At 35.6% G+C, this 71,712-nt stretch overlaps 6 protein-coding genes and 1 pseudogene across 7 annotated transcripts; 5 read left to right on the plus strand and 2 right to left on the minus strand.

The window, feature by feature from the left end:
- Nucleotides 1-3,422: 3,422 nt before the first annotated feature.
- On the plus strand, nt 3,423-8,094 carry LOC120187189 (phosphomevalonate kinase, peroxisomal-like). Of its 2 annotated transcripts, XM_039190974.1 has the most exons (10): nt 3,423-3,583; nt 3,711-3,861; nt 4,179-4,276; nt 4,547-4,656; nt 4,745-4,797; nt 4,928-5,314; nt 5,626-5,730; nt 5,992-6,219; nt 7,102-7,224; nt 7,612-7,878. In XM_039190974.1, the coding sequence occupies exons 1-10, from the start codon at nt 3,576-3,578 to the stop codon at nt 7,876-7,878; spliced, it is 1,530 nt and encodes a 509-aa protein (XP_039046905.1). In that variant the 5' UTR covers nt 3,423-3,575. The 2 variants fall into 2 exon arrangements, with proteins under 2 accessions (XP_039046905.1, XP_039046904.1); XM_039190973.1 differs by lacking the exon at nt 3,423-3,583 and having other exon boundaries at nt 3,697-3,861; nt 7,612-8,094.
- Nucleotides 8,095-9,473: 1,379 nt separating this feature from the next.
- LOC120187137 lies at nt 9,474-17,408 on the plus strand (annotated as a pseudogene).
- On the plus strand, nt 12,743-18,928 carry LOC120187188 (extra-large guanine nucleotide-binding protein 3-like). Its single transcript, XM_039190971.1, has 9 exons — nt 12,743-12,927; nt 13,695-14,974; nt 15,097-15,234; nt 16,314-16,418; nt 16,500-16,679; nt 17,064-17,241; nt 17,559-17,806; nt 17,905-18,077; nt 18,196-18,928. Exons 2-9 carry the CDS (start codon nt 14,015-14,017, stop codon nt 18,788-18,790), a joined length of 2,577 nt encoding a protein of 858 aa, XP_039046902.1. The 5' UTR covers nt 12,743-12,927; nt 13,695-14,014; the 3' UTR covers nt 18,791-18,928.
- Nucleotides 18,929-24,918: 5,990 nt separating this feature from the next.
- LOC120187093 lies at nt 24,919-27,377 on the plus strand. Its single transcript, XM_039190891.1, has one exon. The coding sequence runs from the start codon at nt 24,953-24,955 to the stop codon at nt 27,278-27,280; it is 2,328 nt and encodes a 775-aa protein (XP_039046822.1). The 5' UTR covers nt 24,919-24,952; the 3' UTR covers nt 27,281-27,377.
- Nucleotides 27,378-50,640: 23,263 nt separating this feature from the next.
- On the plus strand, nt 50,641-51,919 carry LOC120187138 (callose synthase 5-like). The gene is made up of 6 exons (XM_039190920.1): nt 50,641-50,649; nt 50,733-50,848; nt 50,967-51,050; nt 51,339-51,451; nt 51,541-51,770; nt 51,872-51,919. The coding sequence occupies exons 1-6, from the start codon at nt 50,641-50,643 to the stop codon at nt 51,917-51,919; spliced, it is 600 nt and encodes a 199-aa protein (XP_039046851.1).
- Nucleotides 51,920-52,239: 320 nt separating this feature from the next.
- On the minus strand, nt 52,240-59,331 carry LOC120187140 (putative disease resistance protein At4g19050). Its single transcript, XM_039190921.1, has 10 exons — nt 59,172-59,331; nt 58,682-58,846; nt 57,546-58,587; nt 56,177-56,239; nt 54,958-55,006; nt 53,952-54,060; nt 53,644-53,737; nt 53,055-53,188; nt 52,734-52,897; nt 52,240-52,472 (listed from the first exon to the last, which is right to left on the minus strand). Exons 2-10 carry the CDS (start codon nt 58,824-58,826, stop codon nt 52,398-52,400), a joined length of 1,875 nt encoding a protein of 624 aa, XP_039046852.1. The 5' UTR covers nt 58,827-58,846; nt 59,172-59,331; the 3' UTR covers nt 52,240-52,397.
- A 1,550-nt stretch (nt 59,332-60,881) lies between these two features.
- LOC120187141 (putative disease resistance protein At4g19050) lies at nt 60,882-61,913 on the minus strand. Its single transcript, XM_039190922.1, has 2 exons — nt 61,368-61,913; nt 60,882-61,286 (listed from the first exon to the last, which is right to left on the minus strand). Exons 1-2 carry the CDS (start codon nt 61,911-61,913, stop codon nt 60,882-60,884), a joined length of 951 nt encoding a protein of 316 aa, XP_039046853.1.
- Nucleotides 61,914-71,712: the final 9,799 nt, after the last annotated feature.

Here is a 71,712-nt window from a genome sequence, read left to right on the forward strand (position 1 = left end):
ATCGATATTGGGATGAACAATATCGATACTGGATGAACTAGGGCAAAAATTAGGGATTTCAGAGGAGAGTATCGATATTGCCCCTGCAATATCGATACCGAGGGTGTTTGGTATTGATACTGGGCTATTTTTTAGGACATCAAAGCTAATTTTGGTATCGATACTCATAGGGGTATCGATACTTGACCCGAGGGTATCGATACTATAAGTAGGGTATCAATACTACTCACTTTGGATAGTTAGATTTGACATATTTAAGGCTCGTAAGAGCTAAGGATGATACATAATGGTATAACGTAATCCGTAAGGGATATAAATGGCCAAATGAGCCCGATAACACTTGTAGGAGTGGGTTACAACCAGAGTAACCATGGCAGGTGTAATACGTCTGAGTTTTTTCGGTCGAGCACGTAACGAGTATATAAGATTATACGATCATTACATAGGAAGTATTGACGAGCGGTATGTTAAGATAATCGTATTATGAAATAGCAGAGTTACGTACAACAAGGATGTTATCGAATGATAGCGTACAATTATCCCTCAAATTCGAGGGTGAATTGAGGGAAAACATAGTAGGAGCGGTTAGAGAGTTGTTACCCAATAATGAACACGAGTTAGATATCAGGCCAACTAGTGTTACAAACAATAAACCACCAACATGATAATCATCATAAATTCATGAAACATGTAGAGACTTCTTTAGAGATAAATAATTAAAATGCATTTAAGCAACGAACGACCAAAATAGAGCAACTTAATAAATAATAACAATAAAAAATAATAAGCCTTCGTATAACGTTCTAGGTGAGAGAATGAGCGAGATAGCAGTTAGTGAGAAGATGATCTCACTTTAGCATGTCCAACTAAGCTAGGGATGCAAGTTTCTAATGCACATAAAATTTCGGTTCTTACCCCAAGACTCTTGAGTATTCAAGGTAGGCTAGTGTGTTGTGTTGAGATGCATGTGAAATTCCTCCTACCACACCAATAGACCTGCCTCATATTTGTTTCAGTCATGTATGTATATAGTCCAATCAGTTCAGTAAGTCAGATATGTTAAAGTTTGGTTTGAAGGCTATGCGAGACCGAGCCAATGCTTCCGTTGAGCGGGAATTGTACGATGCTATGTGACATCGGATTCCATCAGTTAACTAGTGTCTGGTAACTATGTGAGACCAAATACTAGTTAGGTTTGCATTCAAATAATGTACAGGAATATCAATGTCGCATTTAGATAATGTGTAGCAGTTACAATCATTATGGTTAGAGACCCTTTAGGGCGTACTCACGGTGAAACCCTTAGTAAAAGATTAAGGGAAGTGTGAGACCCCTACTTCAGTGATAAAATAATAAAACCTCAGGTGGGTAACACTTGATCTATATCATTCATGTACCTACTGCTAGTACCATGTCTTTAGGATGCATGTGTTTATGAAACTCTTAATATTGCTCTAGATTAGAGATTATACTGGTGGGCTTTGTAAGCTCAGCCTTCAGATGTTTTTTCGTTGGTAGGTTTCTAGCTTGAGCTGTTCGTGGAGCACCGTCGCAACAGGATTTCCAACATCTTTTTTAGAGTATTGTATTGTAGCTTTAGTGGGCATGTGTATTCATAGAACCTTGCTTATGTATTGAGCTGTAAACCTCAAGATATATTATTTTTCTTTAAATTATGTGTCACGGAGATCCGATTTTATAAAATATTTTTATAACAATTATATATGTTTTATTTATGATACCATGAGTATGTTTTTAAAAGAAAACGAGCAGGTTTTGAAAATCAGGGGTTGCCTCAGTGGTCCAATGTGACACTTTAGGCCCAATCGAGTTTAGGGTGTTACAATTTCTGTAATTTTATTTTGGTCATCCAATTATTTGTTTTCAAAATTACCACTAAACTTATACTTTTGTTTCGTTTTGGTTGATGTTGATGTGTCATTATAAGGTAATACCACATCATTATTTAAAAAACAAAAAACACATAATAGTTCTGTTTCATTGATGATTTTGAAAAAATAATTGGATGAGCAAATTATAAAACATGAATAGTTGGATGACAAAATACATACTTTCCTTTTAATTTTTAATTTAGTTAGTATAATTAAGATGAATAACATCAAATTATTATTACTTTCTTATTTTCTTATTAATTCTTTATTTAACTGGGAGCAAAACCAATGAGCTCTTAATGTTTTCCTCTGAATTATCGGAAAAATATTATTACTTTCTTATTTTCTTATTAATTCTTTTGGCAAAAATATATTAATGTTACGGTCTTTTATTTATTTACCGACGGTTTGTAAAAATTAACATGATGTTGATGTTATATATTTTTTCATATTATTTTCTTTCTCCTCATCGTTTATCTATGTGTTATTTTTAATAATTTTATTTAGATCAATAAAGTAGTGATATGCAACATCACTTTATTCAGGAAAAATGAAAATTAAATTTTGATTTCGATTACATATTTAAGGGATTATGAGTCCAAGCCTCCCAAGTCAAAATTTAATTTTTTTATTTTATTTTAATAAGGCGATGATATACGATATTATCTTATCAAGTTAAATAAAATTATTATAAAATAATATATAGTTGATTGATGAAGAGAGAATAAAACAACATTAAAATAAAAAAAATATATGTTAATAATATTTTGTAAAGAACAATGATCAAAATAAAAATTATAAAAATAGTGAGATTTTAGTTAAAAATTAATTTAGTGGTCAAAATAGGAAAGTTGTAATGAGTAATACCCGTATAATTTTTGTTAGGGTTTCATATTTAATTTAATATTTATAAATATAATAAATATATATTTGCAAGTTATAAAAACAAATTATTAAATTCAAACGGGCCAAACCCATATCTAAAAGCTGTGAACCATTATTAAACCCATTAAGCCTAAAACCCATCAATCACTAAAAACAAAACCCTAATGCACATTTGATAAATGATTGATATATAATATTAATTTTCTTGATTAATATGAATAATTATAAGATAGTAACTATTTAAAAGAATTTTAATAATTTGATAATAAACTCTTAAATTAAAAATATAATTCGTGATATTATAAAAATAATATAAATTTAAATATTTATTCTTTATAATATATTATTAGAGATTTAAATTTTGATGATAAAATAAATTAAATTTAAAAAATGTTTTAACTTTCATAATATTTAATCAAATTAATCAGTAAAATAAATTAAACATCAAATTATTAAAAAAACATAATCAAACAATGTTTGAATGATATTTTTATAGTTGACACATTTGACAAGTTAAACATTTTAATTTTTGATTCACCATAAATTATTAAATTAACTATTAAAAATTATATTATATTACAAAGTGATAACATGGTCATCAACGTCAAACAAATACAAATATTTTGACTGTTTTGTGTTGAGTGGCTGCCGGCTGCCGACTGCCGGTTTACTCTTCTTGTTTCGTTTGCTAAATAAAAATCTTGCCTTTGTTTCTAAAGCCTTCAAATTTGTTTCAGTTTTCTTTTATCGATTCAAGGTACTCAGATTTCAACTCCCAAATCATAATCGTTGACGAAAATGGAAGTGTAAGTTTAAGTTCATTCGACCCAGATTTTGTTGATTTGATTTTTATCTTGTCGTTGGTTAGCATGAATCATGATAAAGGTATCTTACTTTCGATCATTCTTGTGATCGATGAATGTTGATTTACAGTGTTGCTTCTGCTCCGGGGAAGGTTTTGATGACCGGTGGGTACTTAATTTTGGAGAGGCCAAATGCTGGGATTGTTCTGAGCACAAACGCACGATTTTACGCTGTTGTGAAGCCAATTTATGAAGATGTCAAGCCTGAAAGTTGGGCATGGGTAACTTAATCCTTTTGTTTCCATTCTTTTAAAAGCTCTGAGACCTTCTATGAATGATTATCATGTTTCAATTTAATGGTAAATAAGGATATCTGACGCTGAATTGGAAAGCTAACTCATTTAATTAAAGAACATCACCAAAATTCAGAGTTTTTAAAACTTCACTGCATAAGTGTACGATATTGATCCCTTGCTCGGTGCTTGTTGGAGTGTCATGCTTTATAATTGTTGATTCCTTGCTCTAAAAACAAGATGCTTGACGGTAGTTTTCTTTCTTGCTGTAACACTTGACTCCTGTCCTCTGTATTGTCTTTCAGTCATGGACCGATGTCAAACTAACATCTCCTCAGCTTTCCAGAGAAAGCATGTACAAACTGTCTCGGAAACATTTCACACTTCAGTGTGTATCTTCAAGGCAAGTTTCATCATGTGATCGAATTTTTTTTTCTTGCACATACAGCATCGTAGATTGCATCCTTTTCATTATGGATGCCTATCTAGCATCATAGACCACATTTCTTTTCTATTATTGATGTGTATCTGGAATTATATAGTTTAAATAGTTATTTTGCGCGTCTTTTTTTTAATTCCAATAATTTTACGAAATATAAGTCAAATAGTCAATTATTATAGAAGCTAAGGATTGTTAAGTTGGTTCACTATTTTTTTTGGCATATAATTCCAGTGAATCAAGAAACCCTTTTGTAGAGAATGCAATTCAATACACTGTAGCAGCTGCACATGCAACATTTGACGAGAATAAGAAAGATGCATTAGATAAACTGTTCTTACAGGGTAATATTTAACGTTGCATTTATTTATTCTCCTTTTATGGAAACCACAACTTCAGGGATCTAAGAACGGAACTGAACTTATCATGCAGGTCTTGATATCACGATCTTAGGCTGCAATGACTTTTACTCATACAGGAATCAGGTATTTTGGTGTTTCTCTAATATTCTTTATAGAAATAAAATACATATTTTGAGATGAACATTTGCTATATAGTAACTGCTGACCTTTATGTTAGTACTGCAATATAAGCTGCTGACATGTTCCTTCACAGATCGAAGCATTTGGACTTCCATTGACACCAGAAGCATTGGCTGCTCTACCACCTTTTGCATCAATTACTTTCAATTCTGAGGAAGCATATGGAGGAAATTGTAAACCTGAAGTTGCAAAAACTGGATTGGGTTCATCTGCAGCAATGACTACAGCTGTAGTTGCTGCTTTACTCCATTACCTTGGCGTTGTTAACCTTTCCACCTCATCTGAAGATCAACACCAACAAAATAAAAATTCCACGGATCTTGATATTGTGCATATGATATCTCAAAGTGCTCACTGTATTGCCCAAGGAAAAGTTGGCAGTGGCTTCGATGTCAGTTCTGCTGTCTATGGGAGTCAGCGTTATGTTCGTTTTTCACCTGAAGTGCTTTCTGCTGCTCAGGTCTCTCTCTCTTTCTCTCTCACACGCGCACACACACACACACACACACAATCACATTCTCTAAGGTTGGGAGGCTGGAATAATGTGCAATGACGAAGATCTGAAAACATAAACTTAGCTCAATGACCAGGAAATTATTCTAAATTTGTGCAACCTTTTTTTCTCTCCTGTACAGCCTTAGATTGATATAGAGTGAGATAATTCTAGGTGTATGAGTTATCATTTAATGCTGTTGCAGTGCTGCTTGTGGTTAACCACCTTGGCTGTTTTAGTTATTTGGGTTCTTTATAAGATCTCTTGCAATGTTGCAGGCTGCAGTGAAAGGGATGCCACTAGAGGAAGTAATTCGGAACATTCTAAATGGAAAATGGGACCATGAGAGGACTGAATTCTCTTTACCACCACTAATGACACTCGTAAGCATTATGAGCTTCACTATTTTTCTACTTAGACTATAATGCTTTTTGGAGCATTAATGGTACTTCTTCTCTGTGTTTCTGCTTAATTACTTAAATATTGTCAGAAAATTAGCTCCTTTTACTTATGTACTTAATATGTCTTTTTTTCTCTCTGTATTTTGTGAAGAAAATGAATGGTGGCTTGTCCATCTTATTAATATCAATTTTATTACTAAAAATCAAGTATTCTATAGTCAAAAAGTTTGTCGGTTGTAACAGTTGCTAGGAGAACCTGGAACTGGTGGATCATCAACACCGTCAATGGTAGGTGCTGTAAAAAAATGGCAGAAGGCTGATCCTGAAAAATCCCAAGAAACATGGAGAAAGCTGGCTGAGGCTAATTCAGAACTTGAGACCCAATTCAACATGTTACGAAAATTAGCCAAAGAACATTGGGACGCCTATAAATGTGTGATTGATAGCTGCAGTAGGCTTAAACCAGAAAAGGTACTGTTTTAGACTACTACCTAACATTTAAGAACTCAACAAATAGAATTTTCTTATTAATTTATTATTGAAAATTTTGCATTTTTAGATTGTGATAATTTTGCAGACTTTTGATTTCATAGCAAAAGGACTATTTACTTTTGTCATAACCATTTTTTCAGTGTGGTCTCCCGCTCAGAAAGATACTCTAGTGCTGAAAATAATATTGCTTTACTAATAGCTAGAGATCCGTTGAATCTTATTACACCCATTATTCACAGTAGTGTCTTGCTCAGAAAGATTATCTAGTGCTTAGGACAATTGGGAGTTTAAAGACAGCTGCACTCTTCTATAAGCCACAAGATTGTTACTACTGCTTTCCTGATATAAGGTTGTTAATTATAAAACGTAGCCTAATGGATAGTTCGATCCATACCGGTGCTGTATGCATTTTCGGTTATATTTGTGTCTTTGTGGTTGGGGGGATAGCAATTGGGAAGAGCTCGACTCTATTGGCTTGATATTGTAATTCCTAGTTTCACATACAATATCCTTAGTTCCAAGTCAGCTTCTTTTCAACGTAGTGATTTCCTTCCAAGCATGTCAAGCTATAGTCATAGTTGGCGAGACCACTCAACAGTATGGTCTGCAAAGATCTACTAAGCTATAAAAGAACTGTGTACTTGTTTTTTTTGCACTGGTAGGTCAAATTTCAATTTCTTGGCTTGTATATTTGGTAGATGATTGGATCAGTAATCAAAGAAGGCCCCATTCATCATAAGCGTTCAGAAAGTTGGTGCGAATGTTTGGCTAAATTATCTAGTTTTCTCATTTTATTTTGTATTCTCTTCCCTTCCAAATGCTGACTTTTAAGATGGTCTCCAAAACGAATTGCATGGACAGTGGATGGAGGGAGTGACAGAGCCAATCAAAGAAGCAGTTGTTAAAGCATTGCTAAAGGCAAGGAATGCTATGCTCGAGATCAGAAATCAAATGCGAACGATGGGAGAGGCAGCAGGCATTCCAGTATGTTATTGTCTCTTTGATTTGATGCTTATAAATGTCCAATTTTGCGTTCTTATGTTTGCTAAAGATGTAGAAAAAATAGTAGGAGATTGAATAACTTTTTATCCTCTTTTCGTCTGATTCTATTAAGAGGTTAGTACTGTTGAAATTCTAGACCCTAAATGGACCATCTTTGTCTTTTATTTAAGGATGTTCTAAAAAAAACTTAACTGTGGCAATCAAAGGCTAATAGTTATCAAACTTTTCAAGAACTTCCATCAACGTTTATCGGCTAAGAACAGGGGTATATTCTATGATGGGTTTCAAAACGTTGAATTATCGTTTTAGCGTAGTGCATTACCTTCAAAGTCTACATCCTTTATAATGTTTTTGACATTCAACTTGCAGATAGAACCTGAACCACAGACTCAACTTCTGGATGCTACTATGGACATGGAAGGAGTATTATTGGCTGGGGTTCCCGGGGCAGGTGGATTTGATGCCGTCTTTGCTGTTACCTTGGGCGATTCTAGCGGGAACGTGATAAATGCGTGGAGTTCACACAATATCCTGGCCTTGTTAGTTAGGGAAGACCCTCGAGGTGTTTGCTTAGAAAGCGGCGATCCACGATGCCGAGATATTACTTCTGCGGTTTCTTCGGTCAATATCAAGTGAGCTTTCTGTTTCTTGTTACGTATTTGATGAGTTAGGAATGTCATTTTAATATTTGATGGAAAACATTGATTTGCCGGAGAAATTGTAATGTGTTTTTGGAGATTGATTCAATTGGGGAACATGATCAAAAGACAAAACCCTCCCCATTGGAAGAATCAACTCTTACACATTTTAAGTTCCTTAAGTGCCATAAAATAAGAAAAGAAGGTTACCCTTTACACAATTGGTTAGACTTCACTTTGCTTATTTTGCTGATAAACAATAAGATATCAACATACTTAGTAGTGGGAGAATTTCATGCTTCTCATACTCTTGAACAAAACCTGTTCATTTATTATTGTTCGAATTCAAATTTAGTAGGTACAAAATATTTACATTTAAAAATATAAAGCGGAATAAATGGATATCGATATTCGAATGAGTTATTCACTAAAAGTAAAATATGTGCGAGCGGAGTGTAAAACTAAACGAGTTTTACGTTCTTTTAAAATGAATTTGATTATCTAATCATTAAATTTTATGTTCTACTTACGACGGAAAATATTTCACATAAAATAAACAGTTAGATTTATATCGGTGTACGCAGATATTTTTCTCTATGCGCAAACATCTGAATTGAAACCATACACTAAAATTAAATAACTAAATATATTACATCTTTTGTTCCAGATATGGAAAGGGGTTGTTGAGGTTTGAAGAACCTAAAACCTAGTTAGTATCAATGAAGATTTAAATAACTCAAGTCCTTTACTATTAGATTAATTATTGGTTACCATTTGATGAAACCGATAATATATATATGTGATAAGTGAAATAAAACGTCGCAAAACATAAGAGATATGATCCTTTAACGAAGTGGGGACATGGCTGTAAACGAGTCGAGTCGAAGTCGAGTATTGCTGAGCTCGACTCGAACTCGAAAAGTTTAAAATTATACTCGATTTGAAAACTCGTGAGGTAAAAATTATCAACTCAGCTCGAACTCGAAATATAATATTTAAACTCAACTCGAACTCGAAAAGGCTCGAACTCAAAAAAAATTTCAAGAGCTCGATTGAAGCTCGAGACTCGATTTTGAGCTCGAAATCAAACTCGAATTTGAAGCTACAAAAATCTTATATTACATTTAAAAATATATTTAAAAAATTATAATTATCAATAATGTATTTTTAGCTCGTTAAAAATTTGAGTCGAGTTCGAGCTCGAGTTGGGTTGATTCGATTAGAATGTTCATCGAACTTTGATTAAGTCAATCTTAAATAACTTACGATTTGTCTCGTCTCATTTACTGTATAAGTGGGGTAGGCGAAATTGGTGGACCAAAACCAAAGTGAAGAAAGATGAGATGAGTGTTTTGGTCAACTCCTAGGCCCTGTTTGGTTCACGATATAATTTATTCCTAGGAGGAATGTTTTTTTCCTTGAGAGATATACCCACATTTGGATGGATATAATTACCAAGTGCCAGTAATAAATTAGTACCAACAGTGTTTTTCTTACCGTTCTCCCGGGAATATCTATTCCCCTGCTTCCCTTAGGTATTTAATTATTCCTATCATCGTTGTCTAAAATAGCCTTCTCTCCGTAAGCTTGCTTATGCAAAGGGAAGAAGTCTTCTTCTTCGATTTGGCGAGAGATAATTTCACTCACCAAAAGAGATATTCAACTGGAGGCGGCGGAGGTTTACCTGTAAATAACTACGATGTCGCCGGTGGCGGAAGGAACCGTGGATTTCCCGGAATGCCTCGTGGGAGGCAGATGCACAAGTGGATTTCCCGGAATGCGTCGTGGATTTCCCCGAATTCCCGGTGGCAGAAGATCACAATTCTTTGCGGCTTGGTTACGAACCTTGTCTTGCACGGCATAATCGGCGTCGTGAATTTGGAGAGCTCAGAAGCGCAAGCCATCAACCAAAACCTGATCGAAGAAACCAACCGGATCCTTGCTGAAATCCGCTCCTACTCCGACCCTACCGACCCGGATGAACCTGAGTTCAATCCTAACGTTACATACACTCTCGGACCTAAATTTAGGATTGGGATCAGCAGCGAAAGGTTTGGCTTTCTGAATTCCCTAATTTTGTTAATGGAAAAGCTCGAATGTTGCTCGTCACTGGTTCACCCCCAAAACCTTGTGATAATCCTATCGGGGACCATTATTTGTTCAAGGCGATAAAGAATATGATTGATTATTGCAGGCTTCATGGGATTGAAAATATTTATAACATGGCTCATTTAGATAATAAATTGGCCGGTTATTGGGCGGAATTGCCACTGATTATTAGGTTAATGTTTTCTCATACTGAACTCAAGTGGATTTGGTGGATGGATAGTGATGTTTTTTTTACGGATATGGTGTTTGAGATTCCATTGTCCAAGTACGATAAGCATAATTTGGCTATTCATGGCTACCCCGATTTACTGTTTGAGCAGAAGTCATGGATTGCATTGAATACAGGGAGTTTTATGTTTAGAAATTGCCGGTGGCCATTAGATTTGCTTGATGCGTGGCAGCCGATGGGGCCTAAGGGTCCAATTCGTGATGAGGCCGAGAAGGTTTTGACTGCAAATTTGAAAGGGAGGCCGACATTCGAAGTCGATGATCAGTCGACTTTGATTTACTTGTTGCTTTCGCAAAAGGATCAATGGATGGACAAAGTTTTCATTGAAAATTAATATTATTTGCATGGTTATTGGGCATGGTTGGTTGATAGGTACGAAAAGATGATGAAGAAATATCATCCGGGATTGGGAGAAGAGAGGTGGCCAGTTGTGACTCATTTCGCTGGCTGCAAGCGTTGTGGGAGTTACGGAGATTACTCTGTAGACAGGTGCCTGCACAGCATGCAAAGGGCTTTCAATTTTGCCGATAACCAGGTGCTTAAGCTTTACAGATTTAGACATAGGGGATTGTTAGGCCCCAACATTAAGAGGATCAGGGACGACACGACGTCTCCATTGGAGATTGTTGATCAGCTCGACATCCGTCATTCATTGAATGGAAAAACCGAATCAAATAGCTAGTGATTGAAACATGTATTAATCACATCATATAGGTAATGTAGTTCCTCAGGTGACAAGCCAACTTCAGTTGCCATACATTGCATCTTGGTTGGTATAATCATATTGAATTCAATGAAGAGTTATTGTGTTCATGTCTTATTCGTCGAGATGCGAAAGAGGGGTAATAACGAAGAGGGAAGCATAATTTATGCCGATAACTAGTCATTTAGAATGTTTAGTTTGTTATTATCATTTACTCTGATCGAATCATGTACATTTCTTCAAGTTCTCGAGTTCTACAACGTAGTGAGATTTAGTGTCTTTTATTAGTACCCCACTATGTTGGGATGAACAACGCATTCCTGGCTCTGGTATGCATTTGTTATATTCTTGCAATGTTCTTTTATCAGTTCATAGCTTATATATATTGAAATGGCGCCACTGTGAACTGTAATGCTAGAGCCATATAAGGTTTCAAATTTCGTTTTATTTCTCGGGTTTAGTTTCAAAAAATCGAAAGACTGCTCATTTAACTGCAAAAGTTCCTCGAATATTGATTCGAACTTGTCACTTTAGAGGTTAAGAGCCACTACCTGAGGTTTCATCTATTTGTTCATTCTGATGTATAGCAAGAACTAAATAAAAATGAATTTTATCAGATTTAAATTTCCCATATTTAAATTTTTCTCGAGTTTAAATTTTCTCAAACTCGAATCAACACTTACTAACTCTTGGGTTCAAGGTTGCTTTGCCGGCTGTAGTTATATTTAAATAAAAATGAATTAACATTAGCGTAAATTAGTTTTATATGCTTGTATATTTGATATTTGCATTCAGCAAATCTGACATAATCACTCTTATAAAGTTTAAATCATTCAATAATGATCATATCAATCAAGGAAAGTATTACTATTTTTCTAAACATATATTGAATGATGAATTATTTTCACTTATTAGTTGAAGATGCTTAAATTAATCAAAACTCGAAATACATGATTTACGTAAAAAATAAAAATAAAAAGAATATCTGCTATATTTATCTTCGATAAATTACAATTGCATAAATTTACAACAGTGAAAATCATTGATTTTGTTTATTTCTTTCTTTTGGTACAAAACTATGAATGTGTGAGATCAATTTATGCCTATGAGTTAGACTATAACATAAACAAGGACAATTTATAAAATATACATTCCAGTAATTTTTTATTCTTTTAATAAAATACTATAATCTTATATTCATGCCAAACAAACCAAACACAGTAATATAACATTTCCAGTAATGTGTTAGGTAATGTTATATTCCGATAATCTTATTCCCAAAAATAATTTTACATTCGTGAACCAAACGCATCCTAATGACTTACTTTCCTTACATGCATTATCAATTAATTATTGAAATTGAATAGACGATTTAACTAGAGCAAGATTGCGTATGTCTCACACTTCCTAAAAAGAGCGTAACACAACAGCCTGCGGAGAAACAGTAGTACTGCTATATATTAGTCGTGCGGTTCGACCATCATTTCGTCACACGCGCTAACAACCTGAGCGTGATGATCACCCATCGCGCGAGCACTCACCGATTAAGGAAAATTTTAACCAATAAATTATCCAGAAAATTTATTTTAAGAAATATTATTAAAAGTACCTTATTAGAAAATTATTTTAAGAAATACTATTAAAATTACCTTATTAGAAAATAAAAAAAAACTAATTTACCCAACTTTAAACAAAAGCTCACTCATAATAATCCTACGGAACAAGAAAGGAAAATGGACCCCCCTCTCTATTGTAGTTTTCACCGTATCATTATCATCATTCTCTCACACTAATTGTTTGATTTTTCCATTTGGGATTTCTTTCTTCTTTTTCAGTTCTTCACAGCAGAAAAAAGAAAACTTGAAGTAATTCGAAGAAGCTCAGAAAGTAAAGAACTTTATGTAGTTTTCTTCTTCTACTACTCAAGTTTCGTTCTCATAGATTTTTGAAGCCATCCTTCATCAGCCTCTCTGAGATTTACTTTCAATTTTGTCTTTTTCTTACAGGTATCTTTTCTTTCTTTGACTTTCCTGTTTTTCTTTTCATCTTTGCCTTCATCTCCCGTCACTTTAGAAAGTGGCAAGATTAGCTCAAAAAAGGGAATTTTAACATATCCCTTTTGTTTTCGATCCCTTTCTCTGTGTTGCATAATATGTTTTAATCAGTCTGGGTTTTTTTTTCCGGCTCTTGGGGTTTTTTTTTCTTTCTTTCTTGTTTTTTCTTGTACATTATAAATTTGTTTGACAGACTTAGATATTTCAACTTTGGAATGGGATGTGAGTGCGTTTTGCAGTGTATCTAAGCTTCATCAGCCAACATATGGCTGCTAACATTTTTGACCGTTGACTGATTCATTTTTGGTTTTTATTTTTCCGTTTTAGCTGAAAAGTCTTGCTAGACCTCCTATATTGAATTATTTGTTTTCAGCTTGAAATGTCCATTGTTTTGACTAGAACTAAATTCCATCTTTTTTTTAAAAGTTATAAAGCTTTTATGTTTTAACTTGAATCTCTCTTAGTATTTGACTTTTATATACAATATTTGGATCTTATATGAGTTCAGGATATTATAGGGTTAAAGTCTTTTCTTGGACCTAAAAGGTAGATTTTCCTTTATTTTATTTTGTCTCACTGCCAATTGTTCAAGTTATTTCAATTCTTATAAAAAAGAGTGTTTCCGCTATATTTGGGCATATTTTATTTGCCATACTCGATTGAACAATTGGTCTAAATTTTATTTCTTTTAATTTGGGTTAAATGATTGATCTTTCCAGTATGTCCTTTCAAACTTGAAGACTTTCTCATGGGGTGACAACTTGTATGTTGAGGTATGGCTGCCTTGTGAATTGTGATTATATCTGGTTTCATTGCAAGGAAGTATCGCCAAGGGCCGAGGAATTCACTGTTCTGGTGATTGCTTTCCAGTTAATTTTGAGGTGATTCTAGTTTTGCAAGTTATCTATTCTGAAAAAAGCTGCAAGGATATCAAAGCTCATATGTCATAAATGGACTTTTAACAGTTTGATTGATATGGGTGGCTCTTGAGAAGTTGTAATTTGAGACTCAGATACGGTACATAGCTCTGTGTATTATAATGGAAAAGATGGAGCAAAAGGAAAGTGAGAGTTGGAAAGAATTGGTCAGGAAAATGCTCCCACCAGGTGCATCTCTCCCTGAAGATTCAAAGGAGCTTGATTACTCTATAGCTATGGAGTATAAGGGCCCTCCGGTTTCTTATGAGCTACCTAGAGTTGAGCCTCTTGACGTCAATTCACATGCCATCTCTACTGCAGAATCACTATCAGAGTCCCAAAGGTCAGTTGCAGATACTGGCCGTCAAGTTATTGAACCAATCCCCTTGCCAGTATCTTATATTGCTGGTGTCACAAGCCCGCCTACACAGAGTCCAAGAGTTTCAGCAAGCTCCGAGTCAGTAGTATCTGTCTTGCAAAACCCTGATTTTTCTTCAGCTTCTCCTTCTGCTTCTCCTGGTTCAGTTCGCAATCCTCCGAGACAAGTTGTTAATGAAGCAAGGAGAGTGCCAGTCGTCACATTTACTACTGTTGAAAGGTCAGAGAAGAAAGATGTTGATATGGATAAGCCGGTTTTCACTGAATTTGTTGGTGTATCAAAAGAAAAGAAGAAGAAAAGAATTTGTTACCGTTGCGGTAAGAGGAAATGGGAAACAAAGGAATCTTGCCTTGTTTGTGATGCTAAGTATTGCAGCAGTTGTGTGCTTAGGGCGATGGGATCAATGCCTGAAGGAAGGAAATGTGTGACATGCATTGGCCAGCCCATTGATGAATCAAAGCGGTCAAGACTAGGAAAACATTCTAGGCTCTTGTCACGGTTACTTAGTCCTTTGGAGGTAAAGCAGATTATGAAAGCGGAGAAAGAATGTGCTGCTAATCAGCTCCGGCCAGAGCAGTTAATTGTGAATGGATATCCATTGAAGCCAGAAGAGATGGAAGAATTACTTGGATGCCCTTTACCTCCGAGGAAGTTGAAGCCTGGTAGATATTGGTATGACAAGGAATCCGGTCTCTGGGGAAAGGTAAGTTCATACTTGTGATATGTGCTATTTATGTTTCACATGACTTTTCCTAATTGAACAAGAAGGGAAAACATCTACAGTGTGGGATTTGATTTTATCACGACTTCATATTGAATTGACAGGAAGGAGAAAAACCAGATCGGATAATTAGTTCAAACTTAAATTTCACGGGGAAGCTTAATCCTGACGCAAGCAATGGTAATACTGAAGTCTATATCAATGGCCGGGAAATTACGAAACTTGAATTGAGGGTGCTAAAGGTAGCATATAATAGTTATACATTAACTGTTATTTGTTGTTCTTTATCATGGTGTTCTTTTCTGTTTGAGTTCCTGCTTTAGGATTCTCAATCTCAGACTTCATTTGATACCAAATTTTCTCACCTTTTCTGTACTTCACATGGAGACATCTGTTTTGGGATTAATGGTTTGGGCATATGTGAAATCTGGATATTCAGCAATTTTACTCTGGGTTTGACTGCATGCTTTGTAAGATTGTCTTCAAGTCTTTGCTTCAAGAGCAGCAGTTGTTCACTTTTAGGTCCATTGTGTCCTAAGCATGCTTTCAGCACAGAACTTAGTCTGTTTATACCTTGCTGGTTACTTGCCTAGTCTTGGCATTGAACAAGCAGATGTTTGAGATTAATGTAAAATTGGTGCTTCTTGTACCAAATGACGTTAGAAGTTGCAATATACCGTTGATTTTCAGACTTTATGATAAGATATGCCGTATGTTAGGATGTAAACATGTCAAGGTTTTAAGAAAAAGTTGTTTGAGCTTTAGAATATTCTCTCTGTTACATAATTTTAGGTCTTTGTGATGTATGCCATATAATGTTAGGCTATAGACATCTACTTAGAATGTAACATGTCAAGGTTTTAAGTAAAAGTTGTTTGAGCTTTAAAATATTCTGTGTTACATAATTTTAGGTCTTTATGATGTATGCCATATATTGTTAGGTTATAGACATGTACTTAGAATGTAACATGTCAAGGTTTTAAGTAAAAGTTGTTTGAGCTTTAGCATCATATTCTCTATTATACACACACAGAGATTGTAATTTTCCCATTTTAATTGTACCGTCTAGTCTACCACTATTCCAATATCATACTTAACTTCCCTTGTCGGTTCTTTTTCATTACTGGTTAAAAGTAACAGATTCCTCTTAATAAATTCTTTATTAATTAACATCTCTTTATTATACCGTCTCTTTATGTCATTTTGATATACTTTTAGTCTCCACAACTGATTAAAATGTGAATGGGAATATAATATTATATTTAATGTATACCTTGATATTCTTTAACCAATCATTGATGTATCCATTTGATGCTTTCAGTTGGCAAATGTACAGTGTCCACGTGACACACACTTTTGGGTTTATGATGATGGTCGTTATGAGGAAGAAGGTCAAAATAACATTAGAGGAAACATCTGGGAGAAGGTATATTAAAGTACCAACGACCTCAATAGCTTCATGGGTATTCTAGATGTGATGTGATTTGGATTTGTTTTTTCTATGCAGGCATCCACTCGTTTTATCTGTACCTTGTTCTCTTTGCCTGTGCTTCATGGTCAACCTCAAGGAGCAAGAGAGGAGGCTAGCAATTATTCTACTGTCCCAAATTACCTAGAGCAGAAAAGGACCCAAAAACTTCTTCTACTGGGACTTCGAGGCTCTGGAACAAGCACCATTTTCAAGCAGGTTTTGCCTTTTCCATGTTGCTTTATTTTCTCTTGCTATCATGTTGCGTGTTGCCCTGCCACGTGCATGGACATAGTTGCATAATTGCATTGAAGATGATACCTAAATCACGCCATAAATTTATTGCCTAGATGGAAGTTGGCAGAATATCTTGCATGAACATGAAGAATGTCTGTTTCTTTGCGTATAGATCAACAGTGCTTTCACTGGCGTGGGCTGCATTTCCATTTCCTTCATGCTTTCTTGGTCTAGTAGTAGTTGTCTTATGATGTATGAATGATTAAGATGTGGGGCAATTCCCTTAGTCTCAACTTGAGACTCTCAAGTGATAAAATTCAGTTATTAGAATGCCATTTTCTAATGCTCAGCATTCATATTGAACAGGCAAAATTTTTGTATGGGAATGGGTTTTCTACAGAGGAACTGCAGGATCTCAAGTTGATGATTCAGAGCAATATGTACAGATACCTGAGCATATTACTGGACGGAAGAGAGCGGTTCGAGGAGGAAGCTATGTCTTGTATAAGAGAACTAGGTCCTGATGACGAGAACATTAAAGCAGGTAACATTTCTCTACATCAAATGCTTTTCTGATTTTAACCATAGTTTTGAGCTTTAAAGTAGCACCTTTTACTTCCTAGTATACTTGTTTTATAACCTATATATCTCTTCCATATGCATATTACATTTTTTGTTTCTTGATTGGCTGAAAGGGGAGCGAAAAAAGTGTATCTAGCAGTTGTTTTCTGCTAGTGTTTTATATAGTTTTGTTACATGATGATGCTTATAGGTCTCTCACAGCTGGCCAAAAGCAAAAAAAATTGTTTAACAGCGTCGCAACTCTTCCAGCATCTAAACTAAGTTATAATATTATTTCAGGAGGGGAGGTTGACTCTGGTGAAACTGACCAGTGTGTATATTCGATTAACCCAAGGCTAAAGCATTTTTCTGATTGGCTTCTGGACATCATAGCCACGGGAGATTTGGATGCTTTTTTCCCTGCAGCAACACGTGAGTATGCTCCATTAGTTGAGGAGCTGTGGAAAGATCCTGCTATACAGCAAACGTATAAAAGAAAAGATGAGCTTCACTTTCTTCCAGAAGTCGCAGAGTACTTCTTAAGCAGGGTGTGCCATCTTATTTTCTGTTGAGCTTATTGCCTGTATTATACGTTTGATTCCCTTGCGATATCTTGACCTATGCGATATACTTTTGATTCCTTCAGGCTGTTGAGGTGTCAAGCAACGAGTATGAACCTTCTGATCGTGATATCCTTTATGCTGAAGGGATTACCCAAGGGAATGGTTTGGCTTTGATAGAGTTTTCACTTGACGATCGTAGTCCAATGTCCGAAACCTACACAGACAATTTGGAAGCTCCATCCCTGCCCCTGACCAAGTAATTGTTCCTACCTTTTTGTTAGTTATTGTCATTTGTCAATGGTGTGCATGTTACGGATTGTCATGTTGGGTCTTCTTTGCATATATGGCTAATTTGTCATGTTTTTACTTTACAGGTTTCAACTTATAAGGGTAAATGCGAAGGGGATGAATGAGGGGTGCAAGTGGGTGGAAATGTTTGAAGACGTACGTTCGGTAGTCTTCTGCGTGTCCCTTAGTGATTATGATCAGATATTGATAACACCAGAGAGTAGTGGCAGTGGGACGCTACTTCAGAATAAGATGTTGCAAGCAAAGGAGCTATTTGGAACAATGATAAGGCACCCTTGTTTTAAGGACACCCCATTTGTGTTGATACTAAATAAGTATGATTTGTTCGAGGAGAAAGTCAACCGGGTGCCATTAAGCACGTGTGAGTGGTTCAATGATTTCAGTTCAGTTAGGCCTCTCCATAACCATCACTCCCTGGCTCAACAGGCGTACTTTTACGTCGCGATGAAGTTCAAGGATCTGTATGCTTCACTTACCGGACAGAAACTCTTTGTATGGCAAGCTAGGGCAAGGGACCATCGGGTAACGATCGACGAAGCATTTAAATACATAAGGGAGGTTCTCAAGTGGGAAGACGAGAAAGACGACAACTACTATGGGGGAGAAGATTCATTTTACAGCACAGATGTTAGCTCCTCACCATTTGTGAGGCAAGATTGAGGTTGCTTTTGGAATTTACTTGTATTCTTCCAGTATGAAGAAGAATGTAGAGGCGTTCTGTGATTGCCTTGTTGCTTAAACAAATGAGGATTAGGTGTTTTAATAGACATTCTCTTTATAGAAAAATCAGTTTCGAAATTGATTCTTCTTCATGCCTGATTCATCACTGCTTACCCAGACTAAGGTTGCACAGAAGTCGGATTTCAATCCGATCCGGATCGGTTTTTATCCGATCCGGATCGGTTTTTATCCGATCCGGTTTTTTCCCATAGAAAAAAAACCGGTTTATAAAATAACCGGTTCGGTTTTTAACCGGTTTGGAGGGCCGGATATCTTAACCGGTATAACCGGTTTCGGTTTTAAAAAAACCGGTTTTTTTAAAAAACCGGTTATAAAAAACCGATTTTAATATTATTAAAATTACATCGTCATCAATTGCAACAAAGTTTACGATAATTTGTTGAAAATATTTTGATATTTCGATATAACAAATTAAGTTAAATGAATTTTAAGATTTTTCAAATGATTTTCTAAGTATATTCGATATAATTATTCGAATATTAAAACATTACTCCAAATATTTCAAAAATCATTTTTAATCCTTACTTAAGTGTAAAATTAAGTTTTAATCTTAAAACAATTTCAAAATAATCTTTCAAAGTATTTCGAACCATTTCAAAGCCAAAAATTTCAGATTGCTCAGAGGGAACCGATTCCCCCCAAGGGGGTATCGATTCCCCTCTGAATGGTTTGACTCCGAGATTTCCAGAATGCTCGGAGGGAACCGATTCCCCCATTGGGGGAACCGATTCCCCCATTCAACGGTCGAAATATTTGAATTTTACACTTAGGGAACCGATTCCCTATGAGAGGGTACCGATTCCCCCACGCTCCAAGCATTTTTATTAAATGTTTTCACACTTAAACTGCTATATTATCTTCATTAATTATCCCTAACGTTCAGAAGTGATTCAAGGTGTATTTAAGCAAGCTTAGAAGCCATTGATCAAAGACAAGAAACATCAAGCAACTAGAATCAAGAGAGAATCAAAGAGAAAGCATCAAACCTCAAGTTTGAGCATTTCAAGCCTATTTTCATTCAATATTCATTTTACTTTCAAGAACACGTATTGTGCTCAATTGTATTCATCTTTGAGTGTTCTTTTCTTTGTTCTAGAATTGTGCAAACAATCTACCTTGTGAAGATTTCCTTGTAAGTTTGCAAATTTGTATTGTTCTCTTTGGGAGAGAGTTTTCTCAAGAATTTGGGGTATAATTCTTGAGGGTTTGTAAGGTTATTCTTTGTCTTCAAAAGAAAGACAAATTAGTGAATTTGTGAAAAATCCTTAGTGTGGATAGCTAAGGTAGTGGACGTAGACTTTACTTGAGAAAGTTGAACCACTCTAAATCGCTGTGCAAATCTTTTCAATTTTCTGCAAAAGCTTCCACCGAAATTTTAATTGTCAATTCACCCCCTCTTGGCCGATTCCGTCGATCGATTAACTCAACATAATTGAAATACTTAAATACTTCCAAGTTTGATAAATTCAAATACTTAAAAACTTTCAAGTTCGATAAATTCAAATACTTAAAAACTTCAAGTTCGATAATTGAAACAAAGTTTACGATAATTGAAATAAAGTTTAAAAATAAACTACATTGCCATCTCTTCTTCATCATCTTCGCCTTCTTCGTTTGGAGGGGATATTCCAAGTTCGACTTCTTCAATGTGTAAGTTTTCTTCCAAATCGGCATCAATTGCATCTTCTAGGGTGGTGATATGTTGCTTACGAGCCGCTCCATCCAAATAATCCTTTAAACAAATGCATACTTCCACCGACTCGGGACTTAGTCTTGATCTCCGTTGCGATATAACCCTGCCACTAACAGAAAAAGCGGATTCCGAAGCTACCGTAGAAGCTTGGACGGTTAGTAAATCACGGCCATGGCGGCTAGAATCGGAAATTGTGCTTCCTTTTCTTTCCACCAAGCCAAAATATCCAAACTTTCAAACTCTTCAAATGTCATTTTTGATAGAAAATCGCATGACATATAATTTCCCAACTCGCTACTTGGGGTGGTAGTACGTGATCGTTTGGATTGGGAATTTACAAGAGTGTTAAAAAGATTCAAATTTATGTTACTTGGACGTCTACTAGATGATTCCGCATTCATTCTCATTTGATCGTGTATTACACTACTTGATCCGTATTTAGTTAAATAAATTGCAAACATGTCTCGAAAATATTTGTTAAAATAATTTATTTGGCTTTGGACAAAGTTGGGTTCATCATCGGTTAGATTAAAAGCAAACGCAATTTGTTCAATTAGTGTTTCAACCCCGCCAACATTTAACGTTGGGTTTAAAGCGGCGGCACGAGTAAAAATGGGGGAATCTCCTTAAAATATTTTAAAAGTTTTTCCTTCATTGCAGAGTCAATTTCTTGAAAAACTTCGGTTTCAAATTCAAAGTCATTTAGTCGGGTAGCCAACAAAAATATTTGATTAAGAACCAACGGGCTAGTAGGGTAATAAACACCAGATAAAAAAGTTGTTGCATTTTTAAAAAACCCCAAGCAAATCGGTTATTTTGACTATAGTTTCCCAACTCGAATCCGGATAAATGTTTGGCACATGACCCCTCTCGAAAAGCCGATCGTGAAATGTTTGCAATTTTCCCTTTGCCTTAAGGTAGTATGCATCATCATCCAAGTTGAGTTCCAACGAGTTGAACAATCCAAATTAGGACCCAAAGCTTTTTTTATTAACGGACTTACAAAATTGTTTATAATCATTTAGTCTTTTGTTGTTGTTACAAAGAACCGATTTTATCATTGTTTTAAATTCTAATCTAATCGGCTTAATAACCTCCAAACCGGCTTGCACGGATAAATTAATTATGTGTGCAACGCAACGGGTATGAAAAAACGCACCGTCTAAAATCGGTGAAAGTAATATTTTCAATCTTGGAACCGCGTTTGTATTATTCGATGCATTATCAAAGGATATAGAAAAAAACTTTATTTTCTAATTTATAAAGACAAATTACCCTTTTTAAAAGTGTAAATAAATTAGCACCGGTATGCGGCTCACCGAATAATTCAAACGCGATTGTTCTTTTCATCATTTGCCAATTATCTTGATCTAACCAATGTGACGTAACGGCTAAAAAAGAATTTCCGGTATTATGAGGAGAACTCCAAACGTCACATGTAAGCGACACACCATAACGGTGTTCTTGGAATCCTAAAATCATTTTTTCTCTCGCCGTACGCCACATTTTTATAGCATCTCTTCTAAGGGTAGTACGACTTACTTGAGTATAACGTGGTTGCATTAGTTGTTGAATTGTTGTCGTGAAATCTTCATCATCAAAGTGGTCGAACGGCAATGCTTTTGTAATCACGAACTTTGTAAACACTTCTCGTAATTTTTCGTTGTCGTAAACAAAAACACCACCTTGCGGTGTAAGATTCGATTGACTAGGATCCGATCTTGAGCGAAGTGCCTTGCATGATTTTGTTAAATGGTTCTTCAACGTTGTCCTTCCGATGCAAGAAACTTTAGACAAAGTTTACAACGCGTCCTCCTCGAGCCATTTGACATCTCACATAAATCGTAGTGATCCCAAATATCTTTGTTTCGAGTGTGTTCGATCACTCTCACGACTTCAAGGTTTCCCCCGACGGAAGATTCAGCCGTGTTACTCATGATGAACAAAAAATTACAAAAATAAGATTTGAGAGATGTTTAGGTGTTGTGTAATAAGATTTGAGAAAGTTGTAATCAACCAAATACATCCCCAACCTATTTATACATGTTTAGGGTGGTAAAATAGTAATTTTTTTAAAGAAAAAACGGTCACAAAACCCCCCCAACGGCTATATTAACGGCTAGTTTTTTAAACCCAGACCGGTTTTTTTTCGGATAAAAACCGGTTTTTTTCAAACCGGTTTTTTATCCGGTAAAAAAATAGGTCTAGGTTTTTTCTCCAAACCGGTTAAAATAACCGGTTTAAAAAAATCCGATCCAGTAAAAAAAACCGATTTTTCCCAAATCCGGTTTCGGATATTTTTTTCGCAAAATTGGATATTCGGATTTTTTGTGCACCCCTACCCAGACTCCGTTATTGTGTCGTTTGAGAGGTATAATACACAAGTAATGTTCCCAAAATCATTTAAAGGCTTTTGAGGGCTAATATAGAACGAGGGTCATAGTTTAGGGATACATTTGAAAATTTTAAAAGTTTAGGGATTAATTTAATATGAAAACCATAGTTTATAGATGAGATCATAATATTCAAAATTGTAAAGATTAATTTAAAATAAAAGACATAATTTGAGATGTGTAATGTGAATAATTCTTTTTAATGAATCCAAACACGTAAAATAAAATCATATGTAGTTAGGGTACGTTTAGTTCACGAAATGTAAGATTACCAGTGAAAATAGGATTATCGGCGAGAATAAGATTACTGGGAATGTTGTATTTTGTGTTTGGTTCGTTTAGCAGGAACGTAATTTTACTTGGTTAAATAAATAAAATATTATTGAAATCATATTTTACCAAATTGTCCTTATTATATATTTATTTTTTAACAAGTTGAATTCTACTATAATATTACTATAATTAATTTATATATTTTCTTTAAAAATTTTAAATTCATAAATTTATATAGTTTTTTTTACAAAATTGAAAAAATAAAAAGGTTTAATGAAATGGTAAAATTTTATTTTAAACCCTGAACTTCATATAAAATTCTAATTATAGATTTTTTTGGTAAATCTAAAATAGTTTAAGGATAAATTTATAATTTAACCTTCGTAGAATTTTTATTATTCAACGACAGAAGAAGGATATTTTTGAAAAACAATTTAAGGGCATGATGCAATCCAACCTAGCATTTGTTAGAAGACCAGGTTGTACCTTTGATTCGTTTGAGCATTTTAGTCCAAAACTCCGGTAATCAAACATTACCTAAGGGAAGGGAGGTAATCACATTCCCGATAATATACCCAAAAATACCATTGTTGGAAATAAAAGATTTTCGGGGACTATGATTACTGACCAACTAAACGGGAGAATGACATTTCATTTCTCCGGTAATCTCATATTACCTTAATCAAACACCCTTAAGGATTTGGATAGATTATTTTATTCATTAAAATAACAAGAATGGTATCACAAGTAGTATTTTAGTACTAAATTAAGCCACGTGGCCGTTTTTTAGGCGTTGCACCGCATAACTCCCCAACTAGACTGAAGTTCCAAGAAACAAAGCATAAAGGGGCAGAAATCATTCGTCTGGCAAAGCTTGTAGGAAGAAGAACAAAAAGTGCAAAAACGACCCAGTCAGTCTCATTGCGGATAAAAGCTACGTTGATATTTTGTAAATTCCTTACTTGATAGACATAACTAAGTTTGTTCTTTGTCAAGAATCACGGCCAAGTATTACAAGCTTTTCATCCACATCTTGAGAAACATGTGTTGAGTTCTTATCGAATCTAATGCCTGATGGGTATCTATTGTTAGGGATTCATGCCATCTTGTAAATGGTTTTTGTTTTCTTGAATCCTTCTAATGTTAAAAGCTATAAAATATTCATATGGCTATTGGGTGTTATAATAAAATTTAATCTCGTAACCGTTTGAGCTATATTTTGTGGATTGATTCTCCGTTTATTTTATGACGTCAAGTTGGTGCTTGAAATATTATGTCGTCCAAGCAATGTTTGAAAAAACAACGGTGCCAGTGGACATCATTGAAATATGAGTTTATCATATTTTAGTCAGTAAGTTAACATCAAACTCGAATGATCATCAAATTTTTAACGAAAAATGATGAATTTAGAACATATGAATAATTGAATGATAATTTTGTAACTTTTAACAAGCATAAACTCAATTGAATAATATTATAAAATTAAAAATAATTATTTTATAACTTTTAATAATAAAATAACTAAACCATCAATGTGTTATAACAGCGACAACTTATAACGTAAATGTTAAAGCAAAGATGTTGAGGGAAACGAGTGACGAAAGGTGAAATAGCTAAGCACTTAAACCTTTTGTAAGTGTTACGAAAGAATTTTTATATTTGTGTAAAGAGTTTGGTACTGGAAATGGTGTGAGCAATTAACAAGAGTGCAGAGGGAAGAAAATGTTCAAGTTCAGTCTAAGCATCCCTTTCAATATCAAATTGCTATGGGACAAATGGAACATCCGGGGTTCTATTTTGTTCAGTCTCTGGTTGCAGGTCATATTGATTTTCGTAGCCCCAATCCGAAAATCCGCCAGGAAGAAACTCGTCATCACCCTCATTTGGCTGGCATACTTGCTGGCCGACGCAGCCGCCAATTTTGCCGTCGGTCTCATCTCCAACAGCCAACGCAACCCTGATAAAAACTCCGATCCAAAGCTGACGCAGAACGGTGATCTGCTAGCATTCTGGGCGCCATTCCTCTTGTTGCACCTCGGTGGCCCCGACACCATCACTGCTTTTGCTCTCGAAGATAATCAGCTTTGGCAAAGGCATCTGCTCGGCCTTGTTTTTCAAGCTGGTGCTGTTATCTATGTCTTCTTCCAGTCACTTCCCAATCACAAGTTAATGTTCCCCACGGTGCTCATGTTTTTTGCGGGGATCATCAAGTACGGGGAGCGGACTCTGGCTTTGTACCGTGCGAGCTTGGACAAATTTCGTGATTCGATGCTTAAGAAACCGGATCCTGGTCCTAATTACGCGAAGCTCATGGAGGAATACGCGTTCAAGAGATCGGCAGAGCTTCCGACGACGATTACTATGACACCAGAGCCTGACAAAGAGACCAGGGCTTCTGACACTCCACCAAAGGAGGGTGACTTGAATCATTTGGAAGTAGTGCACTATGCTTATCACTTCTTCCGGACATTCAGGGGACTCATCGTCGATCTCATCTTCAGCTTCCGTGAGCGCGACGAGAGTCGCGACTTCTTCACCAGGAGATCCGCTGAAGATGCTCTTAGGGTAATCGAGGTCGAGCTCAACTTCATTTATGGTAGTCTCTATACCAAGCTAGAAGTTGTGTATTCTGGGCTTGGATTTTCTAGTAGGTTCCTTGCTTTTGGGTTCACTTTGGCAACACTTGGACTCTTCTATTTCAAAACAAAAGATGACTTCCGTGGAGTCGATGTTGGAATCACCTACACTTTGCTCCTTGGTGCCATTGCCCTTGATGTAATAGCCCTCCTCACCATCATTTTCTCGGACAGGACTTTTACTCAAATAAAGAACCCTGAACGTCCTAGTCCTAAAGCTTTGCCAGCGGCATTCGTCTTCAAAACTTTCCTTGCCCTCAAGAAACCATGGTGGTATCCGTGTAAATGTACGTCGGGTTGCCGGCAACATGTGTTGGCCACTCCCCTTGCGTTCCGAAGGTGGTCCGGATCCATCTCATCTCACAACTTAATAAGGTATTGTCTCGAAAGCAAAAAGGAAAGCATCCATGAATTCCCAAGTTTGAGTCGAATCGTGTGTGAGTATATATTTGATTTGTTGGGGCTCAAAAATGTTTTTCATTGTCTTACCAAAATCTGCGAAGTCATTGGTAAAAACTTAGGGGATATCAAAGAAAAGTTAAAAATTCTCCGTCAGCCCTTCATCATGTTCTTGAGACTTTTCATGGAGGATACTGTGGATGAGTTTTTGTTCGTGTCCCGTGAGCCATTCACTAAGGATCTATGGGAATTCATCTTCGAGGAGCTAAAGAAGAAATCCGAGTTTGCGGATACTCCGGAAACGGCAAAGCGGATATCGTCGGCTAGAGGCGATTGGGCCTTGACGGATTCGGACGGTGATCATAACAACTTACTCAAGTACGTGAGTGATGTTCCGTATGATGAAAGCATCCTCTTGTGGCACATTGCCACCGATCTATGCTACCACGCTGAAAAGGAAAACGGTGATAACAGCGCTGAAAAGAAAAATGGTGGTTACAGGGTTAAACTTCGGCATTTCAGCAAAACTCTATCGGATTACATGCTATATCTTCTAGTATTTCAGCCAACCATGATGTCTGCCGTGGCCGGTATCGCGAAGATAAGATTTGGAGACACATGTGAAGAGGCCAAAAGATTCTTCAAGAGTCGGAGTTTACGTCCGAATGAAGACAAGAAGGCTTGCGAACAGATATTGTCGGTGAATACGGATGTCGGACCGGAGGAAGTGAAGGGAGACCGAAGTAAATCGGTGTTGTTCAGTGCTAGTATACTGGCCAAAGAGCTGGAAAGGGAAGATGATCCCGAGAAAAAATGGATGATAATGAGCAGAGTGTGGGTGGAATTAGTGTCGTATGCGGCGAGTCATTGCCGAGCAAATACACATGCTGCGGAGGTAAGCAAAGGTGGGCAGCTGATCACTTTCTTTTGGTTGTTGATGGCTCAGTTCGGTCTGGGGGAGCAGTTCCAGATCAACGAAGGACATGCGAGAGCCAAACTGAACGTGGGGAAGTAAATGAACTCGACAATCTCATCAGCTGCTGTTGTTTGTTTAGCAAGAAATAAGTGTGGTGTGGTTAATTAGCTTGTTTGATTTATTATTTTGTTGTAATATTTCTCTTTTCAGTTGCATTTCTCCCATGTTTCTCAACCACTACATCTTTCGGGATGGTTGGTTGGTTTCATCTATTAAGCGCTGATTAATTATTAATAAAGTTTTGTAAATTTCTTTATATAAAATAGTTTTTCACTTGCATTGACAAATGAGATTTACTCCCTCTTAGCCGCAACGACAATGCACTCCCCTTTAGATTTCCCTTATCAATTTGCATCAGATTCATCCTTCTCGTAATAAAGCATTCATGACAACTTATAAATAGTGCTGTAAACGAACCGAACATTCAGCGGGAAGTTCGTTTATTTATTAAACGAAAGACCACGAATAAGATTTTATATTCGTTTAATTAAATGAACAAACATGAATAAATGTCTCATACGTTCGATAATCCGTTCGTTTATGTTCATTCATTTATGTTCGTATATGTTCATTTAAGTTCGTTCGTTTATGTCCGTATATGTTCGTTCGTTTATATTCAGCCCAATCTCCATAGTCATCTAAAATATTAAAGCCCAATCATTTATATTTTAAAATCCAAATAACTTTAAAACTTAAATCAATTAAAGAAAATATAAATCATACTAATTTAAAACTTAAATAATTTTAACTCTGAAGTTGTAGGTTATATTAATGAATAATAAATTTTATGTGGTTATTGTTGTTGTTTACGTTCATTTATTGTGTTCGATTATGTTCATTTGTTATGTTTGTGTAGATTTTTTTTTCAACAAAATGATTTTATTAAATCATAAAGCTGTTGTTGAAAGAGAACGACTCCTTAAAAATCTTCATAAGCTTAAATGGAAGAAAAGAGTACAAACTCTCCGGCAACAGAAAAAACAAAAACCAAAGGCAATAAACCACCTATAGGAGAACCTCCTAAAATCAACCTAAAACAAAACAGAAGCACACCGGCCGAACGAGAAAGGAGTACACCTACTGATAAACAAAAGCTACTAAGCATCACCTAATGCATTGCTCTTAAAGGGAAAACTAAACCCAACCACTAAAACCAAAATAAGAAAACACCAAATAATCACACAAGCCAGCAGTACACAATCGGGCTACTTACTCACCACCAAGCTTTAAACAACTTCGATCTCCGTTCCCCATCCTTGCGAGCTTCATAGCTAAAACATTGTTAAATCTTAAGGACATGTGAGAACTGAATACAACCGAACTTTCTTACAGTGAAATCAAAATTCACAAAAAAGCCCATAAAATATTCCATGGTCTTTGACTAACATTTTGAATCAAGTTTAAGGCTAATCTAGAATCAGATTCCACTATCAAAGAAGCTTTACCAACCCACCATGTCTCCTGGTTGTTGACACTCATTTTCGTTTGATTTATTTCATTTATTTATTATTATTATTATTATTATTATTTTAATTTATATTTTTGTATGCTAAAAAATTGAGGCCCAAATTACAAGGACCCAACTACAATAGGACCCAAGCCCATCTAACTGCCAGCCCACCAAGAAACAAGCCCGCTGCAATGGACCAATCGGTTCAGACTCGGTTACAACTGACCCAAACCCGATTAGAGTTTCATCTCAACTTTAGCTGCATTCAATCTACAACCTTTGAATATGGACCCATCCAACGATCCAAATCACCCAAAAGTTAGGGTTTTAACTAGTGATGGGAATAAGTCGGACCAAGCTTGGCTTTAAAAGACCTGAGTCTGGCCTACGATGAATTTTTTAGACATGATCTTAACATGTAATCTATCAAAGGCTTTTATTTTGGCCTAGCCTGATAGCCTGTTTAAAAACCTTCTTCACATTAAACCTTTAATATTCATTTGATAGTTATTTTTACCCAAAAAAAAAAATAACACACCTTCACATTAATTTTTAATCCAAGTCTATCAAACCAACATATTAACTATTACAAACAAAAAATAAAGCCTACATCTCCATTCTATTTGAACAGAACTGGTACATAAAATATCTACCAATAAAATTAATAGTAACGACATTTCATCGTTAGTTCCTCCAGATCATACACAATCACCATAAGTATTTCAATGCAGCACAAGACAATCAAAACTTCAATGTGATTTGTATCTCTTCTTTTTTAGCCTTCAAAATAAGAAGAAAAATACATAAATGTTAGTTACTGGACTGAAAAACACTACATAAATAAATGAACAAGCTGCTAAAAAAATGATTAAATATTACTTATAAAAATTATAATAAGTAATATTAACCTTTGGCTTAAAGATCGCCTAAAATTCTCGAAATACTCGATAATCTTCAGCCACATCAAAAAATCTATCTTGAAAAGGCCATAAATATTCAAAGAGATGAACTGGAATCGCTTACTTTGCTACTAGTAAACAGAAGCTCTTCCCCTTGTTCATTTCTCCAGGAAGTTACCAGTCCTCCATGTAAGCTAACCTATTAACAAACAAAATCAACGCGAAATTGTTCTGTAATTTCCACCAAAACAAATGAAAATTAACATTATTGATTTCAATACCAAATGCGAAATCTCACCTTTGCTGAAGCACCTCTATGGTTCTTAAGAAGAACCTTATAGAACCCATCACAATCCTTTGTAATCTCAGTTGCTGCCTTATGATCCCACACTGCTGCAGAATGCCCCATTTTCAGAAACCACGAATTGCAGAAGCAAAAAAAAAACTCAAATAGCAAAACCCAAAATTTGTTTCCACTAAAAGAATGCCATTGAAAGTTAAAACCCTAAAACACAGAGATAAAGGTGGAAAAACCGGCAACTTTATGCATCTACACCTAACAACCCCAGATTCAGAAAGAAAACTGATAAAGAAAAACTTGTCATTTACACAGGTTACATACGTAATTCCAATAAGAATTGATAATTCCAATAAGCACGATTGTTGAAACCAGGCATTAATAAATATTCCTCATCATTAGTTTTCACACACATTCTTTTTGTAATTCCAATAAGCACGATTGTTGAAACCAGGCATTAACAAATATATTCCAGTGTGAAAAGAGAAACAAATAACTCATTGTTTTACTGACAATGATACGCTAATCGAAATAATAATTTAGTTTGGTTTATTATCTCGGTTAATGAATTTAACAACAAGAATTATTGAATTGGGTTTAGGTACAATTTTTGAAACTATGTTAAAGTGAAACTGCGTGAGATTTGGTTAGGACCAATTTTTGACCATACCTTGCTGACTGTTCCCCACGCAAGCACCCTTCCCGACAACAGCTCCCATACTTTGTTGTTCCACACGCCACACCATGCCCGACAACAGCGCCCATCCCCTGCCCATGCTTTGGCATCACCGAACGCATGGATAAATCAATAAAATTTCTCAGCATTTACCATTTTTCTCACACCGATTCAAAAAATGTAAGAGAGGCCCCCGATTCGAACTAAAAAAACAAACGGTTGTACTCTCTCCTCATTTTTAACACGTTATTAATATAACAAAGCAACTAAGCAAGCAAAGTTTTTCTTCTCTATTCTTTCTTACTTTCGTTCAATTCCAAGCAGATTTAAAAAAAAAAACAAAATATAGAAAGTAAGGAGGAGTGGTTACCTTTTGTTGGAGGACTGGTTCGGCTTTTCGGTTCTAAGTTGAGTAAGGAAGAAGACAAAAGGGGCTAGTTGGGGTCTCGGTTTGGCCTTGATTAGGACTGGTTCGGCTCCCCGGTCGGTTCGGGATGGCCAATCGAAGCAAAGAGGCCGGCGCGTTTAACCTTGGCTTGAGAGTGGTCGGTCGCTGCATTTGGGTAGAAAGGAGAGAACGAAGAGAAAGAGACGGGGGTTTAGTTTAAAGATTTAGGGTTACTGAATGTAAGATGACCAGTGAGAATAAAAGATTACCAGGGAATAGAATTACTGAGAATGTTGTATTTTGTGTTTGGTTGGTTTAGCAGGAATGTAAGATTACCGTGTTTGGTCAAAGGAATAAAAGATTATTGGAATGTATATTTGACCAAATTGTCCTTATTATATATTTGTATAATATTACAAATTGTAAAATATTTATACATTTTCTTTAAAAAATTAAATTCATAATATTTATATAATTTTTTACAAAATTAAAAAATATAAAAAATGTTTAATGAAAGGGTAAAAAAAATTTAACCCCTAAACTTCATATAAAATTTTAATTATAGACTTTTTTTGTAAATCTAAAATAATTTAAGGATAAATTTGTAATTTAACCTTCGTAGAATTTTTATTATTCAATGACAGAAGAAGGATATTTTTGAAAAATAAAAATAAAAAATTTAAGGGCATTTTAGTCCAAAACGCCGGTAATGTTACAATACCTAAGGGAAGTGAGGTAATGACATTCCCGGTAATATACCCCAAAAAATCTACTATTGGTAATAAAACATTACCGGGAATGAGATTCCCGGCCAACCAAACATGGGAATGTGGGATTCTCATCCCATGGGAATGTGGGATTCCCATCTCATGGGAATCCCACATTCCTTGAACCAAACACCCCCTTAGGGTTACTTACTTACTAAGCCCCTCTAGTTTAGCAGCTTATTTCTGTTATAGTCATCGGTTTTAGGGTCAAATCTCCAATTAGGGCCTTGATCCTTTATAATCTCACGAATCGGGCATTGAAATGAAGTTTACATTATTCTGTTTTGAGCCTTTATCTTTCCATATTTATATTTGAGTCACCAGTTTACATGTTATACCATTTTTGTTTATGATTGACTTTGGTCACGATATGTGTAATTATTTCATTTTAGTCACTACCTTGTATTTGATTCAATTAGTATTTGCTCATTTATATTGGTACCCAAAAAAAAATATAAGTATATATATATATATATATATATATATAGGTCGGCATATCAGGCTTATAAGGTTTTTTAATAAGTCTAAGCCTGACCTATTTAATTTAATAAACTTTTAAAAAAGCCTGAGTCTAACCTTTTTATTAAATAGGCCAGACCAGGCCAGACTTTATGTAGGTCAGGTCATAGGCCCATGTAGGTCGGCCTGACCTATTCCCACCCCTAGTTTTAACACTAAATATCTTAGATGTTGCCGTCATCCAGCAAAGACCGACCACCCAACCAGCGCGTGAGCTTCACCGCTCGTTCCCCCAGTCGCGTGAGCTGCCGCCGAAGACTCCCTGAGCCGTTGTCGTTATCAAATTCGACCAAACAGTGATAGAAAACAACCAAATCAATCAAAATACCAACCAAATATAAAAAAAAAATTAAAAATTAACCTAAATCCTAAAAAATGAGGATTTTATCTACCTAAGCCTAAGGAAATCATGCCCTATTCCAAGGCTCTTTGTTCCACCAACTTGGCACCACCAAATATAACATGCAAGCAACATTCGAAAGAGGGAATTTTTTTGAACCAGAGAAAGGGGGAGGCATTCGAACCAACAAAGAACAAAACGGGGGGGGGGGGAGAAAAAGACTCACCCTTTTGTGTAAAACGCTGCCACCATTACTGTTGCAAAGTCAAAAAGCAAAACGTGTTGCATTAATGAATTCGGTGCAAGTGGTGCAATAGGCATGACTTTTGTAATGGTAAAATAACTCATTTACTCATTGGACTTTAGGGTATTTACAAATTAGTCTTTAAGGCTTCAACTATAAATACCATAGCTCATTTAGCTTCAAAACCATCCCAAAGCATTCTAGCTTTCTTCCAATACTAGAGAGAATTTAGAGAGATTCATGAGAGTTGTTTTCTCCTTTTTATCAAGAGAGAATTATCATTGTTTTCTCCTTGGTAGATCGAGAGAGGTTGTAATTCCTATTTTCTCATAGTGAAATTCTTCTACCGTTGGCCGTGGTTTTTACCCTATATTATTTAGGGGTTTTTCACGTAAATTTTGTGTCTTCTTTATCTTCATTTTTATTTTCTCAAATTATCAGTTGCGATTTTCCTCTATCCGATAGCCGTCTTCCGCAACAATTGGTATCAGAGCTAGATTAGAGTGTGTAATATCTGCTTATTGTCTTTGTGGTTGCCACAAAAAAGTGGATCCTCCAACATAAGAAAATAAGAAGTTATTACTCATTCTTTGAAGGTTCTAGAGAACTATTCACGATAGTGAAATAGTGGGAGCTATCCGTAAAAGAAGCTATGACAACGAAATTTGATATTGAAAAATTAAATGGGAGAAATTTCTCATTGTGGAAATTGAAGATGAAGGCTATCCCGAGGAAAGACGGATGTCTAACAGCTATCAGTGAAAGGCTAGTGGATTTCACAGATGACAACAAATGGATCGAAATGGACGAGAATGCTATGGCAAACTTTCATCTAGCATTAGCAGATGAAGTATTGTCAAGCATCGAGGAAAAGAAGACAACTAAGGAGATATGAGATCATCTCACCAAATTGTACAAGGCTACATCGTTGCACAATAAAATTTTCCTTAAGAGAAAATTGTACACACTCCGTATGCCAGAATCTACGTCAGTGACGGAAGACTTAAATACGCTGAACACTTTATTTTCTCAGCTTACATCCTTAAGCTGTAAAATAGGAGAACAAGAACGTGCTGAACTTTTACTTCAAAGTCTACCGGATTCGTATGATCAACTCATCATCAACTTGACAAACATTAATGTCACTAGTCTAGTCTTCGATTACGTTGCAGCTGCTATTCTACAAGAAGAAAATCGACGCAAGAACAAGGAAGACAGACAAGTAAATATGCAACAAGCAGAAGCATTGACAACGATGGCAACGATGAGAGGGAGATCAACAGAACGTGACCAAAGCAGCAGTCACAAACATGGTAGATCGAAGTTGAGGAGCAAGAAGAATTTAAAGTGCTACAACTGTGGAAACAATGGTCACTTAAAGAATGATTGTTGGAGTTTAAATAAAAACTCCAATCCACAAGGCAATACCGCAAACACTTCAGATGATGGAGATGCTCTATGCTGTGAAGCGTCAACCACCGTGGAAGGCAGAAAACGATTTACAGATATATGGCTCATTAATTCGGGAGCAACATATCACATGACCTCAAGAAGAGAATGGTTCCATCATTATGAACCTGTCTTAGGAGGATCTGTGTATAGTTGCAATGATCATGCCTTAGAGATCGTTGGCGTTGGAACCATCAAATTGAAGATGTATGATGGAACAATTAAAGTTGTTCGAGATTTGCGGCACGTGAAAGGCCTGAAGAAAAATTTATTATCCTACGGATTGTTGGATAATAATGCTAGCAAGTTTGAAACACAGAAAGGAATCATGAAGGTGTTCCGTGGAGCGCTTGTGGTGCTGAAAGGCGAAAAGATAGCAGCAAACTTGTACATGCTGAAGGGAGAGACTTTGCTAGAAGCAGAAGCTCCTGTTGCCTCATATAGTTCAGATTCGACAATGCTATGGCATCAGAAACTTGGACACATGTCAGAACAAGGAATGAAATTCCTTGTGGAGCAAAAGCTACTTCCCGGCTTAACAAAGGTATCACTTCCTTTGTGTGATCATTGTATAACAAGTAAGAAGCACCGGTTGAAATTCAACACGTAAAATTCTAGAGGCAAAAGTGTTCTAGAATTGGTTCACTCTGACGTATGTCAAGCACCAGTTACATCCCTAGGCGGAGCAAAATATTTTGTCTCATTTATTGATGACTACTCCAGGAGATGTTGGGTGTACCCTATTAAGAAGAAGTTAGACGTGTTTTCAACTTTCAAAAACTTCAAAGCGCGGGTGGAACTTGATTCTGGAAATAAGATCAAGTGTTTTATAACAGATAATGGAGGAGAATACACAAGTGAAGAATTTGATGACTTTTGCAGGAAAGAAGGCATCAAAAGACAGCTCACAGTGGTGAAAACTCCTCAACAAAATGGAGTGGCAGAGAGGATGAACAGAACCTTGTTAGAAAGAACAAGAGCAATGTTAAGGGATGTAGGCCTAGAAAAATCATTCTGGGCAGAAGCAGTCAATACCGCCTGTTATTTGGTGAATCGAGCTCCATCAACTGCAATAGAGCTAAAGACGCCAATGGAGATATGGACTGGTAAACCAGCTGATTATTCAAACCTCCATGTATTTGGAAGTATTGTGTATGTGATGTACAACTCCCAAGAAATTTCAAAGCTGGATCCAAAATCCAGGAAATGAAAATTCTTGGGGTATACTGATGGTGTAAAGGGGTATCGCTTGTGGGATCCTACTGCCCGCAAAGTGATCATTAGCAGGGATGTTATCTTTGTAGAAGATAAACTACAAAGAAAAGAAGACGATGATTGCGCTGAAAAGTTAGAGACTACTCATATACATGTGGAAAAGGAATTTGAACAAGGAGATTCTTCTGAAGCAGAACCAGCATATGATGAACAAGAACCAGAGAGTTCTGAAGCTCCAACAACTCGTCAATCAGATCGTGTGAGAAGACGTCCCAATTGGCACTCAGATTATGTTATAGAAGGAAATGTTGCATACTGCCTTTTAACAGAGGACGGTGAGCCATCAACATACCAGGAGGCAATAAATAGTTCAGATGTTTCACTGTGGATGATGGCGATGCAAGAAGAAATTGAAGCCCTTCATAAAAATAATACATGAGACCTTGTGCCACTACCACAAGGAAGGAAGCCAATTGGTAACAAATGGGTTTTCAAAATCAAGCGAAATGGTGACGATCAAGTGGAGAGGTATCGTGCAAGACTGGTGGTCAAAGGATATGCTTAGAAAAAAGGTATTGATTTCAATGAAATTTTTTCTCCTGTGGTTCGACTAACAACAGTTCGAGTAGTCTTGGCAATGTGTGCTACATTGAATTTACATCTAGAGCAACTAGATGTTAAAACAGCTTTTCTTCATGGAAATCTTAAAGAAGAGATTTACATGCTCCAGCCTGAAGGTTTTGAAGAAAAAGAAAAGAAGAACTTAGTTTGCAGGTTGAACAAATATCTATACGGTCTAAAGCAGGCGCCGAGGTGTTGGTATAAGAGATTTGATTGCTTCATTATGTGCCTTGGGTATAACAGACTTAATGCAGACCCTTGTGCTTATTTCAAAAGGTCTGGTGATAACGATTTTGTTATATTGATGTTGTATGTGGATGACATGTTGGTTGCAGGACCCAACAAAGATCATATTGATGAATTGAAGGCACAACTGGCTAGGGAATTTGAAATGAAGGACTTGGGATAAGCAAACAAGATTCTAGGGATGCAAATTCATCGAGACAGAAGTAATAGGAAGATTTGGCTTTCACTAAAGAATTACTTGAAGAAGATCTTGTCACGATTCAACATGCAAGATTGTAAGCCAATTTCTACCCCTCTTCCTATTAACTTCAAATTATCCTCAAGTATGAATCCTAGCAGTGAAGAAGAGAGGATTGAGATGTCTCGAGTACCGTATACATCAGCAGTGGGAAGTTTAATATTCGCTATGATATGCACAAGACCAGATATTGCACAAGCAGTGGGAGTGGTTAGTCGATACATGGAGAATCCAGGCAAAGAACATTGGAATACAGTGAAGTGGATCCTGAGATACATCAAAGGGACCTCAAATGTTGCATTATGTTACGGAGGATCAAACTTACTTATCAATGGGTATGTCGATTCTGACTATGCAGAAGATTTGGATAAAAGCAAATCTACTACAGGATATGTGTTCAAAGTTGCTGGTGGAGCTGTAAGTTGGGTTTTAAAATTGCAGTCAATTGTGGCTACATCCACAACAGAGGAAAAATATGTAGCAGCTACACAAGCTAGTAAAGAAGCAATCTGGTTGAAGATGCTATTAGAGGAGCTTGGGCACAATCAAGAGTATGTCTCTCTGTTTTGTGACAGTCAAAGCGCCTTGCATCTAGCAAGGAATCCAACATTTCATTCAAGAACAAAGCATATACGAGTTCAGTACCATTTCATTCGTGAAAAGGTGGAAGAATGAACGGTAGATATGCAAAAGATCCATACCAAAGACAACATAGCAGATTTCATGACGAAGGCGATCAATGCCGATAAATTTACTTGGTGTCGATCCTCTTGTGGCCTGACGAAAATATAAACAACATGAAGGTACAAGGTAGAAAGAATGGTGTGAAGATATGATTGTTCCAATCAAATCTTCAAGTGGGAGATTGTTGCAAAGTCAAAAAGCAAAACGCGTTGCATTAATGAATTCGGTGCAAGTGGTGCAATTGGCATGACTTTTGTAATGGTAAAATAACTCATTTACTCATTGGACTTTAGGGTATTTACAAATTAGTCCTTAAGGCTTCAACTATAAATACCCTAGCTCATTTAGCTTCAAAACCATCCCAAAGCATTCTAGCTTTCTTCCAATACTAGAGAGAATTTAGAGAGTTTCTTGAGAGTTGTTTTCTTCTTTTTATCAAGAGAGAATTATCATTGTTTTCTCCTTGGTAGATCGAGAGAGGTTGTAATTCCTATTTTCTCATAGTAAAATTCTTATACCGTTGGCCGTGGTTTTTACCCTATATTATTTAGGGGTTTTCCACGTAAATTTTGTGTCTTTTTTATCTTCATTTTTATTTTCTCAAATTATCAGTTGCGATTTTGCTCTATCCGATAGCTGTCTTCCGCAACAATTACCTCACTAGGAGAAGGAAACCTAAGGTAAAACCCCTCAATGTTAGATATATAGGTTTACCTTGGATTTAAAATTTTCAAAAAGGGGTTTTGTTTTGGTTAAGGTGGGTAGAGTCTAGGTTTATTTTCGGTTAAGAGGAGAGTAACTGAAGGTTGGGGTTTCGATTCGGTGTGGTCGTCATCCCGGCGTCGGTTGAGGGTGGCCAGAGTTCACTTTGTTTATTCTCTCGGTGGTGGGGAGAAAAGAGAGTTGAGAGAGTTTTCACTCTCTCTAAAATGAAAAAAAGGAGAGAAATGAGATAATGAGAAAGATGGCTGATTTTTTGCCTTATTTTAGGCTATATATGTCACGCGTGGAACAATGTTGTTCTGTGCTTACATTTTGGCCACTATCTGTTTATTATTCTTTTTTGGATAAATGTCTATCATGTTTACTAAATTCTTCATTTAATATAGTTGGATCCTTATTTGCCTTTTGACATGCATATTGGGTTTAATCTTTGATTGTAGTTGGTAATTTATGCTTAAATTCATTTTAACCATTTATGTCCCCTGTATATTAAAATATATACTCTATTTTCGCTTTATATCCCATAGTTTTTCCATGAATTTATTTCGGTCACTACTCTAGTTTAATTTATACATGAAATAATATAGGTTAGTATATAAATAGTCCCTTTATTTTCTACTTTGATCTAATTTGGTCTTTTATACCTAGTCTTATTTTAGTCCTTACTATGATTTAATCCTTTGCATAGTTAGTTTTGTTTCCTTTCACTTTTACCATACATATATTTTGTGATTTTTTAGTGTCATTTATGTGTGTATGTCTTACATCATGCTATGGATGTATATGTATATTTATTTAACATTCTCAATTCTTGTATATATGTACATTACTATATTTAATCTTATCTTATTTATCTTATATGAAGTATCCACTAGTCAGTATCTTTACATTTTATCCGAACACTCGACGTAGAATGAGTGTGAAAAGCACCACCTTATAGAGGTAGTGTGATTCTATACAATATTCGAACTAAGGGTGAACTTTAAGTAAATCGAAATTTCATTAATTGAATGATAGTAATATTTTTATTTTATTTTTATGATATTTTATTTCTATTCTGTTTTGTTTAATTTTAGTATTGACAATTTATGTTTTCGTTTTAAAAAAGTAATGGATTATTTCATGCAAATTCCAATATTAATTTCTTAAGCAATTTAATATTTTAGACAATTCAAGGAGAGAATATTCTTTTACGGATAAGAAATAGATGAGATAGCTTTCCCGATGGAGGATTGCAAATCTTGAAATTTCTTTTCAAATAAAATGATTTTCTTAATAAATAATTCAAAATAAATTAATCCAATGTTCAATAAAAGGATCGTTCTTTAAATATTGATTTAAATTCACAACGTCCACCATTTACGACAATGTACAAGTGACTAAATACCAATTTTTTGGGCGTTGTGGGGGGTTTATCCTCCCCATGCGTAATCGATTCACGAACCCGTAAAAATACATTTTTAGTAAATAGACCAGTTTTTGTCTTTAAAATAATTTTTTTAAAAATCGTTTTAAAGATATGTTTTTTATGTATTCGATCTACCTAACTCAAAAGTCGATGGCGACTACAATTCAAAATAATTCAAACTAATTTAGAATCCCAATTTTTTAAATTAAGTGATAACTGTTTTTAAAATAAAAAATTGCAAAAATGATTATGACACATGTAAATCCCAAAGGCACCTTGATTGCTACAAAAAAAAAGCAAAACCAGCCCCAACACAGTCAACCGACCCTGAGAACATCTCTCTAAACACGCCATCCTCTGATCGGAGTTCACCCCCACAAACAACTTTATCGAGTTTTGGCATGCCATTCATGTTAAATTTCACACATCCAACCAATGGAGGAACCGAATTTGACCATGACAGACTAAGAATAATTGCTCTCCGATTAACCCACCATTCATCTAGATTGGCCACCCAATCATCTTTGGAAGATTTAATCCAGAATAGAGCGCGCAACTTAGAAGAAAACAAAATATCGGCAAGAGCTACATGTTTATCATCAAACACTTTTTCATTTCTTGCCAGCCATAAGCTCCATATTGCAGCTTCAGCCGAAATCAACCCAAGGCTCTTGAGAATTCCAATAATATGTTGAGTAAAAAAGAATTTAAAGAAGCTCACAATATCTGGATGTAAACACCATTGAAGACCCCATCAATCACAAAATGATTTCCAAAAATCGACAGCAAAATCACACTCCGCATAGAGATGGAAAGAGTCTTCAGCTACTAATCCACACCATACACAAGCACACGAAGACTCGTCCTGCAGCAAACCTCTTATCCTAAGAAATAAGGCTTTCGTGGGCAATCTATCAATTAGCAACATCGCAAGCTTCTGACTTTTGGCGGCACTTTTAGATTCCACACCAATTCAAAGTCGAAACAAGGATCATCAGCATCATGGATACTAACTAATTTCGACAACTTTTTTACCCAAAAATTTCCATACTAATTTATCTGAGTTGAAAGGGTGAAAATATACCATCTTGACAAGCTTAGCAATCTCGCCAACCTCTTCTTGTTCGCTTCCACGCAAAGGACAAGAAAACAAAAAATCCCAATTGTAATTTGACAATTCAAGCCTCTTCAGCACATCAAACAACACCTCTCCTTTCTCAACAACCAACCTATACAATCTTGGATACAATTTACATAAAGGAAAAGAGTCGGACCAAGCATCCTCCAAAAAAGAATTTCATTTCCATTTCTCACTTGCCATTTGATAGAATCCCCCCTCATCTATTTAACGATATCAACACTGTCCCAATTTTTTAGAATGTCACGCCAAGCAAGCGACACTTTCTTTAAATTTGAAAAACACATCCTCTAATACGTTTGTTTATGTCCATTTATTGTGTTCGTTTACGGTCATTTGTTTGTGTTCGTTTATGTTAGTTTATTGTGTTCGTTTATGTTCGTTTACATCCGTTCGTTTATGTTCATTTATGTTCGTTTATCATTTAAATGAACGAACACGAACAAACTACATTTCTTAACGAACGAACATGGACAATAAATTTTGTGTTCGTTCATTTGTTCGTGTAAAGTTAAACGAATGAACATGAACATACTCCCGTTCGTATTTGTTCGGTTTGTTTCCATGCCTACTTATAAATCTTCTAGTTGATTTACACATGTGGTAGCATTTTTTTATCTGAAAATAAATCTTTTGTTAATTTTTTATAAATGTTTCATAGTTTATAGTTATAATATATTCATCACAAATCTTTTCTTACCTATACACAATTTTATGTAACATTCTCGGTTTAAATATTAGAGTAAATTACATTGTTTCTTATTAAACTTTACTCTCTCTCTCTCTCCTATTTTACTCACCCAACTTTCAATTTTTCTATTTTGCTTACTAAACTTTACAGATGAAATTATTTTGCTCACTCCACCATTAAGCTTATAAAGTCGTTATAACATGGCCACCTGCACCAAAACGACGTCGTTTTAGATTCCTACACAAAATCAAATTTTATTCAAAACGATGTAGTTTTGATTCCTTATAAAAACTTATTTTTTTCATTTCTTAATTTCTTCTTCTTCTTCTTCTTCTTCTTCTTCTTCTTCTTCTTCTTCTTCTTCTTCTTCTTGTTTCACTCTTTTTATCCCTCTCTATATCAAAACTAATCTAGCATCCTCCCAGAACATGCCATGCTTGATTGGCAAGAACATATTTATGAAAGAAAGAAAAAATGCTATAAATTCAGTTGTCACTGTGACTTTTCCTCTCCTTTGTTGATTGGGGTTTGTATGTCGTGGTCAGAGGTTACGACACCTTTGCCACAACCAACACCATCAGTGTCGTTGTAACACCCTAAATTTTGAGTTAGTAGTTTCAGGTTTACCCGAGAGTTAATTGAACCTCGTAAAATTAATAATTTAAGTCGTTGGGCTAAAATTAGGTTTGAATTGAGGCAATTAACCTTAAAAAGTGGGGTTTTAAATAGTAGAAGGATGAGGAATGACCAAAGGAGCAATTATTCCATTTTAAAAGACGAGAACCCTTTTATCTCTTTTTATCTTCTCATTCTCTTCATTTTCTTTATTTTTTTTTCTTCTATTATTCTCCAAGTTCCATAGATTAAGGTAGAAGGTAAAAAAGTCATTTCTCACTTATTTAGACTTGAAATTCATCATCAATCCTTCGTATAATCTTCTTTGTGCTAAGGGATTCTTGGATTTCTTGTTTGGCTAGAAAAAGTAGGGGTTTTCATACAAATCATAGAGGAAGGGTATGCGACTAAGCAATGAGCTTCATTTTAGGTTTCTAACATTAAGGTACTATAGTTCTAATCCTTTGGAGTGTTAAGGCTTACATAAGAATGATGGTTTGTTGAGATTTGGGTATTTGAGCATTTTAGGGTTTAAACTTGAATTCATGATTAAATGACATTTTAGATGTAAATAAGGTGTTTTTATGCCACTTTAAGACCCTAAGTAACCTTCTAAAGATTTAGCACATGATTAGGAACCAAACTAAGATCTAAACAAGTTATTTTTAGGTTCAAGAATAGTATCAATATTGGATGAATTGGGACAAAATATGGGCTTTTCTAGCAGAGAGTATCGATACTTTCCCAAGAGTATCCATGCTTTCCAAAGAGCATCTATGCTTTCCCAAGAGCATCTATACTTTTCCAAAGAGGATCAATATTATTCACTTTAAATAGTTAGTTTTGACCTCTTTAAGGCCCGTAGGAGCTAAGGATGGTCCGTACTGGTAAAACATAGTTCGTGAGGGACGTAAATGGCCAAAGGGGCCTAGAGACACTTGTAGAAGTGGGTTACAACCAGGGTAACCATAGTAGGCGTAATGTGTCCAAGTATTTTCAGTTGAACACATAGCGAATATCAAGGATTGAAGGATCATTGCAGATGATGTATCGACAAGCGGCATGACGACATAATCAGACTATGAAGTAGCAGAATACTGTACAATGGGAATGTTAGCGAATAGTAGACGTACAATTGTCCCTCTAATTAGAGGGTGGATTGAGAGAAAGTATGATAAGATTGAATAGAGTATCGCTACACAATATTGAATCTGAGTCAGGTATCGGGCCATCTAGTATCATAGCCAGTGAACAATAAATACATTAATCATCGTAAAATCACGAAACACATAAAGACTTCTCTAGAGACAGAAATGACTAAAACACCCTAAGTAAAAAATGACCATAATAAAACAACTTAATAAACTAGCGGAAATAACCAACTAATAAACCTTCACATAATGTTCTAGATGAGAGAACGATTGATATAATAGATGGTGAGGGGTTGACCTCACTTTAGTGTGTCGAGCTACACCAGTGTGTAGTTAGGTTACCTTAGTTTCCCTAATGGGGCATTGCCAGTGCGCGAGGCACTTCAACGGCTAACTAGGGCGCGAGGCCCAAAAATTCATGAGAAGTAGGTTAGCAATGTCCGTGTTGTGTGACCTTTGGGCCCTTAGATATGCATATATAGTTGCATCAGTCCAGTACACCATATATCCATAAAGCTTGGCTTGACGGATATGTGAATCCGAGCAAATGCTTCAGTTGAGATGTAATTATACCGATTACTATGTGTTGACTGGGTTCCCCCTTCATGATCTACCTGATGGCTATGTAAGGACTAGAAAATCATTCAACAGCTTAGTGAGAATTTCACCGATACTCTGTGACATCGGGTTCCCTCTGTTAACTAGTTTCTGATAGCTATATGAGACCATATACTAGTCGGTGTGACACTTAGATAATTCACAACAGAGTGAGTGTGACATTCAGATAATGCACATGAGTGTTAGTATTGCATTTAAATAAAGCGTAACATTTACAATGATTAGGGGTATAGTCCCTTTAGTGGTGTACTCATAGCGAGACCCTTAGCAGAGTATTAATAGAAGTGTGAGATTCCTAATTCAGTGGTAGAATAGTTAAATCCTAAATAGGTACCACTTGATTAAGATCATGCATATATCTACTACTTAGTACCATGTCTACGGTGATACCAATCTATAAGAATAAAGGAGATCCCCAACCTTGTTGCAACTACAGAGGTATTAAACTACTCAGTCATACCATGAAGCTATGAGAAAGGGTGATAGAGGCTAGGTTGAGACATGTTACTAGGGTTTCGGAAAGCCAATTTGGTTTTATGTCAGGCAGGTCTACTACGGAGGTGATTCATCTACTTCGACGACTTATGGAGAAATATAGGGAAAAATAGATATCTTCACATGGCGTCCATTGACCTTGAGAAGGCGTATGATAGCGTTCCCTGCGATACGATCTGGAAGACCTTGGAAACAAGACGGATCCCAACTGCTTATATCCGGGCGATTCGTGATATGTATTGTTAATCTACTACATACGTCAGGACTACAGTTGGCGACACCGAGACATTCCCAGTGGAAATCAGACTCCACTAGGGGTCGGTTCTTAGCCCTTACATCTTCGCCTTGATTATGGACGACATCTATTGTGCGACACCAGACGGTGTTCCATGGTGTATGTTTTTCGCTGACGACATTGTCCTAGTTGCTGAAACAAGAATTGAGCTAAATAGTAGACTGGCTACCTGGAAGACTGCTTTGGAAGAAAAATGTCTAAGGATCAATATTGCAAAGACAAAGTATTTATGTTCAAACTTTAGTGAGAACTAAAACGATGAAGATGTAGAGGTATGCATAGAAGGACATGTTCCCCTCAAATGATTGTTTCAAGTACCTAGGGTCTATTATACATAAAGATCGGGGTGGATGATAACGTTACACCCGTATAAAGGCGAGATGGCTAAAGTGAAGGGCTGTTACCGAAGTTTTGTGATAAGAAGGTTCCTCTAAAACTTAAGGGAAAATTTTATAGAATGACAATAAGACCAGCGCTGTTGTATGGATCAGAAAGTTGGGCAATCAAGAAGGATCACGTAAAGAGGATGGAGGCCGCAGAAATGAGAATGCTTCGATGGGCATGTGGTAGAACTCTGTGGGACATGACACCAAACTCTGCTATTAGGATGTCCTTGGGGGTGGTGCCTGTATCCGAAAAATTGAGGGAGTGAAGACTACGGTGGTTTGGGTATGTCCTTAGGCGATAACCGTCGGATGCGGTCAGGAGGGTAGAGTCGATTACAGTTGACGGTGCCAGAAGGAGAGGACGACCAAGGCGGAAGTGAGAAGACTGCTTGAGATCTGATTTGAAGGATTTAGCCCTTACCGAGGACATGACCTTTGATAGGAAAATATGGAGACTTAAGACCAGGGTAGTCGAGTAGTACGGGTCACATCCATAGGGTGTATCATCTTTGTCTTATTTTAATGCCTTTATAGAAATTTCCATGACTTCTACTTTTTATACGTTTCTGTCATTGAAATTTATGAAGGCTTAGAACTAGGGTAGAGGAGAAGTGTTGCCTTAGTTTAGGTTTTAACCCATTTGACTTTATTCCTTCTTGTTGCTTGTTATCGTTGACTTCTGTGTATCATTCTCTTCATGTTTCCTCTTTTTAATTTTAGTCGGGTCTTATGTTTCTGTCTATATGCAGAGCTTTTTACACAAGGATTTATTTGCAGGGATTACTTCCCATTACAGACGCGCATATGTAGATTGCATATAAAGACTGTTCAACTATGTATTTATTTATTTATTTATACCTGCATTGCATTTTATCTTTATTTTTAATTTTCTGACTACCGTAGGTCTTCCACGGAAGCTGCTCCCAACCTGGCGTTGGGGGCAGCCTACTACCCTACCTCCCCTTTACCCCATTGCATATGCGAATAGGGTTTTGTTGTTGTTGTTATTGTTAGTACCATGTTTTTAGTATGCTTATGTTTATGAGACTCATAATGCTACTCTAGATTAGTGATTATACTACTGGGCTTTGTAAGCTCAGTGTTCGGATGTTTTTATTCGGAGGTCAGTAGCCAAATTCGATCGTGGAGCACCGTCGTAACAAGACTTCTAGCATCTTCTTCATAGTATTGTACTATAGATTTAGTAGGCATATGTATTCATAGTACCTTACTCATGTATTTGGTTTATCAACTCTGAGTTGTACTATTTAGATTTTATATTATGTGTCACAGAGCTCTTATTTATAAAATGTTTTATAACTGTTATTTACGTCTTTTATGATATCATTCAATATGTTTTAAAAAATAAACAGATTCTAAAATTCAAGGGTTGCCTCAGCGACCCAATGTGACACTTTAGACTCATTTGGGTTTGGGGTATTACAGCTACAAGCAGTTATTTCAAGGTTAATGGTAAAGAAGTTTTTCAAGGTCATGTTTCTTGTCTTCGAAAAAAATTAATACTAGAAGTTCCTTAGAAGATTTGCATGAGCTTTACAAGACTTTTTTCCCCAAATCTCTGTCGATTTCCCCACAACATATGTTTTTATCTTTGTTTTCTTCAATCGGAATGTCTAAAGAACAAAAGCATCAACTGAAATAGTCTCAAGGTGGCTCTGTTTAGGGTTTTAAATAGCATTCGCGGTAACGTTTTCGGTCGCGTCGCATTTATCATGGTTGCGGATATAACGGATGCTATTACGACCATTGTGTATATTACGATCGTGAATTTTTTTGAAGGAGCTAATTTTTTAATAAAAAATATGTTTTTTAATTAAAATAACGGAATAATAGCATAATAATGGTCCGTTATTGCCGCGATTGACCACGATCCATTAAATTACGATCGCTATCTGTCGCTATTTGTGTGATCCTGCTTCACACCATTATTTTCTGCGATAGCAGTTTCGGACACTGCCGCGACAACGATATAACGGCCACGACACCACTATTCGACCGTTATTTGAAACCCTGGCTCTGATACTAGCGTTATTATTGCAGCTAGTGAAAAATCTACAATAATCGATTCTCATAATGCTTGATCTAAAATAAGGTAATTTAAAAACAAAAAGTATATGTTTTGGAAATCCATTTGAGAAATTTCTCAATTTTCTCACTAATCTTATTAATGTTGTTTAATTTGTATGTTTAACAGAAAAAACCAGCTAAAAGGTTAGTCAAGTTCCAGGGCTCTCTTCAAATATGTGAGCATGGGGAAAATACGGTTAGAAACCCATCAAAGGATTCCCTTATCCAAGGTAAAAGAAATCATGTGTGTATTTCTATCTCTATTCAAGTTTTTGATCTTTTTGATTGGATATTTTTATTAAAGCTTTAGTTGTTTTTTTCTTTGATGGAACAATCCGGGTATTGCAGATGTTGCACTTCAGAGGGAGTGAAAGGAGAGATGAAAAGAGAGGGAGGAAATAGGAGATTGGGCTTTGGGATTGAACATATTTTAGAAGAGAAGAAAAGGGAGGGAATAAGAGGAAAGAGGGACGATTTTCATGTAGATTAAGTTTCGTCACCGCGACTCTTCCTCTTCTTAGTTCTTTCTCTGCCAACGAAGGTGAATGAATGGTCGATAATGGTTCGAGGGCTGGAATCGGAGATGAGATTTGATTTTAGTTTTTATTTTAAAATCCTATATGGCATTAAATATTAATATTTTTTATTTGATGTCAATCTAATGCGACTATTATTAAATTATTTCAAGTCATCGAACTGTAAACTTTAAATTTGATAACTAAGATTGTTAACGGTTTCAAATTGAGAGACTGTAATTAAACTTTGAACAATAATTTTCAATATATGAAAAATATAGTTAACAATAACAAATAAAAATGAGATCAGTGGAAAACGAACTATCTGATTAAAAAATAAGTCAGTTAATTAACATAATTAATGGACCGTCTAAACTAATAACGAAAATCGAATGTCCACCCTTATTTATCTCATAATTTTTATAATTAATATAAGAGTTAAATTACATGATTGTATCTGTTTAAAAGATATTTAATCTATTTGACAACGAAGGTTTAAACATCCCTAACATATGATGTGTTCGAATTTTGAACCTCTAAAAAGAATAATAATTTCTTTAACCATTAAAATAATTTGATTTATACATCTCGTGAAATTTATAGTTTTATCTCTCACCTAACAATCACTCTATTGTAGTCGTTGGTGTTTGAGAAATCGTGACTTTTAAGAAGAACAACGATTCTTTTAATAACTTAAGTAAATTAGTTCTTAGAATAAAAATTTTAAATAATAACTCAATAATGATAGCCGTCCCTAAGGCAAGATGCTAGCTCTTCGTAGTAAAGGTCACAATCAGGAACTTCTTACCATCGAGTCGTAGATGAAGAGCATAGAGCAAGCCTGGAAGTTTGTTTTCCTTGGAAATGGAGTTGATGGTTTCGTCTTCAACTTCCAGATGTTCCACCATTCTTTCAACAATCCTTACCATCGATCTGGGCTCGTCGGACTCGGACAGGGTTATCAGGAACCTCGGAAAATAGCGTTGCTTCACTTCTTTTTCGTCCAGAATTAAGCGACAAAGCGCGGTTTTCCCAACGCCGAGCATCCCGATAACCCCAGCAGCTTGAACGAATCTCGGCTTTGTTCATTGAGAAGCCACATTTTTAAAGTCTCCTAGTCTTGATCGAAACCGAAAACCTTCCCCCGGTTCAGAACCGGCTCGTAAATCCTCTTTAAGAAGCGTTGTTTTTCTTCTTCTGAGAGGTCAAGATGCGCGTACTCATCTTCTTCCTTCCGCGCCTTTAACAGAGGGGTTCTCAGATTCTGGATAAGGCTTCAAACACGTCGAGGACTTAACTTTTCCAGGTGATAAACTGCGGCAGGTGTTCCGTCATCTTAAGGAACAACATCCTTCAGAAACTCGTCGTACAGAGACTGATTTTTGCTGTAACCGTCGCTTTGATTTTGGTTAGTGCTCGAATCCATGAGCTTTTCGCTTCTTTTGCTATTGCTGCTCAGAAATCCGATTATACAATCACATTAATTGAAAGTGAGAATTATGAACAAAAACAAATTACGTTGGCAGATAGATAATTTCTTATCTGGAAAGAGTTCAAGAATGCCTCACGGGAAAACAGAGATTGCAATAAGTACTCCTATGAAATTAACGTATAAAATATTTGAACTTCTCAAGCTAACAAAGAATAACTTTGGAATGACTTACCATGGGTCGCCAAGAAGCTTTGGAGTTATTGTGTGTATGTATATATACATAAAAGAGAGAAGTAAAAGCGAAAACAAATGTTGGGTGAACCCTCTCATGATGGGCATGTGTCGGGTCGGGTCGGGTTTTGGTCCACTCGACCCGACCCGAGAATAAGGAATCCCCCACCCGAGATCCAACCTGACCTGACCAAAACAAGATTTCACCCGACCCGAACCCAACCCGAAATAATAAAAAAATATTATTTTTATTCAATAAAAATAATGAATTAATTGAAAAAAAAATAATATATCGAGGAGTATTATTATAATTATTCCTAAATATATAAGGTAAAATTATATATTTTTTCGGGTGGGGCAAGTATTTTCACCCTAACCCCGAACACTTTTTTTTTTTAAAAAATCCAACCCGATCGGGTCGGGTCATAACCCGTCGAGTTCGAGTCCCATGCCCATCCCTACCCATGACCACTATTATGTATTATTCTATTTTAATTAATTAATTAATTAAGCAATTATATACTAATAATTACATTATAAAATTATATGCTTTAATGATTTTTTAAAGTTAATAATAATTAAAAAATATTTTTTGTACAATAATTACAAAATATTATCCATTTGGAATCTTTATTAATCATTTACAATACACATATATCACAAACACAATTTAAACATTTAGATAGTACAATACTCCTTTTAATCACCAAATTATTTAATAAATTACAAATATGAAACTTCTAAATCGAGTAAAGAATAAATGTATGTAATAAAAAACGTAGAGTTAAGCGAATGCCAAACACAAAAACCTTAAATGAAATACTTGATATATTAAAGATGAATCATGAATATATAAATTTAAGTTTATTTAACAAAAAAAATTTAATTTATTATATGTGCTGAAATTTTATCGTTAAATTTGTTAAAATTTAATCTTGAATTTTATAAAAAATAAAAAATTAGTCTCTTTAATTAGAAAATATTGTCTTACATTATAAAATTATATTGTATTTTTGTTAATGTATTAGGAATAATTCTTTAATCAGAAAAATCATTTAGCACTAGTGTTGGTAATCGATTAATAAGGTGCGCAGCGGTAACAACAATGTATGCCAAAAACTTGTAAGGCATTGAGGCTCGAGCCAGAAGAGTGAGAGTCATCTTGATAAGATGATGGTGTTTTCTCTCCACAACACCATTCTGTTGAGAGGTGTGAGGGCAGGTGAGACGTGATGAATTCTTCTAACTCCGTTTCCTTATACAGTAATCCTTCTCTTCGTGTGGCAGACATTGACGAAGTTGAAGAAAGGGAAGGTGGAAGACCTCAGAAAGTTTACTATTCTGTACTGGTTAAAGGCGTTGATAATCTTGACCAGGTAATTATCCTTATAAACCGCAAACATAGTAACCTGTGTCATTAGAGTGCCACCGTAATTGCTGACTAGTTTTTTTCTTGACTTCTTTCAAGGAAATCTATCGAATAAAGTTGCCCGGAAATGCAAAGCTAGGCGAAGGAAAACCTGAAAATCAGAATCATGCTTTAGTCTTTACTCAAGGAGAAGCTCTTCAAACCATTGACATGAATCAGGTAAGGTCATCAAATTTTGTAATTATCAAAGTAGTAATAATTTTTAAGTAGATCCAATAACATTTCGCAGCAATGTTTTCCAGGACAATTACTTGGAAGAAGCATTCAAAATGCGCAATCTTTTGGAAGAAATTAATGAGGATCATAGAGTACGACCACCTACAATTTTAGGAGTTCGTGAGCATATCTTTACAGGAAGGTCTGAATGAACATTAATGTTTGCTTATTTTTTGTTTGCTTGGTTCTTGTTGGTATCTTTTGTTACTTAAGTGAACATCTGGTGTCTTTATTTTATGCTTTGAAATCTCTATTTGCAGTGTCTCTTCTTTGGCTTGGTTCATGTCAAATCAAGAAACAAGCTTTGTCACCATTGGTCAAAGAGTTCTTGCAAGACCACTGAAGTATGTTTTGATTACTAAAAGTTTACTTTTCTCTAGCGGTAACTATATAAAGGCCGTTATATCGTGTGAAAAAGCACTATCAATTGTCAATTTTTTAAAACCATATTGCTGAGAGAATGCATTATGACAAGCGAATGGCAGTGCTTTGTCATTTATAAATCATAGATACAAAAACCATAGAAATATCAGTTATATTTTCTGACATATTGTTTAATGCAAGTTATCTCAATGTTGGTTCCTGTGTATGATGATGATGATATACTTAAAAAAAATATTGGTGGGTTTTAGGGTTCGTTTCCATTATGGTCATCCAGATGTGTTCGATAGAATCTTCCACATAACCCGTGGAGGCATCAGCAAGGGTTCTCGTGGCATCAACTTGAGCGAGGACATCTTTGCTGGTAATGATGTTACATCAATTAAACCCCGTAGTCTTCGGTGAATTTATATATACAAGTATATTATCTTTTTCTTCCTGTACTTTTAACAGGTTTTAACTCAACCCTGAGACGAGGGAACATTACTCATCATGGGTATATTCAAGTTGGGAAAGGTAGGGATGTTGGGTTAAACCAAATCTCACATTTTGAAGCCAAAGTGGCTTGTGGTAACGGGGAACAGACACTCAGCAGAGACATCTACAGATTAGGCCATCGCTTTGACTTTTTCCGCATGTTGTCCTGCTACTTTACAACGGTTGGATTTTATTTCAGCTCAATGGTAATTCGTTTTCCTTTTAATGATTAAAACCCATGATTAATCCATAATTAAATAGAAGCAGAGTAGATTGTCTTGTCATCTGAAGTCTCTATGCTCGACAGGAGAACATCAAACGAATGCTTTTCTTCAATAACCCCACATATTTTTGAACAGTTTGAAAAGGATTGGGAGATGAGTTTCTTACAATTAACTTCGGCGCTGAACATATGAGCTTCCTAGAGGAGAGGTGTTAGAGTTGAAGTCAAATGATTTTACCAATTTTGATTTGACGATGGTAATTATATTTCTGGGATTCTGGCCAGGCCACGTTTATTGTAATACTCACTTCATCTATTACAGTTCGCTTGCACTTTGTTTCAACGAGTAAAATGAAGAATTAAAACAAAACGAAAGCAGGGGAGTGAATAAATGGAAATCAAGACTTTGATTGCTTTCAAGGACAAGCTGCTTCCTTTTCGGAAATGCTTGATGAACATGACAGACATATTAAATTGCATTTATAACATAGAGATGTAGATTTAGAGACACTTGTTTCTCAAGCCCTTCTGCCATTACAGTCCTTAACTTATTCCAATTTGCATCCCTAAAAGAAAAAAGAAAGAAACTTTGGCATTGAACCCCATAAATTTAGTAGGGGGCTAAGATGGATTCTATGAGCTCTTGAAGTGGCGCTAGCTCTTTCTTGTCAATCAGCCCAAATTCCTGCACATCCAAAACAACAATCTCAATTAGGCCTGCATTCTTGCCTACGAAAAGAAACCATGAGTTCATGACGGCTAGGGAGAAAAATAAAGTCAAGCGTGCCAAAGAATCATCTCCTAATTGTCCTGGAAGATGCATTAAACATCTTTAAGCTGTTGGCCTTTATTGGAATGTTCTTTACACTTGTATAAAATAGGTGCATAGTGGAATGGCAAAGAATTAAGAAAAAATATAATAATTATCAAGCAGAAGAAGACGTACGCAGGTAAACAGTATGAAATGCTTGAAGCATGTGTTCAGATGTGCTTCCTCCTTAAGGCTCACAATTTTCTGGAAGTGAGAGTGATAGATGTGGGCATATACACGGAACAGTCTTTTGAATATTGTCTTCACCACATCTTTGAAGTTTGGAGGAAAGGGTGCACCTAGAAAATTTGAAATGCAGAATAACATATATAAAGAGAATTAAAGACAAATGTCATATTACATAAACAATTATATTTCTCCAGAAGACTAATGTCTGAGCCAAGACTTCATCGCAGAGAATTAAAGAGGATTAAGCACATGAAATGAAGATATTACCTAGCTTTTGAGGAAATATTGATTCATCATCAAGTTGTGTTTCAATCCAGTCCATCAGATATTCAACATATTTTGGGGCAGAAACCTCAATAGGTTTCTTGATTTGCACACCATCTGCCCATCTATATTCATACCTGTAAAGTTTTGTAAGATGGCAAATAAGCAACTCCAGAAAACCCAAGAAATACAATTCCAATTTTTTTTTTAAATGAGTGGACTAAATTAAGGTGCACAAAAGTAAGAACCCAATTATTAAACCAATTGATCAGGCAGTGTAATATATCATGACTGAATATTAAATAACAGCTGGCAAGTTATATCTGTTTGCATATATATTAAAAAAAATTAAACGACTTTCCATGCATGTTTCAAAGAGATAAAAGAGCCTAACAATAAGTCAAGGGAGTCTCAATTTATCTCAATTCCTTGGAGACTTCAAACATCCATCCATCATTTGAAAGAAACAATTTTAATACCACAAACAGACCCAAACATATGTAGGAATACAGAATAACGAAATATTTAAATTTATGATTGTGCAACTAATTTATTGAAAAGACCAAAAGGAATAAAGTTTTATATATCATACTTGGGGCCTGCGGTCATTGTAGGACAGTTCTCACTGGTACAAAATTCAGTCAAGGTACCATAGAGCAGATTCACCTGATTGAAGAAGTCCACAGCTGAAAAAGATCAAACAATCATGTCTTAGCAATGAGATTAAAAAATGGCACCTAGAAATAGGGAAGCAAATGTGATAAAAACATTCTAGAAAAGAATTGGCTAATGGATTATATACACAATTTTACAAATATATCGAACAATTTATACAAGATGTAATATCTGGGTGTATGCGAGTAAAAAAGAAGGGAGAACGAGAGAGAGAGAGAGAGATACTGTTGACTGCGAGCCATTCATTTAAATCCTCCCCAGGGGGTAGCCTTACTGCTTCCCTTAGGTTTCCACTGCCCAGGGTAGCATCAATGTGCTTTTTAAGCTGTGCACCCTGCATTATGTCAAGATTACAACACTATGATGAGAACTGCAAAGACTGATAAGCCACTGATATAGAAGAATGAAGTCCAGAAAGTATTTTATAATGAAGAAACAATAAATAAGCCAGCTCTCAATAACTTGAGTGGAACCTGAAAATGGTTAATCAATTATTGCCAGTCTCAGCCACACAGCATTACTTACCATGTTTAGACAAAGATACTTGTTTAGTAAATAAAAAATAAAGAAATTATCACATGTAATACATGTATATAACGCCTTCTAACATTCATGAGTGGGCCACACTGGTGGGCTGTACGACCGTCATGAATGCCAAAATAGCATCGAAGTTTGTACAATTTCAGGTTTGCCACTGACAATTGAAGAAAACACTGTAACGTAAAGTTATTTATTTTTTGAATACATGACTAAATCTACAAAAGAAAAAATAAATATGAATGGTATGGTGAAGTGAATTCTTTACAAAGCAATAAATTTCAAGGTTTAGAAATAGTGGCAATCATTTAAGTAGCTAGAAACCCTAGCTGAAGAATCAGCAAAAGGCATTATTAGATCAAGTATACAGGAGCTTCTCTTCTTAGTTTGTTTGCAAATACGCATTAGATCTTTGGTGTTAAGTTGTGCTTGCATTGATTTTATTTCTATTTCTGGACACTTTCTAATAGACTCCCAGTGTGCTAAAGCTACATGCTCACACCCAAGAAGTTCTAGTCATCGGAAAGAGGAAGTGATTTATTTCCCAAGAGGGAAAATAGTGAAAGTAGTCAAATTAACAATCCAGATTCAAGCACAGAGTAAGAGAACATATCACATAAAATTCTAACAGGCAGGAGATGAACATTACTAATTATGCTTTATTAAAAAGAAAAGGAAGGAACAAGTAACCAACCTTACTTCCAGAAGGCGCACTTTTTTTGGGGCGGAATGTTCTCTGATTTCTGTATTCAGAGCAATTTATTATCAGGAAAATCTCAACTGAAAAGATAACCAGCTATGCTGCTCAGACTTGGGAATAGGAATTGGAAATATGCACACTTCTAAAATAGGCAAGTTAGACTTTCACAAGTTCCTTCATATAAATATAACAAACATGGAAGGCATTTCATGTGTACTGCAAGGTACATTAGGAATTCAATCAAGGAAAATATATAAAAGAAGCACTTTTCAGTATGTTTCTCTTTTTATGGCTTGAAATAGTATACAACACTTATAAAGCACACATGGACAAATGTGGAGGTCTGAATTGTTATCTTCATGAAATCTATAGAAGATCTCCTGGATCATTTGAAACTGATCATAGAATTGGTTTTTGGCAAATTAACTAGCTCCCCCATCAGACTACATCTGACATTCCAATTACTTCTCTTCCATTTTATTCAACTTTCTCAACTTCATTCTTCCACCAAAAGGCTACCAACAATGGCTGCAAATTGCCAACAAACCTAGTCTACTACTCATTCAATAGAATTCAGCTTCAAGATCCAAAGCTCAGGCTTCTCAATTGTGGCAGTATAATTTTTAAGGTTTAAAAAAACAAAAAAGAGCATATATTAACCTTTTAAACCTTTCTAAGGTAGTCATTCATGAAAACTGGTTACATGGCTTTTAATCATAGTTCTAACATAGAACCCAAAGACTGATAAGAATTCAGAACAAACCATTCATTGCTTAACACAAGAACATTAAGAGAAGCTCAACATGCATTGAGATTCACTATCGATTTTATCAACATAATCACTGATCTGATTGACCTTCACGTGACAGTTACCAAAAGCACAGCTAGTAGTGGATCCAATAAGACAATTGGATTGCAGTTTTTACAGTTAACAAAGGAAGCTAAGAATCAGGGAGGAAAATTTATGATGATAGATGAAACATTTTCAAAATACGAATTAAAATTTCATGAAGGTCTAAAAAGATTTGAATTTGCCCGTCGATATTGAATCAGAAAATGGCTAAAATTATACTAGATCTGACATACAATTCATCAGCAACAATTGGAAATAATCAAATAAGAAGGAATTAACGAAGAGATGATTAATTAACGGGGAAATAAGTAAGATTTTTCACAGAAATTTTGCGGGGGGAAAGTGGAAATTAAATTTCACCTGCCCAGACCGAAGAGACTCGTGGTTAGAGAGATGGACAGAAAGAGGCTTTGACTTTCGTTTCTTCAGGTGGAGCCTCTTCTTTTCTTTTCACTTTCTTTCTTACAAAAATTTCTTATAAGCAATATAACTAATAGGGTAAACTACACGTTTAGTGCTCTAACTATTACTTTATTCAGTTTTAATCATCTAACTATTTTTTTAATTCAAAATCATATCTAACATTATGTTTTGATTTCATTTTGGGCACTCAACGTTAAAAAACTAGAGGTGATTTTTTTTATACACATGAGAAAACAGAAGTCTAAAATCGTAGCCCGCTCGCTTCGTTCTTGTCGGCTCCTAACAACCCCTGCATTTCAGTTGGAGGCGGCCACAAAATGGAAAATTCTTCTTCTTAATTAAGCGCGGGGTTCGCCAGCTTATCAACGCATTTATTCCCCTCTCTCCAGATGTGTCGAACTTCAGAAACCCATCCTTCCTTTATCATTTCTAAACAGTCATTTACTAGATCAGAATCTGAAAAATCGTCCATCCTATCTCCATTGAAGAAGTCCACAATCCATTTAGCATCCATCTCTAGGATCAGATTTCGTAAACCAAGATTTTTAGCCAAAATGAGACCCTATCAAGCCCCCCAAATTTCCGCGATCGAACTAGTAGTAACCCTCCCTAGTCTCAACATGAAACCCGCTTTCCAGTCACCATTACTGTCTCGGATTATTTTGAAACGGAATGTTAGGTATTATTTTGAAATAAAAAATAAATAGGTGACTAAAATAAAACAAAAATAATAATTTATACTAATCGCATAGTTTACCAAAATAGAAGAAACATTAATATATAAAGCTGCCAGACAGTGATGTAATATATAAAGAACACCAGATCTGAGTAGTTGATACAATCCTCCAACACCAGTTTAGTCTTAGCACGAACCATACGCAATAGAAAACGCACACAGACACGAGCAAGATCACAATTTTAATACAAAATGAAAGCTTATTTTACATATATACATAGCCAAATGAGCCCGAGGGTTCGCAAAAACTTCGAGTCCAGTTGATGAAGACACTTTAAATGAGCAAACCATAAAACTTGGCAGAGAAAATTGTAACTCCAGTTCCCACTGTGTCACTCTCAGTAAGCTTGAACAGTTTCTAATCAAAAAATGCTACATGAAGAAATTATGGCTGTCAGGAAGGGGCAATCTGTTCAACTGCTCAAAGAAGTAGAACACGGGGTTTTGTTAGCGCGCCTAAAGCAGTTGGGTGCGGAAACAATCATTTAGTGAAAGCTTACGGTAACGGGAGAAGCCGAAATGGATGAACTCACCTTTAGGATAGAATTTGAGGCCTTTGATATGATTCAAGGATTCCACCAAATTTTGCTGTAAAGTTTAGTATCAATTAAGTTGAGGATCTTCAGTTTTTGAAGGGCACTCAAATCTGGCAAGTTCTCAAGCATCTTACAACCTGAGAGGTCAATTTCCTCGAGTCTAGTGTGTCTCCTCAGATCCGGCAGATATCGTAACAATTCACATTTCTTTAGTCTCAGTTTCTGAAGGTTGCCATCTACAGGAGGCAAATATTGTATCCGAGTTTCAGATAGATCAAGTTCTCTAAGACTTTCTGCTCCTTCAAAGCAGTCATACATAATTTCTCTTATGTTAGTTGCACCTGAAAGATCAAGAACCTTGATGTTCGAAACCTGTCTGAGCATGCGCATTCCAGTCAATGCACTACACCCTTTTAACAAGACTAACCTCAGGTTTCCAAGAGTCCTGATGATAGGTAATTTCAGAATTTTGGTATGGGAAAAGTTAATCACTTTAAGCTTTTTAAGTGACATGAAGCTCTTTTCTTGGATCTTTTTCAAACTTGTGCATTCAAAAAGATCAATTACCTCAAGTTTAGCGAACTTTGCCAGCTTCGGAAGCTGTTCTAAGGAAGAACACTGTCTAAGGGCGAGCCTCCGCAGTTCAATCAATCCAGAGAAGCTATCAGGTAATGACTCGATTCCAGTTCCAGAAAAGTCAAGGCTCCGAAGTTGGGGCACTTGAAGGAAAAAGTCAGCCGGGAGGTTTATCTTCCAATCTCTTGAACCAGATATTTCCAGAACAGTCAAGGCTCTGAGTTTTTCAACAATATTTACTTTCTTCAACAGGTAAGAGCCTCTGAACATCATGAGCAGAAGCAGCTTGTCCACTTTAGATATGAAAAGTTCCTCGGGAGATTCGAGCCGGGGAGGAACAATAGCAAGCGGATTGAGGTTCTGCTTATCTCCAAAGAAAGTATCATGAACTTCCCTGCATAGATGACTTCCGTCAATCGGTAGCGAGATAATTTTCTCCTCCATATCACCACACAGTGTCCTCATCATGCCACCACCCACTGTCCCCATAAATTTTTCTCCTGTTAATCGGAAGAAAAAAAAGTCAGAAGAACAATAAAATATTATTCATCAACAAAAAATGAAAAAAGGAGAGAAATTTAGAAAACAGATTACCGTCAGCGTCGTCTTCTTCATCGATCTCTTTGGTACAGCCTCGATTGGGTTCTTGGGTATTTCCTTCAGCTTGTTCATCACGGATCTCTATTTGGGCATTACCTTCACTGGATTCTTCACCGATCGCTGCTTGGATATTACTCATATCTCACGCTCACGGATTCCCTTTTGTAAATAACCAGTACAAATTAGTGCGGCGTATTACTAATAAAAGAAGGGGAAAACATCTAAAATTTGTGAAGCCCGCTGTACAATCCTGGAAACAAGGGGAATAAGATCTCTTGTGTAAAAAAATAAAAAATTTACAGTGATATCATGAATTGTTCCTGAATAATCACCTAATCAAATAATTTTCCCCGAAGACGTATGATCCCAAGGCTAAGGCATATGAAACCTTGAACATACAGCATTCATCTTTTAGAAGCACAATGAAGTGAGGAAACAGGAGGAGAAGGGGATATTAAACAGCAAAGGAAGAAAAAAGGAAAACCTGGATGCCTTGAATCTTGAAGGATTTGAAGCGGAACACAAGTGACAACAACCTCAGTAACCGATCAGCGTCTTACGTTTTGTGTCCTTCCTTTCTTCTTAAGATTCTTTTGAGTTTGCTTGAGGTTGAGGTTTTGTTTCTTTTCTTTTTGTTTCTTTTTCTTTTTCCTTTTCCTTTTCTTTTTCTTTTTCGGATTCTGATACCAAATGAGATTAACAAAGTTAAGACTTCCATTTTCTAAAAATTAGTCAGATTTACTATATATATATATATATTGTTTTCATCCGTCTTTGTTAAAAATAAATAAAATTATTAATGTGATATTTTTTATTTAATAATGATATAACATTATCTTTGGTGATATATTAATATCATAATTATTTTTTAACGATGTATAATTAAAATATAATATTAAATGTAATTTAAAAAATAGTTGAATAATCAAAATTAACAGCGAAAATAGTTAGATAATTACATATATTATTTACCTTAATATTTAATGATTTATAGAGAGAGATAACTGCATCATAGATCCCTAAACAATAACCTTCATTTTGAATTAGTCCTTAAACTTTATAATATTCTAATTACATCCCTAAACTATGACTCTCATTTTCAATTAGTTCTTAAACTTTTGGGCATTCTAATTTTATCTCTAAACTATGATCATCTTTCTAACTATGACCATCTTTCTAAATTAGTCCCTCAAACTTTTGAATATTCTTATTTCATCCTCAAATTCATCCAAATATGTAATTATTTTCAATCATAGTTTAACCTAAATTTTGTTTTCTTAAACATATAATAATATAATTTGGCCTAATAATTTTATTAACAAAAGATGTGATTAGTATATATGTATAATTTGGGATTAAATTGGAATATTAAAAAAGTTTAGGGACCATTTAAAATGAATGTCATAGTTTGGGGATGAAATTGAAAAGTTTAAAAGTTTGAGAACTAATTTAGAATGATAGTCATATATTAAGGAGAAATTAAAACATTAAAAACCTTCATGATCAATTTAAAATGAGAGGCATACTTTGAGGACATGTGATGCAATCAATATATATATATATATATAATCACCCTGTTGCAGTAGTCGTTGGTGCTAAAATTCAAGAACTTAGAAATAATAATCATTTCTTTAGTCTTAATTTGGTTTGTGCACCAAATAGTTATTTGACTCTATTTTTTTTTGAGCATTTTGACTCTCCAACACTTAATTTTAAGGTAAAAAGACTTCTAGCATCTCTAGCATTTAACTAATTAGTCATTTAAACCTTTGTTCTCTTCTCCCGAAATTTTTTGGCCTCGATATTTTGTTTCCAGACGAAAGATGATAGCCAGATGACCAAATCACTAAATAGTAGGCGTGTGACAAAATATGTAATTTACCCTTACTTTTTTAAATAAATTGAAAATTATTTTTTAAAAAATAATTTATAAATAATGATTAAACATGTATCACATAATAATGAAAATCCAACTAATATTTAAGAAATGGATTCATGAACAAGGTTCAAGTCTGCTCGAGTACGGACAACAAGTGCAACATATAAAGCACAAGAGAGCAGTAGTTGATAAAATCCTCCAACCACCAACTGTTTAGTTTGAACATACACATACCAAGCAAGATTAACTTCAGTTCCCAACTTAGTAAGCTTGAACAACCCTCTCATCAGAAGTTACATGAAGAAATCATGGCTGTCAAGAAGATGAACAACCCTTGAGCATGCTAGCCAAACCAGGATCCCCTGCCCCCCAGTATCCACGGCGACAGTACTCATCCATCTTAACAGTTGCACCCTCCAGAACAAAAATATTGTCCTCCTGCATTTTCAGCATGTTATATTCCATAAGCTTCATCAACACAGCGTGTCCCTCCACATAAGCCTTATCAATCTCATTGATGTGCTTGAGACAGCCTTCCATTATCCAGCTAATGATCAACTCATTGTAGTTAACACCACCATGTTCTCTCAAGAAGTTCCAACTATGCCAGAAGCAGTCAATCATCGAATTGCTGGGCTTCCTATCATATGCAAAACGCAAAAGTTGTTTCAGACCACCAACTGCGGCCTCCATAGCAGGTTTTAACTCCTGACGGTTATCCTTTTCAAAGTAACTTAATGTCCCCGCTAACGGAAAGATTTCTGCAGGCTTCTATCTGTTTTCACGCAATGCCTTAGATACCTCTCCATACTCGTCCATAAAAAAAATTCGGCCATGAGCATGTTTTATAAACAATGTGGATGCCGGTTTACCAGAAAGGCGTTCGAGTTTTAGCTTCGTTGCTTCCTTAGCCATATCAGCATCTTCAATTTTCCTCCTTGTGATAAGAACCCTCAATTCATCGACCTTCTCCGTGCTTGATTTCAAGCCTAAAATCTTTTCCTTGATTCTACGCTCAATCCCCATGTTATCATTCTGGTCTTCATGCAGCATATCTACCTGACCATCCAAAACCAATAGAACAAACTTGTTAGTCTTTTTGGCCTTTTCAAGCTTTTCTGCCATTTTCTCCTGCAGGGCCTTCAGTAGAGTCTTCACACTCACCGGATTCTTCTCCTTTTTATCAGTTTCACTAGCATCTTCTTCCCTTTCATCTGCACTAGTAGGGAGACAAAACTGACAGGCAACAGTGTCTACAAAAGACCTCGTATCATGCTTTTTGTCCAGAGATATCCAAATGAGCTCATCGTACTTCTTCAAAGCAACCTTACATATTTCTTTCGCCATCCACGTTTTTCCGGTTCCAGTCTCGCCAATGAGAATAATTTTTTACTCGCCATTTTCGCCATTTTCACCGTCTTTGAACCAGTCAAATATCTGCTGTGCACTTTCCTCCGTCAATGAAATAAGAAGAGATAAATAGTATGCTTGTTGTATGAATTGCATGCTAAAAATGCGTAAATGATACGTTTGTTAGATAATTTACTTGCTAAAGCAGTTATATAGCATGCCCATTATATGTTCTATATGATAAAGTAATTATGTGTAGATATTAATTTCTATGCTAGAGTGCCTATAAAAAATTTGTTGTATGAAGTGTATGTCAAAGTGTCCCATATGTTGCGTTGATATATTATTAGTATGATAAAGTAACTAAATAATAATGTTTGATATATGAAGTGCATGTTATCATGTCTATATGAAATGTTTGCTAAAAATGCCATCATGGTAAATGTAATAAGTGAAATACGTGCTTATATGATGTTTTATATCTTTATTAAAGACCCGCGTCATAAATTAGTGAAAACTTGTTTGGTATAATTGTCATGCCATGCCATAAAGTATAGACTTCTATGTGTTTTCTTTGCGCTTTGTACTTATATGTTCACTTGAATATTTTTTTTAATAGTCGGGAGTGATTATAAGGTAGTATTCGTTCAAAAAAATTTTAATCTATTGACAACGCATTAAAACCCAACAAACGCAATTACTCGAATCTAAAATTTCTCTAATCATGTATGGAAGAAAAAGAGTGCTAATTAAACATGTCAATACAGCTCTGTGCGTAAAGAACCAACCAAACATAAACAATAAAGTTCCATCAGCTACCAGCAACACAAAAACGCACATAGCAGCCCCCGTTCTAACCAAACCAAGTTAGCCTAGAATGTAAAAAGCAATAGTAACCAAAAGCAAAACCAAGAGCAGTTTAGCAAACCAATCCATGTATCCAGCTCACGCTTGTTCCAGGAGGCGACACCTTCTTCCAATTGCAGGAAGAACCCCAGCAAGAATAGCAGACCATCTCCGGCATCGAATTGCCCATTTACAGATTTGATTTGTTTCCAATCAACACAAGGAAGCACGACCCCTTCAACAGCTACCTTTAATCACTCACTAGTAGCTCAAGAAACCTGTTTGCTCCTTTTTTAGCCAATGTGTCAGCAAGTTTATTTCCTTCTCTGTTAATTAGATTTATTACACCCCCACAGCTAGATAAAGCTTCAATACAGGCTTTGGTTAGATACTTGAAAGCCAACGAAACCAGATGCAGATTTTTAATCCACAACACAGCAGTACTGCAATCAGATTCAACAATTAAATTCTTCTTTCCAGCCCAGACAGAGTCAAAGAACAGCAAGCAAGCTTCCTTTATTGCTAAAAGTTCGGCAGACAATGGATCCGATGCACCTATCGATGTAGAGAACTGCAACAGGATTTTACTAGGATATCTGGCTTTCACAACGTAATAAAAATATGAGTAAAATAAATCTATTTATTTGTCGAAAACGCCTTTCAGGTGGGCCCAATATTAGACTTCGACTTAAGAAAATAGATTAGGAGTCGTCACCGATCATTTATTTTAAGAATAAAACGGGTTGATCGGATACCCTATTTCTTACCTTATCTGCGTCTTACTAAAGATGTGTTGGATTCGAGAGTCGATTACAGTCAAGGAAGGGTTAGCACCCTTGAACTGCCCTTTCGATACTATGTAATTTCCAGTTGTCTTTGATTAAGAAAATTTGTAACTTTAAATCAAAAGGTGAAATAACGATTCAAAACTTACCTCTGATTGCTTGAAATAACCTTTTATTTCTTTTGCTGTCAAACGATTACAAGACTCGTTTTCCTTTCGAATATTCCTGTTTTTCTTGTATTTTTTGTGTAATATGCTCTATGTGAAAATCATGTGTGTCCTTGTTCTAGTTACAAGCATCTTATTTATAGTCTAAAAGAGACTATTTTAACCCCGATTTATTCGGGTTTTGAATCCTAAAGGGGCTGAAATTTGTTGGTTGTTGATGTTGATTGAAGTCCCACTAACACACGTTTGTCTTGTTGTTGATTTTGTGAGAAACGACCGGAGAAAATGGTGGAGCAGCGTACGGCGTGAGGAAACTTCAAACGACCGAACAGCATGGGGCATGCAGCGCTAGGGTTTCTGAAAACCCTAAGTTTGCACGAGTTTAGCTTGGAAACTAGTTTGCACGTGGGTTTGGGTCTGGTGTACTGGGCCACTTGCTTTGTAATGGTTCTTGGGCCACCTGTAAAATGTAACATAAATATATATATATATATATATATATATATATATATATATATATGGTTTGCAATAAACAAATATATTATATAAAATAATATCCAAGGACGAAATTTGATGTCTTTAGCTACCCCTCTTTGCTCATTATCGTGTAACGAAAATAAAGCAAATATTAAAAGACACAAATTTTGTTCATATCGAATGTCCTCCTGTGTGGAGTTGAAATCCGACATTGAAACTGATTTGTCAATTTAAATCACGAAATGACTCCCTCGTCGTGAGGTTGAGTAAAAAACTAGAAAATTCTGAGCACGAAATCCTTCATCGTGAAGTTGAAATAGAAATCAGAGTATCAAAAAGTGGCTTTTGGATCACCTTTTGGCTCAAGATACTTCGTCGTGAATGTGAAACTTGACCCGGAAACTTTGGTGTTGTTGTGTTACAGATAACTCATTCGTCGTAAAGTCGGGTTAATCTGTTAGGGTACAATACCCTTCGTTGTGAATTTGTATATGATAATTGGATATCCTTCGTCGTGAAGTTGAAATCCAAGTAAGTTGTATTGTTCCCAGTCCAATATCCTCCGCCGTGAAGTTAAAATTGACTCTGGAACTGGGAAATTGTTTGTTGACAGCCCCTTCGCTGTAAAGTTGAGCTTGTGTTGTCTCGAGTCTAATATCTTTCACTGTGAAGTTGAAATTGACTCTAAATGAAACTGAAAAGTTGTTTGTTGACAGTCAATCACCCCTTCGCTGTGAAGTTGAGCTTGTGTTGTCTTGAGTCCAATATTCTTCGTTGTGAAGTTGAAATTGGCTCTGAAACTAGGAAATTGTTTGTTGACAGCCAGCCGCCCCTTCGCTGTGAAGTTGAGCTTGTGTTGTCTCGAGTCCAATATCCTTCACTGTGAAGTTGAAATTGACTCTGAATGAAACTGAAAAGTTGTTTGTTGACAGCCACCCCTTCGCTATGAAGTTGAGTAACCACCATCAATTTCCGAATGCGCTTTTGAATCAAGTATCTTTTATCTTGAAGTTGAAATTTGACTCTAAAAGCTGTAAAAAATTATGTGTGCTAAAAATGATAAATGTGATGCTCTTAAGTATGTCTAAGATGCATGCAACATGAATGAGTTATGTTTTATCTCTTGGATTGGAGTCCCGTGTTTTGTCTGCCAATCTAGTCCATGGAATCGATCATGCCCCATTCTTTTTTCAAGCTTTGGCTTTACAAACCTTTCATATATGAGACTGTTCTGTTTGAAAATGTTTTTCTCATTTTTTCTTGTTTTAGGAGGGAAAATAATAAAAATGCTGTAAAATATTGTTCGCAATTGAATCAAATTATAAACATGAGTTCAAAGTATATCAAAGGAACCAATAGCTCTTTTAATGTTTTCAGAGTTACAGCTCTTTGGCAAATGTTCAAATGGATGAGTTGGCTTTAGGTTGGCCTCCTTTCTAAGGTTTCGGTCATCCAAAATGTCATTTTTTGAAATATCAAAACATGTTTTTTTTGGCATTTTAATTGGGTGCAGAAAAAATGACGCAACTAGCATGATAAATTACTAGACCTTTTATTTCAGTCCTCTGAAATCTTCCATTTGTTCAAGTTTTGTAAGCTCCTCTAACAAAGGTAATGCATAAATATCGTCTAAAAATGAAATTCTTGAGTGCTCGTATGAAATTGACTATAACAGGTGTTCCTTAACTCCCTTAGTCCATTTTACCGAAACTTCTTGCTTAGAAAAATTTGATTTAATTTGTCGTTATCTAGCTAGCTGAATCCATAAAGCCGGGGCATTTAACCAATTGCTTTAGATGGACAACTTAACATTATAATCAGTTTTATCAAGTTAACTGAAGGGTTCATCTCATCACAAAGTCTTCGGCCAGACAATAGCAGTGGAGCAAACATCGAATTGCCAAGTGTTCGAGCAATGTCATGGTTTGAACATAATCTACTCATAAGGCCAAGGCTTTCAAGTTTTCTCTATAACTAATTGCCTTAGCGAAATAGCTCAGTTTTACGGATTTAATTTCTTAAGATTGTCAAGAAGAACCTGTTATAGTCTAGGTGTTGTTGAAAGTCAAAAATTTCATCTTTAGAGTTCAATTTTCAAGAAACTGACCTAAGCTAGATTCACTTACTCGACTATTACATCTGTAAAGATAATGATCATCATTGAACGTCTTAAACAAAAAGTATAGTAATTGTCATATACAAATGATGCCCCATGTTGTCCGCAACTTATGAAAGGAAAATGTTACATTGGTTAATTGCAAGAGAATGGTACGGTGTTTGAGTGTATATTCTGGGTAAGGTAAAAAGTCCTTGTTTTAAATCATGTTACTTTGTCAGAGATCTGTAACTTTGAACCATTTACAGAGTTTCTTAATTCAGTTGATATTCAAAGAATTGCAAGTTTGCAAATTTGATTCATTTCTCGTCATCATTAAAGTAACATAAATTTATTCAAACGTTCTTACAAAAACTTAAGAAAAAATGGAAAAAAACTCAAGCAGAATGCCTTAAATGATGAAATGGTATTCCTCACTTGGATGCCCCCGAGTTGTTGAAGTTGATCCAATTCTTGTTATATATTTTCTGTACGATTCTCTTGAATGTGGAGTAGTTCTCGATAGTGTGCCTTGGGACACCGCTATGATATGTGCAATGAGCGTTCTCATTATACTACCTGGGGTACGGGGACTTCATGGATTTCTCTGGATATGGTGACACCATATGTGCGTCAAACAACTATTGGTAAAGCTCCTTATATGTCATATGATCGAAATGTTCTCATTTTTTATGAGACATGTGAATGTAAAAAAAAATGTGAAATATGCAGGAATGCATGATGCATGCAATGTTTTATCTTTTAAGAGACAAAAATATCCTGACAGCTTCTGACATGTTGACTAGTCTTCTGCATTCGTCTGTCACCGGTTGAATAACTTGTTGAACTGCTCTGGCTTCTCTGGATGAACAGTGCAAATGTTGAGTTGCTTTTTCTACTGGCCCAAGAAGTCTCGAATGACTGCATCTCTGGCATTTATCTTTTGTTGAACCTGTTACCAACGAATACGTCATTGGAGCCCTCAATTGATATAAACTATGTGAAGTTTATTTGTCTGTTTCTTGAATTCATCAGCAATGGTCTCCAATTTTAGCCATCGTTTTTCCATTGTTGTCTTTGAAGGGACTCCCAAGATCAGTAACCTTCATCTTGCCCCTGCAACCTCTGCCAGTCAGTTCTTCAAAGATAGACTTTCATTTTGCTTGATGTAGACCCGGTTCATTCTGAGTCCTTTATAATGCAACAAAGTGATATACTCTTCAATTGTGGGCACCACGTCTTCTGGATTGAATGTGACACATAGTCGTCTTGTAGACTGTCCTCTGTATTTTCATCTCTTTTATTACAACCCCTTTGTCTATTAATGCAGATTATTCATGTTTAACAAACACGTTTTTGGTGGATCAACACCTCTTTTAAATGATGCAAGTGATGAAAATAAAATAAAACAAAACAAAAATGAAAGGAGTTAGTGAGGTGATAATAATGAAAACAATTATGAAAAAGTCCTACCCCACATGCTTATTATTTTCTACCCGGACATGATCTCTATCTCGCATGCTAATTTCAAACAAATCCTAACTGCATATTTTTCTAGTTCGCATACTTTGAACAGAAAGTAAAGCAGGAAACAAAACAATATAGGGTTTGAAATGAGGTTTTAGGGTGGGCTCTAATTCCCTGTACTCACCCGGTTTAGGTTCTAAAAATATACCCGAGTTGTCCCTGCTGGTGCCTCCTTGGGCTTTCCAGACCCTTAGTCCTAAGCCTATGACAAGCTTATGTGGACTAAGTTAAACTCGAGAGGACACATTCTCTTATGTCTATGTGGTGAATAAATTCACACGAAGACATAAAGTATATGAATCCCAAAGGCTACTTGCTAAGCATGTGCGGTGAATAAATTCACACGAAGGCGTCGATTTCACCCCACTTAAATAGGGTTTGGAGCTCGGGTATAGAGCATGAAATGAAAATTTTGAAAATCTAAAACCATTAAAAAGCGTCAGTACAACTATTTATTTTTTTAAAAAAAATCAAAGATAAATAACTGGAATCAAATAAATAAATTAAAATTAAAATTAACTATTTTCGCATAAATGACAACCGAAAAATTAATTCTGGCCTGACTCACTTACTTGTCCCCAGCAGAGTCGCCAAGCTGTCGTGGCCATCTTTCGGTTGGACCCGGAATTGGGCTTCGACTGTAATTGATTAGGCTAGAGTCGCCACTGATCACTTTAAAAAACATTTAGGTGGACCAGACACCATCTTACCTGATCTGCGTTTACCAGAAATGTGTCGGGCTCGGGAGTCAGTTACGGTCAAGGAATGATTAACACCCTTGAACCGCCCTTTCGGTACCAATTAATTCGTCGGTTGTCTTAATCGTGAAAATCAAAATTTAAATTGAAATTAAAAAATTCAATTCGAATTAATTACCTTTGATCGATTGAAAGTATCCCTAAAAAGTCAAAAGTATTAGATTGTAAAAATAAAAATAAACATGAGAAAAGAATAATAAAAAATATTAATATAATAATATTAATAAAAAAATTTAAAAATAAATAAATATATATATAACAATGTAAAAAGAAATAAAAAATATTAAAATTAGGAGAAAATGAAAAATATATATAAAATAAATAAATAAATAATGAAATAAAAAGAATAATTCAAAAGTTGTTACATCTCCCATGTTTTCCGTGTAGAGAAACTGGATTTGCAATGAAAATACTCCACCACTCCTCGTGCTTTTAGATACTGGCTTTGGATCATTCACGCTTATTTTTTGTCTTTTTCTTCCCTCGATTTTTTTAAATCGTTGCTCCTTCCTCTGATTTTGGTTACACATTTTTCTCTCTGTGTCCTTTCCTCTTGATGCTTGAGTTTATTTATAATCTAAAGAAATTTATTTTTAGCTCAGATTTAGAGTCTTACTTGGACTCAAAATGATTCGGTTTTAGTGTTTCAATAGGACTTAAATATGTTGGTTTTAGTGTTTCAATAGAACTCAAATATGTTGATTTATTTTTTGAATCTCATTAAATTAGAATTGTTGAGTGTGGGGCCTACAAAAGTAATAAAATAAAAGTAATAATAATAATAATAATAAATAAATAAAATATAATATAATATAATATAATAAAATATTTTTGTAGACCCGAAAAAAACGGATATCTAAATTACTTATAAATACATTTTATTTTAATCATTAATCCTTTAGATTTATCACTTAAATTATTTATTTATTTAAATAATATGAATTTAATTACTTATTATTAATAATTAATGAAAGAACTGACATATTTATTAATATTGATTATTTTTATATAATCATATATTTGATTATCTCTATTTATGTATTCTATATAAAAGGCTATTATTAATGTTGCTCGTGTAGTCCGCTTACTTGCCCGTCGATGCAGCTGCTAACTTCACTATCTCATCTCCAATAACGAAGCTAAAGATGATTAGTCTTCAAAATTTGGCTCCAGTAACGAAGGCGATGATGCTCTCCTGGCTTTCTGGGATCCATTTCTTTTGTTGAATCTTGGTGGTCTCGATACAATCACTGCTTTCTGTTGTGGCACATTGCTTCTTACACGGACAAAGCTAAAATTCAAGTTGAAAGAAGTAAAGTATAATTAATAATAGAAAATGGAGAATAAAATTAAAATAAACCAAAATTTAAAGATCTAAATAAGGTATTTGATTCTATATTTTTAATAGTAAAAACCATTAGGGGTAGAGCCTCCAACCCCTACATAAGTTCGTGCGGCCTTTAGATGTTTTGCTAGGTTGCTCGATATATAAGTCACCCTAAACTCTTCGGTTACTGTTGCTATAACAATAAGAACGATGAAAAAATCATTGAAAAACGTAAATAAGCGTGTGTGGGAAAGTTTTTTGGCCTGAATGCCTGATTTTATGCACACCAAATTCTCTATATCCAATGGAAGTGGGGAGACCTCCTTTTATAATGAAGTCCCCTCATGACTACTCTTACTCTAACAACAAGTAAAACTCTTTACTTTAGTTGAAACTCTAATATTTAAGTCCTATTCAAACAAGGTCTATGCTACTTGGCTTTATTTTCCAAGTAATGGCCGGCCTTGCTAGGTGGACAGGCCCAAAGTCGGTGATGGACTCGGCCCTCGGTGCACCCTCGGTATGCACAGGCCTTGGCCCTATGTGCCCCTGATGTGTGCTGCCCTCGCCCCCAAGCGGCCCACTTTGTGTGTTTATCTCGATTCTAAGCGCACACCCGGCGTGCGTTGGCCCCGGCCCTAAGTTCGTCCCGTTGCTTGTTGGCTGGAGCCCTTGGCTGACCTTGTCGTGTGTTGGCCTCGACTCTAGACGACTCTTTCTGTTTGATGGTCGTGCTTGTGGGTAGTTTGGGGCGGGCATGTCTTGACCCTTTCAGCCGTGTGTGCGCCTTGGTCTCGGCGTGGTCCTTGTGGGCCGCCTGGGCTACGTTTGTCGTACTCTAGTGGGTGTTGGTCTTGGCACCACATCGGGGATAGCCTGTTCTGTGTTGGTATTGACCCCACGGGTAGTCTGTTATGGGTCGACCTTACCCACAAATTCGCGATCCGTGACAATAACAACGAATGCTAAACTGAAGACGATGAAGGGTGATGTTAGTGTGTTGGCTCGTGAACTAAATAAGCTTGAGGATAAAGGACTGGATACAAATAGACGGAGACCATCAACGATCCAACCCATGAATATTGGATAGATTTAATTATAAAATAAGTGTTCAAATTATATCATTTTTTTACGAATTGGTAGTCAAGCTATTTTTTTAATGATCAAAGTGTATAATGTTTCAAACGTTATTATTTTAGGTGTCTGGGATGTAATGACCGTTAAAGAATCTCGTTAAGTGACACGTGTTCGGGTCACATTCTAATAATTTTAAAAATTTATTTTTAAAAAAAATATAATATAATATAATTTAAAAAATATATAATTTTCTTCCTCAAACAATTCCCCAATTGTTTAAAATTATCAGAGGACGTCATATGTCATTTAACGGTAGAATTTTATGACTATTACATCTTGTACACTTAAAATGATAATATTTTTAACTTTAGATACATGAATGATTCAAAAAATAATTTAAAACCTATACGTGAAAAACTATATAATTCATACACTTATTTTATAATTAAGCTTATTGGATATAGTATATATATCGAAACGATGAATAGGGTTTTATCTTGATATACCAAAAAAAAACAAGTGATTAAAGAAAAGGGTAAAGTATATAAATAGTCTCCAAACTTTTAGACGACTTGCATTTTGGTCACTCAACTTTTAAAACTTTTAATATAGTCATTAAACTTTTAGTTATTTTCAAAATGGTCTCTACCGTGACGTGACACGTTAACTCCGTTAAAACAACACCCCCTCGCCCGGTGTTCTTCTTCTTCCTTCTTTCTTTCTTCTTCTTCTTCTTC

Source organism: Hibiscus syriacus, unplaced genomic scaffold (genome assembly GCF_006381635.1).
Source record: "Hibiscus syriacus cultivar Baekdansim isolate YM2019G1 unplaced genomic scaffold, ASM638163v2 tig00113722_pilon, whole genome shotgun sequence".
Lineage (NCBI taxonomy): Eukaryota > Viridiplantae > Streptophyta > Magnoliopsida > Malvales > Malvaceae > Hibiscus > Hibiscus syriacus.

Bases quoted from the DNA above. Each gene is read 5' to 3' on its own strand.
- LOC120187093 (XM_039190891.1), top strand. From the start codon at position 24,953: ATGTTCAAGTTCAGTCTAAGCATCCCTTTCAATATCAAATTGCTATGG.
- LOC120187141 (XM_039190922.1), bottom strand. From the start codon at position 61,913: ATGGCGAAAGAAATATGTAAGGTTGCTTTGAAGAAGTACGATGAGCTC. The intron at 61,287-61,367 runs GTATCTAAGGCA...TACTTTGAAAAG, and splicing joins TTATGGACGAGTATGGAGAG to GATAACCGTCAGGAGTTAAA.
- LOC120187188 (XM_039190971.1), top strand. From the start codon at position 14,015: ATGGAAAAGATGGAGCAAAAGGAAAGTGAGAGTTGGAAAGAATTGGTC. The intron at 15,235-16,313 runs GTAGCATATAAT...TGATGCTTTCAG, and splicing joins TTGAATTGAGGGTGCTAAAG to TTGGCAAATGTACAGTGTCC. The intron at 17,242-17,558 runs GTAACATTTCTC...ATATTATTTCAG, and splicing joins TGACGAGAACATTAAAGCAG to GAGGGGAGGTTGACTCTGGT.
- LOC120187138 (XM_039190920.1), top strand. The intron at 51,051-51,338 runs GTATGTTTTGAT...GGTGGGTTTTAG, and splicing joins GTTCTTGCAAGACCACTGAA to GGTTCGTTTCCATTATGGTC. The intron at 51,452-51,540 runs GTAATGATGTTA...TACTTTTAACAG, and splicing joins GAGCGAGGACATCTTTGCTG to GTTTTAACTCAACCCTGAGA.
- LOC120187140 (XM_039190921.1), bottom strand. From the start codon at position 58,826: ATGAGTAATATCCAAGCAGCGATCGGTGAAGAATCCAGTGAAGGTAAT. The intron at 56,240-57,545 runs TTGAATCATATC...CTCCACCTGAAG, and splicing joins AGCAAAATTTGGTGGAATCC to AAACGAAAGTCAAAGCCTCT. The intron at 53,189-53,643 runs GTATGATATATA...AAAACTTTACAG, and splicing joins ACAATGACCGCAGGCCCCAA to GTATGAATATAGATGGGCAG.
- LOC120187189 (XM_039190973.1), top strand. From the start codon at position 3,697: ATGTTGATTTACAGTGTTGCTTCTGCTCCGGGGAAGGTTTTGATGACC. The intron at 4,277-4,546 runs GCAAGTTTCATC...ATATAATTCCAG, and splicing joins CTTCAGTGTGTATCTTCAAG to TGAATCAAGAAACCCTTTTG. The intron at 5,315-5,625 runs GTCTCTCTCTCT...GCAATGTTGCAG, and splicing joins AAGTGCTTTCTGCTGCTCAG to GCTGCAGTGAAAGGGATGCC.